Source organism: Canis lupus, chromosome 2 (genome assembly GCF_011100685.1).
Source record: "Canis lupus familiaris isolate Mischka breed German Shepherd chromosome 2, alternate assembly UU_Cfam_GSD_1.0, whole genome shotgun sequence".
Taxonomy (NCBI): Eukaryota; Metazoa; Chordata; class Mammalia; order Carnivora; family Canidae; genus Canis; species Canis lupus.
This window is the reverse complement of record NC_049223.1, coordinates 22,109,231-22,178,132: the sequence shown is the minus strand read 5'-3', so window position 1 is coordinate 22,178,132 and position 68,902 is coordinate 22,109,231. Positions and strand designations below refer to the sequence as shown.

General features: G+C 44.8%; 3 protein-coding genes and 1 pseudogene across 3 annotated transcripts in view; 1 reads left to right on the top strand and 3 right to left on the bottom strand.

Moving 5' to 3' along the window:
- Positions 1–148, bottom strand: part of LOC119876062 (phytanoyl-CoA dioxygenase, peroxisomal-like) — a 15,476-nt gene extending 15,328 nt beyond the window's left edge. The window contains exon 1 of the mRNA XM_038530092.1: positions 31–148. Coding sequence (XP_038386020.1) covers positions 31–106 — 76 coding nt within the window. The 5' untranslated portion in view covers positions 107–148. The remainder of the gene's footprint in view (positions 1–30) is intronic.
- A 3,310-nt stretch (positions 149–3,458) lies between these two features.
- Positions 3,459–24,296, bottom strand: LOC478000 (phytanoyl-CoA hydroxylase-like). Its single transcript, NM_001253720.1, is given in 11 exon segments — positions 3,459–3,701; positions 3,703–3,722; positions 3,724–3,741; positions 6,271–6,405; positions 9,067–9,216; positions 12,367–12,548; positions 14,560–14,641; positions 17,604–17,772; positions 18,388–18,498; positions 20,815–20,873; positions 24,028–24,296. Coding segments are annotated over 11 exon segments (1,023 nt in total). The 5' UTR covers positions 24,103–24,296; the 3' UTR covers positions 3,459–3,679.
- Positions 11,396–11,700, top strand: LOC119870520 (annotated as a pseudogene).
- Positions 24,297–33,026: 8,730 nt separating the features above from the next.
- Positions 33,027–61,309, bottom strand: SEPHS1 (selenophosphate synthetase 1). The gene is given in 9 exon segments (NM_001190410.1): positions 33,027–34,309; positions 34,311–34,345; positions 36,566–36,778; positions 44,540–44,639; positions 46,980–47,070; positions 51,375–51,529; positions 52,533–52,640; positions 55,170–55,273; positions 61,039–61,309. Coding segments are annotated over 9 exon segments (1,179 nt in total). The 5' UTR covers positions 61,232–61,309; the 3' UTR covers positions 33,027–34,129.
- Between the last annotated feature and the right edge of the window lie 7,593 nt (positions 61,310–68,902).

Genomic DNA, 68,902 nt, shown 5'->3' with positions numbered 1-68,902 from the left:
TATCTGAAGAGTCCTTGTCTTCTTGGAAGCCTTGGATCTTTGAAATCATCCTTTCACTTGGAATATATTCTGATTTTGCAATGGACACATCTCTCATTATTATCATTTGTTTTGGTTTCACCTCCCCTCTGCAGATCCTTTCAAACTGGTCCCTAGGAAATGAAATTGGCAGATGATGTCATTACTGCAGGCTCTAGGCACCTGCCTGGCCTGTTCTGTGGAAAGATCCACAAAGATTGAGCAGATGGTGTCTCTGCACCAAGTTGACCTCTAGGCTTAGGACATCATTATCCTGAGTATACCTAAAGGAAAGAAAACTTTCAAATAAGTCCAACTGAAAAATCACAACCCAACACTATGTATCAAGAACCTGAGAAATGTTTCTACTACTCTTCCATCCGGCATTTCTATTTTTTATTTACTCTAAGAAAATATCTGAACCTTTTTATTTAATGTCTAATGGTTTCTTTTAAGTTTGTTCATTTTTTTAAAAGTAATCCCTATATCCATATCCCATATGGAGTTCGAACTCATAACCCCAAGATCAAGAGTCATGTGCTCTTCTGACTGAGCAAGCCAGGAACCCCTAAACTCAACATGTATTTAGAAAAGGTCTAAATCCAAAACATTAACTACTGTCACCAAAAAATAGAAGAATAATTAATTACTTATGTCCACTCAATGGGATAGATAGGACTCGGGCTTTAAAAGTGAAGAGCATGTGCCCTGGGGTGGCTTAGTCGGTTAGGTGCAAACTGGTAATTTCACATCAGGTCATGATCTCTGGGTCCTGAGATTGAGCCCATGGCTTACTATGGCCTCAGTGGGGAATCTGCTTGGGATTCTCTCCCTCTGTTCCTCTCACTCGCTACCACTCATGCTTTCTCTCTCTTAATTAATCGTTTTAAAAAATGAAGGACTTAATAGCATGGATAGTGCTTATAATAGTAAAATATACTTAGATTTGCATGAAACCAAGATACTATCTGAAAAAAATGAAGAGAAATTTTTTAAAAACACTTTTTTTAAGTGATTGCCTTATGTAATGGAATTATGAATGATGTTTTAAAATTCCTTTTATTTCTCTGATTTTGTAATTTGATTTGTAAGGAATATGTATGGTTTTTTTAGGTGGGAATCAAATCCAGTAGATTTTATATTTTAATTTTATTTTAAATATAACAGATTTTATGTTTTATATTAAATCATACATTCTCAGAAGAAATCAAAGTTGAAAAATCCCAAGTCAGTGTATAGCATATGCACAACTCAGAGCATCCCATCCAATAATTTACATCAGAATTGTGGCTCTATGATAATATTCCATGGATATCATGTCTTCTCCTACAAAGGTAATTTAAGATAAACCAAAGATACTACCTAATAGAGCAGTATGACCACACACTAAGGGCTAACTTCAATGAGGTGTAACATGCCTGAATGTGAAATAACCGGGTTAGGGGATCCCTGAGTGGCTCAGTGCTTAGCACCTGCCTTCCGCCAAGGGCATGATCCTGGAGTTCCAGGATTCAGTCCCGAATCAGGCTCCCTGCATGGAGCCTGCTTCTCCCTCTGCCTGTGTCTCTGCCTCTCTGTGTCTCTGTCTCTCTCATGAATAAAAAAATAAATAATCTTTAAAAAATTTAATCAGATTATGCATTTCAGATATTTTTTGCCTTTTTGAATGTTAAAATACATATAAAAATTAGGTCTTCAACATTTTCCCTAGGTTTAATTAGAACAAGTCCTGGCAACAGAGGATTTCTATAATGAATTATATTTTTAAAAATATGTATGTATGTATGTATGTATGTATTTATTTATTTATTTATTTATGTATTCGAGAGAGAGACACACACACACACAGGCAGAAGAAGCAGGCTCCATGCAGGGAGCCAGACGCGGGACTCAATCCCAGGTCTCCAGGATCAGGCCCTGGGCTGAAGGCAGGTGCTAAACCGCTGAGCCACCCGGGCTGCCCCATGAATTATATTTTTAATTTTATTTATTCTCTTTAGAGAGGGAGGAAGGGAGTACAGGCAGGGCAGGGTGAGGACCTGAGGGAAAGGGGCAAGCAGACTCCCTGCTGAGTACAGAGCCCTCCATGGGGCTCCATCCCACCATCCTGAGACCATGACCTGAGCAGAAATCAAGAGTCAGACACTTAACCCACTGAGCCACCCAGGCACCGCACCCCATGTGTAATAAATTCACCAGGCAACATGATATGTTGTATTTTATATCTTAATTCCCACTAGAAAAAGCTGTATATAATCGTATGGTATTTAACGACCATTAGATCTACTTACTGGAATTGTGGAGGATGGAAGCTGTTTGGAGACACAGCCCCCGAAGTGGGGGTAAGCTACCTACTATATGAATTAAGGCAAATAAAATTAAATTTCAGAGTCAGCATTTTCTGGAACCCACAGTTGGCCCTGGATTAGCCCTCATCCGGGAAGACACACAGAGCTGATGACAGGTATGCGCCCTTGCTTCCATCATTTCAATTCACAAAGTCCTGAGGAGGGGCTGGAAGCCCCAAGACCTTTATCAGCATTCCTGCTGCCCAGAGCAGGTGGCCTGGACCCCTGGGCTCAGTAACTGGTCCAAGGTCACCCAGCAGAGAATGGCTGAGCCCACACTTGAGCCATCACTGTTTCCTTCATAGATTTCCCTAGTTTATTCTATGTGACTATCCTTCCACTAAACTGAACAAATAAACATTGTAAGGTTCATGTCTGAAGGTGAGGAGAGGAGCACCTGGGTGGCTCAGTGGGTTAAGCATCTCTGCCTTAGGCTCAGGTCCTGATTTAAGAGTCCTGGGGTTGAGCCCCCCGCCTCAGGTTCCCTGCCCAGCAGGGAGTCTGTCTCCCTCCCCTCTGCCCCTCCAAATCGCTGCTGCCTGTGCTTTCTCTCCGTAACGTAAATAAATACTCTTAAAATGAAATAAAACAAATTTCCCCAGTTTGTGCCCATTAGAAATCAAAACTAACAATTTCTCTGTACCTTGAGAGAGTTTAGGTTTTCATAAATGCTGAGGGTTTTCAGCTGCCTAACTCAATAAAAACTAGCAGTGGGAGTCACCTTTGTCTTCCTTCTTCAGCAAGAGAGAAAGGGATTTGGAAAGATCCTGTGTTTTTTTAAGGAGGCTGGCTGGGTTGGAGAAGTCATGCAAGGACTCCTGTGTCAGAGCATGAGCATCCACCTTTGTCCTCACTCCACAATACCGTTCATTAAACGTATGTGTAGAGGATAGTGGTCTAGATCTGAGAAGTCTCTCATGCCATGAAAGTCAGTGGGTGGTGGGATTTCCAGAAGAGGGATGCAAAAAAGTTCCAGCAGACCCTGAGTTTCAAAGCATTCCTTCTTGCTTGGGGCAAAGAGCTAACTGAATGAAAGTAACTGAACACACTTAAATTAGACATCAGTGACCTTTATTAGGTGCAAAGTAGTATTCCTGACAATAGTAATAGGCCACTGTTACACCTGTTCATCCATTAAAGCAACAGCCCCTCACCCAGAGCTAACCAGATCCCATAAAGTTCCCTGTAAGTGCGTTGTGATCTTCATAACAAGTGACAGGAAAGATTAGGACAGCTCATTAATAAAACATGTTCCACAGGCATCTTGATTCCTTTTGGTTTTTGGTCTCAAAGAGCTCCAGGAGGCAGCTACTTCAAAGGTTGATCCTTCTTCCTTTCATCATTCACCAGCCGGGCATCGATATCTAGACACCTCCTGAAATAAAGCCAATAACAGTGAGTCCGTGGAACACTGGGAATGTGGCTCAGCATAAGACAAGGTAGATTTCTAGGCATCTACCAATAGTTAAATAGAAAAAATTCTCCACAATGATCCAATCAGTAAATAAACCATATTCTAAGACTCCCAATAATTTACTTGTCAGTACGATCTAATTTAGATTTTACGATCTAAAATTCATGATTGAACAGGGGTGCCAAGGTGCCCAGTGGTTAGCATCTGGCCTTTGTCTCAGGTAATGATCCTGGGTATGGGATGAAGTCCCTCATCAGGTACCCCAAAGGGACCGTGCATCTCTCTCTATGTCTCCACCTCTCTGTGTCTCTCATGATAAATAAATAAATCTTTAAAATAAAATAAAGCAAAATAAAATAAAATCGCATTGAACAAACTGAGAGAGCCAGACGCCAGTCAGCCTGTGCCAATTGGTGCTCCTCTTGACTACAGGTGTCCACAACAGGCTTAGCATGCTGTTTGGTCAAGAAGACCTGTACTCCTTGTCTGGCTTTCCTTTAGCCACTCGCTGCCTCATCTAGAGTGATCTGCTCCTCAGTGAAAATCAGGTCATGATTTGGTATTGGGGTGATTTGGTATTATTGCTTTATTCTTAATCAAACAACAGACTTTTGATTCAACAAGCTTTCTGGTTTCTTGTTTATTTTTGACAGGCAGCAAGGTCTGGTGGAATGCTTAATTTCAGAATTCAACCTGACTCTGAAATGTAGCTCTGTCACCTGCATCACTTCTGGTAGCCTCTTGGACTTTTCATTTTTTCCTTAGAGCGGGGAGGGAGGGGCACCTGGGTTGCTCAGTCAGTTAAGAGCCCAACTCATCTCAGGGTGGTGGGATGGACTCCGTGTTGGGGTCCTGGCTCAGTGGGGAATCTGCTGGAGATTCCCTCCCTCTCCTTCTGCCCGTACCCCCACCTCCTGCTCACGTTCTCTCTCTCTCTCTCTCTCTCTCTCTCAAATAATTGAAATAAATACTGGAGGCAGTTCATTCATTTACAACCCTGACAATCTGCCAACCAATATATGCTTTTTTTTTCTGCTGCAAGAATCAGTGTGTTGCCCGGAAGCCCCACTTGACAAAATAGGATGCCTTCATAAAAGCGTTTTAAAAACTGGGTAGGGATCCTGGGTGGCGCAGCAGTTTAGCGCCTGCCTTTGGCCCAGGGCGCGATCCTGGAGACCCAGGATCGAGTCCCACATCGGGCTTCCGGTGCATGGAGCCTGCTTCTCCCTCTGCCTGTGTCTCTGCCTCTCTCTCTCTCTCATGAATAAATACATAAATAAATCTTTTAAAAAAATAAAATAAAATAAAAAATAAAAACTGGGCAAAGAGAGAAGGACAAGACTTCCCACCATTGGCAAATGTGAAATGAGAGCCTCTTCTGATATGGGATAGATTCATAGGTTCTAAAGGGAGAAGGGGCCAAGGGGGAAGTAAGATTCTTCAGCTGGGAATGACTTTCAGAAGGTGATTCCCAGTGGCCCAGTAGCGTAGTGCTGGTGTGCGGTACTCTTCACAGTACTAGAGGGGCCGAGTTATCATTACATTCAGTCTACGTGGAGGTCCTGTCACCCCCTAGGAAAACATATATTGGTGATTCCTGCAAATTGAAACATAGGATCAGCCTCTTGGTTCGGAGGCTAAAATGTCTTTGTCTACCAGGCAAATATGTCTATTTCTTTGGCTTGACTGTAATTTGTCTGGGGATCATCAGCAGCACTGAATGCCCACTAGCTACACGCAACTACTTTACAAGTGTTGTGTATTAAGTAGCAAAGCATATGAAATAATGTCTCATGTCCCCTCTTGATAAGCATCAGTGGTTTCTGCCATCAGCTCCGTGGAACCCCAGATGCTAACTGACCCACCCAGAAACCTGCTTGAGAATTGCTTCTGGGACAGTTATTGGATCTGCATATATGTAAATACTCTGTTGTAGAGAAATTAAGGGAGGCCTATGGGTAACACCCCAAACCTTTAACTTTCCTTATGTGCATTCAGAAGGTGGCTTTTGTTGCTCACTTGCTCTCCTCCAGATCTGCTGTTTCCTTTCCTACCTGCCTGTCCTGGAACAGGATAGCCTACACAGCACAGGGCGGCCAAAAGACATAAAGAAGTCTGGGATGCTCAGGTGCCCCACGTGGGGGAAGCAAGTATTAGCTGAAATTCTCAGTGGATCTCAGCAAGGCTTCTGCACGGTGCTCTAAACAATGCACATTATGCTTCCAAATTAAACCAGGTAGCTAGAGTGCCTGGGTGACTCAATTAAGGGTCTACCCTTTTTTCTCAAGGTCCTGGAATTATGCTCATCATCAGGCTCCCTGCTCAGAGTAGACTCTGCTTCACCCTCCCCTCAGTCCTTACCCCCCACATTCATATTCTCTCTCTCCCTCAAGTGAATAAATAATATCCTTTAAAAGTAAACCAGATATGAGAATTATCAAGTATCTGAAGGAGAAAAGAAGTTTAACCTGTCATCTCACCCAAACATACCTTCAGGCTGGTGTCTTTCGGAATTCCATATAATTTATGTCCAATCCCTACAATATCCCTCTCAGTGACATCTTGACTGGTGCCTTTCACATCGATGTAGTGGCAGTCAGCACTGGCGAAATGGCAGGAAATTGCCTGTGCAGGGTGAAATGATTAATATTGGGGGAGAAAAATATCTGTTAACAGCAACAACCAAACAGAAAGACTTCTTTTAGAACATCAGCTAGTTCACTAGCATTTGATTTCCAGAATGTTCCATCGTGTCTTGGATTAGTCTCTTTGGGGTTCAATATCTTATCTCCCCCCAGGTACAGCTAAAGGCTGACTGAGAAATTCCAAGAGGTTTTAAACTCCCTGGGATACTTGTTTTCAAAATGGGCAGAGAACATAATGACAAGAGTAAGAGGACTTTAATTTTTAACATGTGATTTATCTAGCGAGTGCATGTCCTCGAGTCCTAAACAGGAATGGGTTCCAGGGTTCTTCATCCTCTTCTTAGTCACAGAAGTTAGTTACTCAGCTGAGTTTGTGGTGCTTTGTTATTTTAATGTCTAAAGATCAAGAAAAAAACACACAAAATACCTTGCGAAGGAAAATAATATACACACCCACTCCTGTCAAATCAAAAGAACATTTGAAGTCCAATAGCATTCATATACGGCACTCATCTTGTTTCCTTCTGAAGGTAAGAGGAGGTTACTTGGTTCTCCCCATTCTTAAAAAGGTTATCAGCAGATAAACTTAAAACTCACTTTCCTAGTCGCATGTTAGTTCTCTTGAGGTGACCTCACTTCTCAGAAGAGCTGCCTGCTTTGCTCACAACATGAAATTTCTAGACAGTGGAGTCACAAACTCCATTTCCCATGGAAGCCCCCACACACACCAAGGAGTAGTGACACCTGAGGCCAGAGGGGATAAGTACATTACCTATATGTGTTTTTAATTTTTTTTTTGTAAGGGTCCATCTTTTTTCAAATAAAGTAGTTGAAAATTGCAAAGTTAGGATATTATCATTCACATTACTTGGTTTTCTTATTATTTACCTTTTAGTTTCATACAGGAATCACTGTATACTATATTTTCAGGTTTTGACATGAGATCTTTCGGTATGTAGTTATCCTACACAGTTTATAATCCTGATCATATAGATAGTAATATAAGGGGATCCCTGGGTGGCTCAGCGGTTCAGCGCCCCCGCCTTCAGCCCAGGGCGTGATCCTGGAGACCTGGGATCAAGTCCCACATCAGGCTCCCTGCATGGAGCCTGCTTGTCCCTCTGCCTGTGTCTAAGCTTCTCTCTCTCTCTCTGTGTCTCTCATGAATAAATAAATAAAATCTTTCAAAAAAAAAGTAATATAATTTTCTAACTCATACAGACTTTCAGACTATTTGTCTTAGCATCCTGTTTTTACACACACATACACATAAAATTCCATTTTCATATCAAATTGAATTTTGACACCAAGGATACATGATAAAAGGCCCAAATTCATGAATCCCAAAAACATTCACATTATTTATGTCCTTGTGGCTGTACCCCTGCTTGTACAGTTCTGAGGGTCATGCTGGTGGGGAGTCTGATCTAAGAAACTAATATAAGTATTTAAAGTATAAATATAAGTATTTAAAATATAAGTATTTAAATATAAGTATTTAAAATTTTGGCATTAAAAAAATTTTGGCATTGTGTTCATCACAGATATTTTTTGCATTGATTTTGATTTTCTAAATACTGCCTTAAACTATCATTTAACTTGATTGTTGAGGTTTTTTAGCACCATCCTCCTAACCCCGTTATATTTTCCCTGGAGGAGAGGGCTTTCTTGCCTCACCCTCATCCTGGCCCTGTTGACCTGGTGGAAATATGAATGAACGGAAGATGAAACCTGGTAGCCTACCCTGCACCTAGGGAGACAATGGGTGTGTTGGTGTGACAAACTGGCACGCTTCACTCAACCCCAAAAAACCCCAATATATCGTAATAAGAGCCATGTAATGTGGGTAATGTCAGTCCACAGTGCTGTGAGATCTGCTAAATATTTGAGAAGAGAGAAATCTGGGAATATGGGAAATTTGTCAAATCTTAATGTAAGCAATGAAATCAATAGGTTTTTAATATATTCATAGCTAAGGGGCAAAAAACATGAATCACTGCTAAATCTTATTTCTGGGCAGCCAATTCAATATCAAAGCTATTATAAACTGCCGTCATAAATGGTTCCTTTATCCATTTCCCATTTTAAGATTTTAGTACATCAGCCATTGTTTCTGTCTCCAAAAGCACAGGCTGTGGGCTACCAAGTATGTTCTTTCTCTGAAGCAATTCTATGAATGTTCCTAATTCAGGATCAGTAGGATTGGGAAACTGAGGTCTCATGGCCTCCTACTGATAACTTAGCAAAAAAGCATGAGGTATCAAATATATTCCCTGGTAAATAAACCAGAGCAAGAGCAGTTTATTTTTATTTTTTTTAAGATTTATTTATTTATTTATTTATTTATTTATTTATTTATTTATTTATTGAGAGAGAGAGAGAGAGAGAGAGAGAGAGGGGGGCAGACACACAGGCAGAGGGAGAAGCAGGCTCCATGCAGGGAGCCTGACGTGGAACTCGATCCTGGGACTCCAGGATCACACCCCAGGCTGCAGGCGGCGCTAAACAGCTGTGCCACCGGTGCTGCCCCAGAGCAAGAGCAGTTTAGTTAAACATCACAAATCTCATAAAGTTTCACATATCTTGACATTTTTGCTTCTAACCTATTCGTCTTTGGAAAGCACGGTGATGTAATGCATACCTTGCGGTATCCTTGAGTTCTGTTCCAGCCTGATCCGTGGATGAGCAAAGGATGAAAGAAAACGGTGTCTCCTTTCTCCATCACGAGGTGCACGCGGGGGGTTTTTTCATCATAGTCCTGGATCCCATAGAACATTAAGTTCACGCCCCCCTAGAACACATAAGAGAACCCAACTCTGTATTTGAGGAACTCAATGACTAAAAATTTTATCAATGACTCATTAGGAAAAGCAAAGGTTTCCTAAGTTCTTCCAAGAGAAAAAGATAAATAGATTCTTAACAGGTACTGCAAATATACAAAAGCTTCTCAGATGTGTGGCTGTGAAAGTCACATTATGATATTAAAATCATGGATTTAGGGAGGCAAAGGAAGATGCTGAAATTTCTTCTTACCCTTCATAACTGAATTATAAATGAGGATCTAGATCAACGTTGCATTTTGTAGTTAACATGGAAGTCGCCTTTCAAGCCTGAATGTATAATCATCGTTTCCCAGGATGATATATTTTTGTAAAGATTTTACTTATTTAATCATGAGAGACACAGAGAGAGGCAGAGACCCAGGCAGAGGGAGAAGCAGGCTCCATGCAGGGAGCCCGATGTGGGTCTCGATCCCGGGACCCCAGGGTCAGGCCCTGCTTAGTCCAAAGGCAGGCACTAAATCACTGAGCCACCCAGGGATCCTCTCTTTCCCAGTATGATATTCTCCTCACCTAGAACTTTGCCTGAACCATTCTTCTATAACTCAAGAGTACCTCTAAGAAGCAAACTGTTCTCCCAAACCAGCAGAGAGTAAATCTCTATTTTTCTCAGCTCAGAAAGCACTGATGTCACATCCATAATTAAGAAGAAAAACTTTGGGGATCCCTCGATGGCCCAGCGGTTTAGCGCCTGCCTTTGGCCCAAGGCGTGGTCCTGGAGTTCCAGGATCGAGTTCCACATTGGGCTCCCTGCATGGAGCGTGCTTCTTCCTCTGCCTGTGTCTCTGCCTCTGTCTCTCTCTCTGTGCGTCTCTCATGAATAAATAAGTTCTTTAAAAAAAAAAAAAAAAAAAAGGAAAACATTGTGTTTTTTTAAATAACTATTTCAAAATCAGTTATTACATTAAGTAATGGTTATGGGGGGAGGACGGCATCACATTCCTCTTCCTGAGGTTATGCCACATTCTCCTGGGGAAAGGACTGCTTTCCTGCTGGACTTCACTGGGGCTTTGATCCAGTGCACTTCTCTCCTGGCCAGGGTGGATACATGATCTAAGTCAATCTGACCTTCCTCTGTGGTCACTTTGGATCTGAGCAGAGGATGGAAGGCACTGGTTATGGTCAAGGTTCAGTTGCTCCCACCAGGTTCAGTTCCCACTGAACATGACCTCCACTTTCCTGTTCATCCGAGCTAGCCAGCCTTTCCATGGACTCAGCAGATACCTGCTACCCTCCAAAACACTCCCCTTGCCTTAAGTCAGCCACAGCCCACTTCTGTTGTCCGCATCAAACTTTCCCTAAACCTCAATTTAATTGATGAATCTTATAGTTTCAGACTTTTTTTTTTTTTTTTAGTTTCAGATTTTATATCAGAATCCAGACTCCAATATTTTCTTTGGCACTAATCTTCAGTGCAAGAATCTAACTAATGAGACAGAAGGCCTGAAAGCCATATTCTTTATTTCCTACAAACCACATTCATTCTTCCTGCCTTAACAACCCATGCTCTTCCCATTCTGACCATCATTATGGGGTTTCAAGACCTTATTGTCTCATACCTAAAACACTTATCACCTCCTCTCTGGTTTCTCTGCCTCTGGACTCTCACCTCCAGTATATTCTTCTCTAGGCCTCTAGATTATCATTCTTGAAGAACGAATTTGATCTCACCATTCATGGGCTCAAAAGCTTTCTGTACTCTTCCAACATCACTAGCTCTATCCATACACCATGCAACAGTCATGCAATGGAATACTACTCATGCTTCCCCAGAGTCAAGTACTAACTTCCTGTTATATAATGCATTCATGAAGGGTGCGTAACAAGTACTTGGCACTTGACGTTGGATTGTGGTATTGCAAGTGTTTGTCTTACTTCTGCAATTAGGCTTGATAATCTCAGATCCTATACAGCACCTACCAAAGCTCCCTACACTGATCAGCTTTCCAACACTTCATGAAGGAAAAATGGTTATTTTACCTGACATCCTTGAATCTTCCTTGATTCTAATTCCAAATCCTATAACGATGTTTTATTACGAAGGAAATGCCATCTCAATGTTAAAGCTCTTTATGGATACTGATTGAAATCAAAACAAAAAATATTCTGGCTCTTGGTCCCGTGCCCAAGATGGCTAAGAAAAGAACAAATAATGGTCGTGCCAAAAAATGCCGTGGCCACATGCAGCCTATCCGCTACACCAACTGCACCCATTGTGTGCCCAAGGACAAGGTCATTAAGAAGTTCATTCTTCTGAACATAGTGGAGGCCTATGTGCTTCCCAAGCTGTATGTGAAAGTACATTATTGTATGAGTTGTGCCATTCACTGCAGGTAGTCAGGAATCGCTCTTGTGAAGCATGGAAGGACCAAACACCCCCACCCCAATTTAGACCTGCAGGTGCTGTCCTACAACCTTCACCGAAGCCCACGTAAGGAGCTAAGTCCTTTTTTTTCCCAACATGTTAATTTTATTGTGTGTGTGTGTGTTTAATATTTTATTTATTCATGAGAGAGGCAGAGACACAGGCAAAGGGAGAAGCAGACTCCCTGCGGGTGTCCGATGCGGAACTCGATTCCAGGACTCCAGGGTCACGCCCTGATCCAAAGGGAGATGCTCAACCACTGAGCCACTAGGTGCCCCTGTGTGGCTCTGTTTTGAGTCCAGATCTGCTTCATTGTAATTTTCCGTATCCTTCTTGCCTCATTAAACCTCCATCCAAGCCTCTCTGTCCTCCAGCCTTACTCTCAAGGAGCTAGGTCCTTAACAACTGAAGAAAAAGTGTTCAGAAAAAAAATAAATGGCGATTATACTTTAAAAATACATATATTCTGGTTAAGATTTCTCCTCTAGGGGCGCCTGGATGTTTCAGTCAGTTGGGGGTCCAAGTCTTGATGCCAACTCCAGTCATGATCTCAGGGTGCGAAGTTCAAGCCACTTATCTGACTCAGCAGAGTCTGCTTGCCCCTTCCCCTTCCCCTCTGTCTCTCCCCGACTCCTCTCCCACGTGCTTGTGCTCTTTCTCTCTCAAACAAATAAATAAAATCTTAAAAGAAAACAACGACATAAAAAGGTAAGATTCCTCCTCTAACGAGACATACCTCCCATTGGGGATAATCGTGTGGCTTCAGAGGGCCTTTGTGTGTGCCTGGAAGCACACACAGGCAGCCATTGTTCCTGTCGATGTGCTCCATGGCTGTCCAAGCACAGACAATTTTATTGCTGGGCCTGAAGGGGAAGTAGAGCAGATCCTGATGCAAGGGATGGCGGGATGTCTTCTTGCCTGAAACAGATCCTGCTGTTAACACACACTCGCATCTCAGATTTCATCTCTTTTGCCTGCAAAACCTACAAAACCCAAAGAAGTGAAACAACATTACAGAAAATCAGTCCAGAGAGCTAAGCATCAAATTTGAATATCAAATCCACAGGGCGACTCCAGATCCTCTACTTTTTTTCTGGGTTCCTGGGAGCCGAGGACGTACTGACACACAGCATTCACTAGCAATTCATACATGTCATGAATCCTTTTTTTTTTTTTTTCATGTCATGAATTCTTTTGTGTTTTATTCCTTTGTAATTGTGGTTTGGGCATAGAACCTAGTATTCAAAAAAAAAAAAAAAGTTTGAGTAATTGAAGAGAGTAACCAAATTGTTGGTTCCCAGTCAGCCTTCTAAGTGGCTGATACAAAAAATATCAGTTAACTAAATTAATAAAAGGTCTCCAAAAAGTACATCACAGAATGAGATGCACTTGGCGTACAATCACTGTGGAGAGTCAGAGATCTCTCAGACATTTTTATGTTTCTCCCTATTTTCCACTCTGAATCTGGTGCTCCCCCATCCCCAACCCGACGTCTCTAAACAAGACATCCAGAGTAGGAAAGATTTGGTGATGTTAATTAAGCTACAGGCCTGTCAAATAAAGTTCTCCTGGCTCTTTTTCTCCAGAAAAAGTGGGAAAGGATAAAGAATTTTGAAGGATCAGTTTATTACAGGTAGAGCAGAATTTCTCAGCATGGCCCAAGAGCTGGGGTGGCTTCAAAAGTGCAGATTCCGGGGATCCCTGGGTGGCTCAGCGGTTTGGCGCCTGCCCTCGCACCCAGGGTGTGATCCTGGAGTCCCACTATCGAATCCCACATCAGGCTCCCTGCATCTCCCTCTGCCTGTGTCTCTGTCTCTGTCTTTCTCTCTCTCTCTCTCTCTGTGTGTCTCTCATGAATAAATAAGTAAAATCTTTTTTAAAAAATGCAGATTCCTTGGTGCACCTGGTTGGCTCAGTTAGGCATCTGACTCTTGATTTCAGCTCAAGGCTTGATCTCAGGGTCATGAGTTCAAGTCTCGCATTGGGCTTCACAGAATCTTTTTAAAGTACACATTCCTGGGTTTTAACTCTCAAATCACTTTCTTTGGTAATAAGATCTTAGGAGCTACATTTGAGCAAGCACAAGGAATTTTTAAAAGCAACTGTAGTTTGTGATTTATAAATATAGTTTTAATTTTGTTAGTAATAATAATGTCTTCAATCAGGAAAGCAGAATTCATGCTATCATAGGTGAGAATGGTTAACAAAGCTTAGAGGTAATGGTTATAATAATAGCAACTGATGGTTGCTATTATAATATCATGTTGGGTTCCCTGCATAGAGCCTGCTTCTCTCTCTGCCTTTCTTTAAAAAAAAAAAAAAAAAAAAAGATTTATTTATTTATTCATGATAGACACAGAGAGAGAGAGAGAGAGAGAGAGAGAGAGGCAGAGACACAGGCAGGGGGAGAAGCAGGCTCCATGCAGGGAGCCCAACGTGGGACTCGATCCCGGGACTCCAGGATCACGCCCTGGGCCAAAGGCAGGCACCAAACCACTGAGCCACCCAGGGATCCCTCTCTCTCTCTCATGAATAAATAAATAAAATCTTTAAAAAATATATCTGAAATAACTATTCTACTTCACTATTATGTGTGCTGTTTTGAGACATGAATAAAAGTATATAAATATTTATTTATCAAAGTTTAACAGTTGGGGATCCCTGGGTGGCTCAGTGGTTTAGCGCCTGCCTTTGGCCCAGGGCGGGGTCCTGGAGTCCCGGGATCGGGTCCCGCATCGGGTTCCCGGCATGGAGCCTGCTTCTCCCTCCTCCTGTGTCTCTGCCTCTCTCTATCTGTGTGTCTATCATGAATAAATAAATAAATCTTAAAAAAAAAACCCAAAGTTTAGCAGTTATACACACAGCTATAGTTGGAACGTTTGAAACTTCCTGGGTTTTTTTTTTCCTCTTTGAAATAAGAGCCCTTTACCGGAATCTGGTGGTTTGTTTATCAGCATTGTATGCATGGCCATAATATTGGGTCCAGTGAAGCACTCCACATATTTCAGAATCTAAGAGAAAAGAAGAAAAAAGTTTCATGAGAAATCAAATAAATAGGCCCATGGTATAAAGTACAGTTATCTGTACAAGAGCCAGGATGTCAATGTATAACAAAACACTTGGTAGAAGTCCCTGGGTGACTCAGCTGGTTAAGCATCCGACTCCTGATTTCAGCTCAGGTCATGATCCCAGGGTCATAATATCATGGGCTAGGTTGGACTAATTGTTCAGTGGTGAGTCTACTTGTGTTTCTCTCCCTCTGCCCCTCCCTACCAAGAATACATATTTTTAAAAAACTGTTGGTATGTCACAACTTTGCAAACAAAGAATGAAAAAGTCAGCACTGGAAATCTGCAACACTCAATTAAGCAGGCTCTTTCAAGCCAGTTGGAAACTGAATCACTTTTTCTATGAGAATGGGATGAGTTTCTCTCAGCTTTCGACTGGGAAGGACAGGAATACCCTTCTTTCAACTGAAACTGTCCATAGATGCCCAGGGAGAGGACACCTTTCTCTTTCCCTCATGGAGATTCTTCATAAGAAGGGACCGTCAGGGGCACCCGGCTGGCTCACAGATTGAGCGCCTACCTTCAGCTCAGGGTGTGATGCTGGGGTCCTGGGATCAAATCCCCCATTGGGCTCCCTGCAAAGAATCTGCTTCTCCCTCAGCCTATGTCTCTGCCTTTGTGTGTGTGTGCGCGCATCATGAATAAATAAATAAAATCTTAAAAGAAAAAAAAAGAAAGAAAAAAAATGAAGGGATGAGAGGCCCCAACACACATGTAACTGCCATGCAGAGCCCAGGAGACAAAAGAACAGCAACAGGGGGACACTTCACAGTCAGGCCACCTCCCTTTCCACAGCTCTTCACTGAGGGCTGCAAACCAGACAGTAATAGAAAAGGACACGCAGCAGGGGAGTGAGATGAGCAGGTCCCTCCTCCCATGGCATCTATATTCTGTTGGAAGGATGTTAAATAATAACATGGGCACTGGTGCTTGACACCAAGGTGCAATGAGAGCTCGTGGGGGGAGTGGGGGGATGGGAGGTGTGTGTGTGTTTGCTGAATTTGGACTGGGGTCTGGCAGCGGGTGTGCTCCCTCCTTACACCTAACCCACTAGGGAGGAAAGCACTCAGCTTTGTATGCCTACCACCTGCCAGGGGCTTAATGTGTCAGCCACTTACGTCTCACAACGATCCCTGAAAAGTAATGCCCCTGGAATTTTTTTTTAAAAGATGTCATTCATTTATTCATGAGAGACACACACACACTCACACACAGAGGCAGAGACACAGGCAGAGGGAGAAGCAGGCTTCATGGAGCCCGATGAGGGACTCAATCCCGGGACCCTGGGACCACACCCTGGGCCAAAGGTGGTGCCAAACTGCCAAGCCACCTGGGCTGCTCTGCCCCCTGGAATTAATGATGCTTTAAAGAATCATTAGCTTGCAGATAAATTGCCCAAGTTGGCAGAGCCAATTGAAATGGATGATATTCCATCTCCAATTCTGTCTGACTCTAAAAATGAGGCCTCTTCTACTGCTTTCCTCACTATTTTATCTCATGTATAAGGAATATTGGCAACTTGAACATGAAACACTCGAATGGTACTAAAATCCTAGGAGTTAGGCCTCATACTTGTTTTTTTTTGTAAAGGGTATAAACTTTTAGGATTCCCTTAGGCAAGTATTTTCTTTTCCTGTTTTTTTGTTTGTTTTGTTTTTTTTTAAGATTTTATTTATTTACAGAGAGAGGCAGAGACATAGGAAGAGGGAGGAGCAGGCTCCATGCAGGGAGCCCAAAGCAGGATCTGATCCCGGGACTCCGGGACCGTGCCCTGAGCCAAAGGCAGACACTCAACTGCTGAGTCACCCAAGCATCACTTTTTTTTAAATAATCTCTATCCCAATGTGGGGCTTGAGCTCATGACTCACATGCTCCACCCAGCCAGGCCATCCCAGCATCTCCTACCAGTATTTTCTAAACTTCAGTGACTCAAGAGCCATTTTACCATTTCTAGCATATGTGACAGAACTACCCAATATTAGCCAATAATTTCCCTAAATTAAATCATGTCTTATCCTGATTAATAATATTCCTGAAGTCATAGGTAAGATGCGCTGGTTACTTTTTCCAATACACACTGAAATAAATACCCAACTACTATATCATCCCCACCTCCTAAAAATCATTGCATGAACCAGCACGTGCATGGTGCACATTTGAGAACAGTGGGAACCCTGGAGGCCTCATCGTGATTCATCTAATGCAAGTTGCCTCTAACTTCAAGCTTTTCTTCCTTGATCGATGCTCACAAGTTCCATTTCCGTTGCAAGACTTGAGGTTGGGAAGAATAGATGATTCAGGGGCCATGTCCCCCTTTGTCCCCAACGCAAGGGGCTGGACATGATAGGTGGCCTGCCTGTACAGTCTTCTCTGTACAGGCAGGAAAATATTCTTTTCTTTTTATCATTTGTTTAAAGAATTTTTTAAATTTTAAGTAATCTCCACACACAACCAGGACACTAGAGTGACTCAGCGGTTGAGCCTCTGCCTTTGGCTCAAGGTGTGATCACAGTCCAGGTATCAGATCCGGCATCGGGCTCTGTGTGAGGAGTCTGCTTCTCCCTCTGCCTATGTCTCTGCCTCTCTCTCTCTCTCATGAATAAATAAGTAAAATCTTTAAAAAATAATAAAAATAAAACTAAAAGCATTTGAAATAAATGGTTCATAAACTGTGGTACATTGATACAATGGGATGCTATGCAGAAGTTTGCAAGTATGATATAGATATAGATACACAAGTGATAATATATAAGTCACATGGGAAGATGTCAGATCTATTATAAGTGGACAACACACAGTGACAACCAGTTTGTTCCCGTGTTACACAAAAGGTGGGAACCCTGGAGGCTCATCATGATTAGCCTGTTAACCTAAAAACAAAGAAAACACAGGAAGGTTCTCCAACCTCAGGGAGAGTGCAGTATCTGAAGAGTTCCTTGTCTTCTTGGAAGTCTTGGATCTTTGAAATCATCCTTTCACTTGGAATATATTCTGATTTTGCAATGGACACATCTCTCATTATCATCATTTGTTCTGGTTTCACCTCCCCTCTGCAGATCCTTTCAAACTGGTCCCTAGGAAATGAAATTGGCAGATGATGTCATTACTGCAGGCTCCAGGCACCTGCCTGGCCAGTTCTGTGGAAAGATCCACAAAGATTGAGGAGATGGTGTCTCTGCACCAAGTTGACCTCCAGGCCAGGCTGAGCAGCTCTGAGCATGGGGAGGAGGAAATGGCCAGCTCACAAGCCCCTGCCTCCTCACTGTGAGGCCAGAATTCACTGTGAGAACTCACAGCTTCCTTAGCCTAAGAAAACAGTGGGGAAAATCTGTGATTTGGTTGCATCTGAGTAACAATGGCAAATACTTCTCTCCTCCATTCCATGGGCCAGGCCCGGTTGGAAGCACTCTGTGCGTCTTTTACTTTATTCAGTCCTCACAACAACACTAGGGCTCAGTACTACTATCCCCATTTTACAGATGAGAAAGGAGAGGCATGGAAAGTAAGTTGCCCCAGGGCACACAACATTTAGTAGAAGGGCTAAGATTAAAGCCAGCCCTTTATGTTCCCAACCACTTCCCAAGGAACCAGTCCCTGAAAAATATCTGAACATGCACACGCTACTCTTACCCATGTTCCCATTGCAAACATACAACATATTTCTGTAAAATAACGAAAGGTTACTGTACCTAAAGCGTTGAATGTCAGCATCAGACACCAAACTTTTAATGACAAGAAACCCATTTTCTTCATAAAATTTTCTCTGTTCTAGGCTTAGAACAGCATTATGCTGAGTATACCTAAAGAAAAGATAAATTTCAAATAAGTCCAACCGAAAAATCACAACCCAACACTCTGTATCAAGATCCTGAGAAATGTTTCTACTACTCATCCACCCAGCATTTGTATTTTTTATTTACTTTAAGAAAATAATGTGAGGGATCCCTGGGTGGCGCAGCGGTTTGGCGCCTGCCTTTGGCCTAGGGCGCGATCCTGGAGACCCGGGATCGAATCCCACGTCGGGCTCCCGGTGCATGGAGCCTGCTTCTCTCTGCCTGTGTCTCTGCCTCTCTTTCTCTCTCTGTGACTATCATAAATAAATTAAAAAAAAAAAAAAAAAAAAAGGTCAGGGATCCCTGTGTGGCTCAGCAGTTTGGCGCCTGCCTTTAGCCCAAGGCGTGATCCTGGAGTCCTGGGATCCAGTCCCGCCTCGGGCTCCTGGCATGGAGCCTGCTTCTCCCTCTGCCTATGTCTCTGCCTCCCTCTGTGTGTCTATCATAAATAAATAAATAAATAAATAAATAAATAAATAAATAAATAAATCTTAAAAAAAAAAAAGTCATAGGGTTTTTTTTTTTAAGTTTGTTTATTTTTTTTAGTATTCTCTATACCCATCATGGACTTCTAACTCATGACCCCGAGATCAGGGGTCACATGCTCTTCAAACTGAGCCAGCCAGGCACCTCTAATCTGAACATTTATTTATTTATTTATTATTTTTATTTTTTTCTGAACATTTATTTAAAAAACGTTTAGGGGCACCTGGGTGGCTCAGTGGTTGAGCATCTGTCTTTGTTTGGCTCAGGTCGTGATCCTGGGGTCCTGGGATCAAGTCCTGCATCAGGCACCCTACAGAGAGTCTGCTTCTCCCTCTGCCTATGTCTCTGCTTCTCTCTCTGTGTCTCTCAAGAATAAATAAATACAATCTTTAAAAAAAAAAAAAAGGTTTAAATCCAAAACATTAACTACTGTCAAAAAAAACCAGAAGAATAATTAATTACTTATATCTGTTCAACGGGATAGGTAGTACTCAGGCATTAAAGTGAAGAGCAGGGATCCCTGGGTGGCGCAGCGGTTTGGCGCCTGCCTTTGGCCCAGGGCGCGATCCTGGAGACCCGGGATCGAATCCCACATCGGGCTCCCAGTGCATGGAGCCTGCTTCTCCCTGTGCCTGTGTCTCTGTCTCTGTCTCTCTCTCTCTCTGTGACTATCATAAAAAATAAAAATAAAAATTAAAAATTAAAAAAAAAAAAAAGTGAAGAGCATATACCCTGGGGTGGCTTAGCCAGTTAAGTGCCAACTGGTAATTTCCCATCAGGTCATGATTTCACGGGTCCTGAGATTGAGCCCCACGAGGTGCTACGGGCTCAGTGGGGAGTCTACTTGAGATTCTCTCCCTCTGTCCCTCCTCTCAGTCGCTATCCCTCGTACTTTCTCTCTCTTAATTAAATAAATCTTTAAAAAAAATGAACTTAATAGCATGGACAGTGCTTATAATAGTAAAATATAGTTATATTTATGCAAAACTAAGACACTACTTGAAAAAAATGAAAAGAAATTATAAAAAAAACACATTATTTGATTGCCTTTATGTAGTGGAATTGTGGATGATTTTTTAAAATTCCTTTTATTTCTCTGATTTTCTAATTTATTCTGTAAGGAATATGTTATGGTTTTTGGTGGGAAACAAATCCAATAGATTTTATATTTCAAATTTTATTTTATGGGATGCCTGGGTGGCTTAGTGGCTGAGCATCTGCCTTTGGCTTGGGGCGTGATCCTGGAGACGCTGGATTGAGTCCCGCATCAGGCTCCCTGCATGGAGCCTGCTTCTCCCTCTGCCTGTGTCTCTGCCTCTCTCTCTCTCTGTGTCTCATGAATAAATAAATAAAAAATCTTTAAAAAAATTTAAAGTCAAGGTCTTCAACATTTTCCCTGGGTTTAATTAGAACAAGTCCTGGCAACAGATTTCTATAATGAATATTTTTTTTAATTTTATTTATTCTCTTTAGGGATGGAGGAAGGGAGGACAGGTGGGACAGGGTGAGGAGCAGAGGGAAAGGGGCAAGCAGACTCCCTGCTGAGCACAGAGCCCTCCATGGGGCTCCATCCCACCATCCTGAGACCATGACCTGAGCAGAAATCAAGAGTTGGACACTTAACCCACTGAGCCACCCAGGTGCCGCACCCCCTGTGTAATAAATTCACCAGGCAACATGATATGTTGTATTTTATATCTTAATTCCCACTAGAAAAAGCTGTATGTATATATATATATATATATATATATATATATATATATCTTATGGTTTTTAATGACAATTGGATCTACTTACTGGAATTGTGGAGGATGGAAGCTGTTTGGAGACACAGCTCTCGAAGTGGAGTAAGCTACCTACGATATGAATTAAGGAAAATAAAATTAAATTTCAGAGTCAGCATTTTCTGGAACCCACAGTTGGCCCTGGATTAGCCCTCATCCGGGAAGACACACAGAGCTGATGACAGGTATGCGCCCTTGCTTCCATCATTTCAATTCACAAAGTCCTGAGGAGGGGCTGGAAGCCCCAAGACCTTTATCAGCATTCCAGCTGCCCAGAGCAGGTGGCCTGGACCCCTGGGCTCAGTAACTGGTCCAAGGTCACCCAGCAGAGAATGGCTGAGCCCACACTTGAGCCATCACTGTTTCCTTCATAGATTTCCCTAGTTTATTCTATGTGACTATTCCTTCCACTAAACTGCTGAACAAATAAACATTGTAAGGTTCATGTCTAAAGATGAGGAGAGGAGCACCTGGGTGGCTCAGTGGTTGTGCCTTCGGCTTGGGTCCTGGGATCAAGTCCTGCATCAGGATACCTGCATCTTCTTCTGCTTATGTCTCTGTGTGTCATTCATGGATAAATAAATGAATGAATAAATAAATAAATAAGCAAATAAATAAAACTTTTTACAAAGAAAATAGAAGTGAGAAGAAACGTGCTTCTCACAAGAGTTATTGAATTTATTGGTAATGCAGTGCAAATATGAGAAACAGTTTAGCTGGTTTTTAAAAAATATCTATTAAATAGACACTGGCTGCAGGAAAAGTGTGATCCATACAATCAAGTATAATTTTAAATATCCTAAAGAGCCAGGAACTCTAGAAAATCTTTGTAGTTTTCTTTTTTTTTTTTTTTTAAAGATTTTTATTTATTTATTCATGAGAGAAACAAGAGAGAGAGGCAGAGACACAGGCAGAGGGAGAAGCAGGCTCCATGCAGGGACCCCGATGCCAGACTCGATCCTGGGACTCCAGGATCACGTCCTGGGCCAAAGGGAGGCACTCAACCTCTGAGCCACCCAGGTGTCCCTCCTTTTTTCCTTTTAATTTTTTTGTTTGTTTCTTTAGCTTAAGGAGTGACTGTCAGAATGTCACTACTCATAAACATGTTATTTTTGTCATGTCTTTATGTAACTGGGGACAGTATTACTGTCAAGGAGAGAAACAGCCAGGGACACAGAACTGCCAGCCAATGTTTGTTCTCCCTGAGGCAGAGAGGATAATGACCTTTGTCAGCTGCTAGCAAGATGTGGCCAGAAAGCAATATTCCAGTCCAAAATTCTTCCTACCACTGTGTGTTTTGGTGGTGGTAGTTGCTTTTCTCTAAAAAATGTTTTAATGGTGTGGAAATGGGTATTATATAAAGCCAAATGTTTCTGGTGTTTACTACATAATATTAGTAAACATGAAAAAAATAGATGCAAAAAGCTGTACATTCAGTATGACTATAATTATGTAAATTCATAGAAAAGAAACACACCAAAAAGCTGACTGATAATGATCTGTGAGTGGTGGAATTATAAGTCATATTTATTTTCTTCTCAATGCATATCTGCATTTTAAAAAAGCCTTATGGTTTATGCCTTAAAAAAAAAAAAATCCCTGCTTTGTGCCAGAATCCACATCTCTTTAAGACCAGTTAAGGCTGGGAAGAAACTGCCACAGGATTTCCAGGATCCTCTCTAAGCACTAACCACATACACATTCATTGAACATCTTGGCAGAGCTGTCCGATACCAGAACCTCCGGCCACGTCTGTCTATTTAATATAAAGAGAATGAAAATGAAGCCTGCCCTGGCCATATTTCAAGTGCTCAATGGCCACATGTACTGGACAATGCTGGTGTAGGACATTTCCAGCATCAAAGAAAGTTGATTGGATAGTGCTGTTCTAGGAAACATAGATGAAAAAAAAGCAAGAACCAGCAGGATCAGAATATCAGATTTTTCTTTCTTTCTTTCTTAAGTAGGCTGATTGCCCAGCATAGAGCCGAGTGTAGGGCCTGAACTCATAACCCTGAGATCAAGAGCTGAGCTAGAATCCAAGAATCAGATGCCTCGTGGACTGAGCCACCCAGGGGCCCATGATATCAAATGTTAACAGCAGTACCAGACTGGACCCAGTTATCCCTAGTCCCAGTATGTTGGTGCTTCTCACTGTTGGGCATGTATCCGAAACAAGTGAAAACAGATGGCTGGGCCCCACTCCCGGGTGTTTGGAGTCCAGGGTCAGAGATGAGCCTGGAATCTGCCTTTCTAGCAAGTTTCCAGCTGCTGTTGACGGTGCCCGTCCCGGGAACACACTGCTTTAGTTAAATGGCTTCGGTCAAGAGTGTGCCTCTCCCCTGGCCTGGGTTTCTGCTTTCTGGCCCGTCGGATGAGATCACCTCATCAGCCTTGTGGGAGGGCGGCTGGACTTTCGTTTACCGCTGCATCGCGGCTTGGAACTCAGAGCAATCCTACAACAGCCAGTCTCATTTGTAGGAAAGGTTTCAGGACCCTGCCCACAGCAGGACAGAGACTAGTCCCGCGGCTTAAGGGAAAATCGCGCGCAGCGTTTCCCAGGCTCCCCGAAGTGGCCCCCAGAGGGATCAGGAGACCCGGTTCTATCCGGCAACTTGGTGTCCCTGTCCTGCAGCGACGTGTCCTGGATGCCACAGCAGTGGCGCCCACGGCGCCTGCGAGCTGCCCTCGTGAAGGCCGAGGCCGCGGAGAGCGCGGGCCCCTGGGCGCGGCGGGCGGCGGGCGGCGGGCGGCGCACGCAGGTCCCGGGCAGGAGGGGAGCGCCGGGGCCGCGGCCAGAGCGGGCTCCCCCGCGGAGGGGGCCGGCCCGGCCCGAGGGTCCCGCTGCCGCCCGCCCGCCCGCCCGCCCGGCCGCCCCGGGCAGCTCCGCGCGCGGTGCCGGGCCCGTGCTTCGCCTTTCCCGGGCTCCGGGCGGCCGCGGCCAGAGGCCCGGGGAGCTGCGCGCACGCCGCCTGCTCTCCGCCCGCAGCGCGGGGCCCCGGGCCCGGGACGGCGCGGACGCCGGGGGCTGGGGGCGCGCATCAGCCCCGGGGCCCGCACTGCCCGCGCCCTCCCGGCGGCCGGATGCCCCCTGCCTGCCTGCCGCCCTGCCCCCCGCCCCGGGCGCCCGGAACAGGCGGGACCATCACGGGGACGCGGGCGCCGACCCAGGGGACCCTGGAGGCCACCCCTCCTGCAGCCCGAGCTCCCGCAGCCCAAAGGATACGCCGGTCCTGGCGGAGGTCTGGCCGAGGTGTCCCAGCACGACGCGCAGGCGGGCGGCTGCCTGGCGCTGGTTCATGGCCGCGACAGGAGACGGCTCAGCAGGGTCTCGGGCGTCGGCCTCCGCCTCGGCCTCGGCCTCGTTCCGGGCGGCGGGCGGGGCGACGAGCGGACGTCGGTCTGGAGGAGGGCGTGGAGCGCCCGGATTCTGCGTGGTGCGGAGATGCCCCGGGCCTCCTGGGTCCACGCACTGGGCGCCCCGGGCGGAGAGGAGGGATGCCCGCACACCCTGCTCCTCGAGATCGCAGAGATCCTCACTGCCTCCCAGAGCAGAGCAAGTGCTTTTCAAGGGTTCTAACCCGGTGAAGGTCGTCCAGGGAGAAGTGAGCCAACACATGACCCATGCTCCCAACCGGGACTTTCAGTCTGTTTAATCCCACGTGACTGTGCCCCTCCCTCCCTGTGCAGATGCTCTGACAATTCACGTGGTCGTTCACCCATACAAGTAAGGTGCTGATCCAAAGAGGAATCTGGGGATCCAGTCTGAGGTTGCCGAAACATACTGGCTTCTCATTCAGGAGAAAAAAAAGTCCCTGAAAGAATGATTCTGTGAAGCTAGTGTGATCCACAGTCTAGTATTATTTTAAATTTTCTTTTAAAAATAGAAATGAAAAAAAAAATAGAAATGATTTTTGTTTTTCTTTTTTTTTTTTAAGTTTATTTTTTAAGTAACCTCTTCCCCCAACCTGGGGATCGAACTCAACAGCACAACATCAATCTAGATCCACCATGTGCCCCTTTCTTCCTTTCCCTTCTCCTCTCCCCTTCCCCTTCCCTTTCTCTTCCCCTTCCATACTATTTTCCATAATGACTATAAGAACTAGAAATTGTTTCTGTAATAATTTTTCCATCCAGTCTCTGCAGATGATCGACATAGCATCTCATTGGTTTTTTTCTTCCTTATTTTTCTCATTGTTTCGTTGTCTTAAAGAGTTACATCACGAATGTTTCACTTTAGAAGCATGTTATCATTTGTTTAAAAAGATTTTATTTATTAATTTGAGAGAGAGAGAGGGATCCCTGTGTGGCGCAGCGGTTTGGCGCCTGCCTTTGGCCCAGGGCGCGATCCTGGAGACCCGGGATCGAATCCCACGTCGGGCTCCCGGTGCATGGAGCCTGCTTCTCCCTCTGCCTGTGTCTCTGCCTCTCTCTCTCTCACTGTGTGCCTATCATAAATAAATAAAAATTAAAAAAAAAAATTTAAAAAAAATTGAGAGAGAGAGAGAGAGAAAGCAGGGGGGAGGAGCAGAGGAGGAGGACAGGTGGCCTCTAAGCTGAGTGCAGAGCCTGAGATCATGACCTGAGCTGAAATCAAGATTCCGATGCTTTAAAATTAATTAATTAATTAATTAATTAATTAATTTAAAAGATTCAGGGCAGCCTGGGTGGCTCAGCGGTTTAGTGCCGCCTTGGGCCCCAGCTGTGATCCTGGAGACCTGGGATCAAGTCCCACGTCGGGCTCCCTGCATGGAGCCTGCTTCTCCCTCTGCCTGTGTCTCTGCCTCTCTCTGTGTATGTCTCTCATGAATAAATAAATAAAATATTTTAAAAAAAGATTCAGACACTTAACCAACTGAGCCACTCAGGCACCCCTAAACATGTTATGACTTCTTAACTGATGTCTTTTTTTTAATTATTATTATTATTATTTTTATTTTTACATGAGAGAGGCAGAGGGAGATGCAGGCTCCTCACAGGGAGCCCAATGTGGGACTCAAACCCTGGACCTCGGATCACACCCTGAGCTGAAGGCAGATGCTCAACCGCTGAGCCAGCCCGGTGTCCCTCAAGTGCTGTGCCTATATAACGTGGTGAACTGCCATCCTCACGGAGAAAAGCAAGCCAGGACTCAGAATTGTTAGCTGCTGCCTATTTCATCTGAGGCAGGGTAGAGAATCGTCAGCATCCAGAGCAAGGCTTCCCTTCAACCTCACCTTCGGGTTCTCTATTATTTTTACATGATTCCTCCTTACCCAGACTCTCAAATCTGTTTGATTGATAGCAATGTCCTGATCCTTCCCTCAGTAGCTCTTAACCTCATCTCTCACAGATTGATCATCACAGGCAGGCCCCCAATCCTGAACTCGTTGATTGGATTGCCAAGGGTTTTCAGGAGAGGCACTTCTGTGTATCATAGTTAAAAATGAAGTATCTGGCCCTTGGCAGGTATAGGAAAGAGAATCTCCATCTTTCTGATTCCAAAAAGGTGCTGCTCCTGGACTGGGCCTGGGTGACTAGGTGAGTCCTTATTGCCCTCGTGTGGTGGAAAGTGGGTACTGCTAGGAAGGAGAAAATATAACTTGAGTTCAGGGCAAAGCAAATTATATGGGGGTCAAGACCCTTATCTACACAGGCCCTGAACCTTCCTGGCCTTCCAGACCATTGGAAAAGACAGTGAGACGAAACTACCTACACCTGTAGTTTTAATGTTCCCCCAAAATACCCCCGTTTTACAAGTGTGTGAAAATCCCTGCCCTCTCTACCCTAAGGTGTTTTACAATGGATCTGTTTAAGTTTATAGTTATAAAAGATGAAGGAAATCTTTGAATGCTTCCAAGTATTATCGCCTTTTTTAAATCAGAGGATGCTGGGTTTAAAATTTTTCATTTAAGATCCCATGGGGAATTAGAACTATAATTTCTCCTTAGGTAACTTGATGAACGTTCCTAGTTTTTTTTTTTTTTTTTTAAACAATACACAATTATTACATTTTTATTTTTTTTAAGAATTTTATTTTTTTTTTATTCATGACATAGAGAGAGGCAGAGACAGGCAGAGGCAGAAGCAGGCTCCATGTAGGGAGCCCGACATGGGACTTGATCCTGAAACTCCAGGATCAGGCCCTGGGCAGAAGGCAGACGCTCAACCCCTGAGCCACCCAGGCGTCCCTCCTAGTTTTTAAAAATAGCAATTTGGATTATTTGGAAATTCCCTAAGTAGGCATCTTTAATAACTGTGCTATTAAAATAAAAATGTTTTAGAACAATTGAAATAGAACACACTGAAACATAAGCATGATCGCAAGAATGATCATTTCTTTCTCCTTCAGCATTTGGTAATTATTCATTTCTTAGTAATGTTGGAGCAATGTGCTTGAGATTGAGTCCCACATCGGGCTTCCTGAGAGGAGCCTGCTTCTCCCTCTGCCTATGTCTCTGCTTCTCTCTCAGTGTCTCTCATGAATAAATAAATAAAATCTTGAAAAAAAGATTTCTTAATAATGACCATATTTGACCAGCTAAGAAAAAAAATAGCATGATCTAAGAACCTTGAATTTAATTGCTCAAGAGTTGTGCACCCTTAAGACAATTTTTAAAAAGATTTTATTTTTAAGTAGTCTCCACACACATAGCTCAAAGTCACAACCCCGAGACCAAGCATTGCATGCTCCATCAACTGAGCCAGCCAGGCACCCCAAATCAATTTCATGATATGAATGAGAAATTGCAATCAGTCCCAGATTCAAAAATGCCAATCCTTCTTGAGAAGAATAGATGATCATAGCCAGGTAATTTAGTACCAAGTTTTAAAGTTAATCAAATTCATTCATGTACCAAACAGAAACCAGCACATTGGCCATCTACCTGCAACTAGGCCCATACTTGGCTTTCTCAGCTCCTGTAGGATAGTTCAGCACTCTCAACAAAAGCCAGCCCTCCCCTTGTGCAGTAACCTCTATCTCCTGTCTTGATTCTTCCAGAATCTTGTTCAAAAGACTCTCATCTTCTCCACCTTGTTGGATCTCCCCCTGCCATCAGCGTATAAACATGCTGCTAGGGTACAGGGTGGCTCAGTGGGTTAAGCATCTGCCTTTGGCTCAGGTCATGATCCTGGGGTCCTAGATTGAGCCCCACATCAGACTCCCTGATCAGCGGAGTTTCCCTTTCCCTTTCCCTCTGCCTGCTGCTCTACCTACTTGTGTGCGCACTCTTGCTCTCTGTGTCAAAAAAATAAAATCTTTTAAAAAACAAAAACCAGGGACGCCTGAGTGACTCAGCAGTTGAGTGTCTGCCTTCGGCTCAGGTTGGGATCCTAGGTCCAGGAATCGAGTCCCACATCGGGCTCCTGCGATGAGCCTCTCCCTCTGCCTCTGTCTCTGCCTCTCTCTCTCTGTGTCTCTCATGAATGAATAAAGTATTTTAAAAAATCTTCAAATCTTGGGGCACTTGACTGGCTCAGTCAGAGGAGCATGCCACTCCTGATCTCAGGCTCATGAGCTCGAGCCCCACATGGGGCGGGGAGATTACTTAAATAATAAAACTTAGAAAACTCTTCAAATTTTATTAGCTAGGGTATGGACGTACAATATCTAGGTTTTCAACATTCCGAGGATTAGCATTCAACAAAACTTAAGGTGAATGGACTGGACACAGGAGTATCTTCAAAAATTGTCTGTATTTCAGTGACTGAGTATACCAAGGAAAACTATATTCGGGTTAACATGAATGGGGATATTTCTGATCTATGATTGGAAACTATGATAGGAAATTATGTCCAGGATCTATTAACTGAGAATAAACATGTTGCACAACCATATATATGACTATATATAAGTACACGCCAATTTTTTTTAAAGATCTATTTATTTTAGATTGAGAAAGACTGAGAGCACAAGCAGGGGGAGGAGGAGGAGAGAAGCAGACTTCCCACTGAGCGTAGAGCCTGACTCTAAAACCATGAGCTGAACCAAAATCAAGAGTCAGATGCCCAACCAGGGCACCAGGGTGGTGTCTCTATGCCAGTTTTTTTTTTTTTTTAAGTTCCACCTCTCATTTGGTATTTCTCTTAGTTTTGCTCACTTCAATTATTTTATACTGTTAGTTCTTTCATCCTATAAAAAGTGCCACGAAAATGCTATGGCTAGATTCAAGGCACTCTGATCACCTGAAATCATCTGATCACCTGTGGAGGTCCTGCACCTGCTGTTTCAGTGTCACAATGTCCACAATTCATTTATGAGAGTGGCTCTACCAAAACAACAAAGGAATGGCTGTGTGCATACATTATAGACAGAGAGAAGGCAGGCGTTGTGGAATATCAACAACTTAACATTTCTAGAAGTATCCATTGTACTACTTTGCTAATTTTTAAAATCTTTCGAAGTAAAAAGTTGGGCATCAGAAATAAATGTCACCCGCATTTTAAGCACCCCACAAACGTAATGGAAGTGGAGTTACTAGATCGATTTGACTGGCTAAGGTGGATGATGGCTATTTAATTTTATGACTTTTAATTTTTTTAAGATTTATTCATCTGTTTGATAGAGACAGAGCTCTCATGTACCCACACACAGGAGCAAGGAGGGGCAAAGGGAGAGAATCTTCAAAGAGACTCCCCACCTAGTATATAGAGCCCAATGTGGGGCTCAACCCCATGACCCTGAGATCATGACCCAAATGGAAACCAAGAGCCGGATGCCCACCTGGCGGAGTGACCCAGGCACCCCTTTATAACTTTAAAAATGTCCATGTTGGGCAGCCCCAGTGGCCCAGTGGTTTAGTGCCGCCCTCAGGGGTGTGATTCTGGAGACCCGGGATCGAGTTCCACGTCAGGCTCCCTGCATGGAGCCTGCTTCTCCCTCTGCCTGTGTCTCTGCCTCTCTGTCTCTCTCATGAATAAATAAATAAAATCTTTAAAAAGATAAAAATGTCCACGTTAACGGTCTTATTCTAATATTTGAGAAATCTTTATAGATGTATATCTGATTCCTTTGTTTCTTAACGTGCTAGAAATAGAATCTAGCGTTTTATTTAAAACTTAAACACGGTTCATGGATGGACCTAGAAGGTATTCTAAGTCAGAGAAAGACATACCATATGATATCACTTGTATGTAGAATCTCTAACACAAAGAAAAAGCAGAAACAGACTCATAAATACAGAGAACTGACAGTTGCCGGAGGGGAGAGTGGTGAGGCGAGGGGCAAAGTGGGTGAAAGGGAGTGGGAGGTAAGGCTTCTAGGGATGGACAAGGTAAGATACAGGGAGCACAGGTACAGGGTTTGACTGCTATAATTTTCTTAATTATCCAAAATGGACCAAAGTGGGGCCATGTTCTAGAAACCAACTGTATACAATTCTAAGAACTAGGCAAAATACAAGACTTGATAATTAACTTACCGTTTCATAGATCTCCATGAACTTGTAGGTGCATATGCTTATGTTCTTGAAATACAGAATAAAAAATACATTGGCTGTTCTGCAACCACATCACTAGTAGAGTGAATTTTCTATTTCCTTCCACCAAGTGTTGGCAGGCTTCATTATATGCAGTCCTCCAACCATGAAACTCCCTCCACAGGCAACAGGACTTGGAAGGGCAATCAGATACCATCTGAAACCAATCTGAAAACATCCCGTGTGTATGGAGTCAGAGATCAAATATTTAAGAACTTAAAAATAGGAAATACAGGGCAGCCCGGATGGCTCAGCGGTTTAGCGCCACCTTCGGCCCAGGGTGTGATACTGGAGTCCCGGGATTGAGTCCCATGTCGGGCTCCCTGCATGGAGTCAGCTTCTCCCCCTGCCGGTGTCTCTGCCTGTCTCTCATGAATAAATAAAATCTTAAAAAAAAAAAAAAAAAAAAAAAAAAAAGGAAATACAGGAGACCCTAGAGAATAGTCCAAGACCTATTCACCTATTCACCCAATGTTCACTCACCTATCCAAAGCAACTGGCAGGTGTGGATTCCAGCACCTCTTGAACCTGTCTAGATATCCAGGAGTACCCTGTCCCACTGATGGCTTCACTTGATGAAGGCCAAGTAAAACCATGGGTCACTGGGTTGAGCCATGTTTAGGTTTAAGACATGGAGACTCAACCAAAGGCAAAAATGGTATTTCCATGCTCCACGTTCAAGAATTGGCTTTTGAAACTGTTGGTTTACCTTGTGGACACTGGCATGTTCAACAGTTGCATTGTTCATATGAAGACTTCTAATAAGGAAGGTACGAATTATTGTTGAAAAGTATATTATCTATGCAACCAATACCTCATCTAGAGCAAAAGGCTGCTCTGAGTGTAGGGAATGAGAAGCTCAAGGAGGTAGGTTTGGGGAAATCTAGACCTCGCTCTACGTACGCACATACATGTACACACAACACAGGTACGTATCTGAAGCATCATTATCTATGCTTGCTTTATTACTTCTGAAAATAAAGAAATGCATCGCAGTGGTAGTAGAGTATAGCTATTCTGGTCTCTCTTTACAGAATAAAACTGTAAAACTTAGAATTCGGTTATAACTCTTTGAAAGGCAACGCTAAATTCAGACCAAAACTGCTGGCTCAAACATCTCAGATCAGAACAACTTAAAACACTCGCATTTATTCATCATAAGGCATGCAGAACTTGGAGACTACAACATACTAAGTTATTTCAAAAATATTTAGCCAAAAAGTACATATTGCTTACACAATATTTCAGTTTCTCTTCCTAGACAGAATTACAGTAAAAGCTTCAACACAGCCTGTGCAAATATAACAAGCTAAGCCTTGATATTCCTTGATAGGTGATTCCTGTTGCCCAAAGGAATAACCTACCTCACCAGGGCCCTGCCCTTTCAGGGTACAATAAAAATGCCGTGCATTTTAACAAGCTGTATTTTTGGATGCACTACATCATAGGATTTAAGGAAAACAACTCACTATACCAAGGTCAATGTGAAGTTTTAAAATGCTATCAGGAAGCCAAATAATTGTCTATTTATTAAGTATTCACCAAATTGGAAGATCTCCTACACAGATTTTGCTAAGAGGTCAAATATTCAATCACTTGATTCTTCAAGGAACTCTCCAAATTCTTGGGCGTGGGTGCGTGTTTGCTGGGCCCAGAGTGGTGCTGCCAGAGCAACTGCACTTTCCTTCCCTCCTTTGCCTCTTCCTGGCCCTCTGGGACACTCCTCAGATCTGTGGTCCCAACTTCAGTGCACGGAGCCACCTGGGATGCTGGTGGAAGACAGACTCCCTGGGCCACCCAGAACTCGGATCCTGCGGGTCTGTGGCGAGACCCGAGACCGTGCCCGTGACAAGCACCCCCAGATGATCTGGAATGCACTCTGGGAAACCCTGCTTTAAAGACCAGTTCTTCCTCCTCGGGATCACATGAATCACACAGACCTGCATGTACCCAACATTTTACAAAATCCATCTTCACGAAGATGATTTCCTCAGGGACATCATCTGCTTAGCTCCCTGCCTCTCAGGAGACCTGCCACCGAAGAAGCCAGCAGCATTCAAGACATGATGGACATTCAAAAGAATTTAGATTTAGTCATCACCAGTATACCAAAAAAAAAGAAAAAAAAAAAAAAAAGCCCAACAGTATGTTCACCTTACTCAGAGGTTTCCAACACATTTTATTTTGTAGAGCACTGGTTTGTCGCTTTTGAGGACCAACATGTGTATAAATCCCTATAAAATGTCCAATTACTGTCAGTTCCGTAGCAGCCTGTCGGGTCCCGCACAGCGTACTTATGGCTTGAGTTCCAATCCCACTTGCAGAAAGGCTGCCCTCTGGCTCCTCGTGGAGGGTGCATCCAAGCCGAGCCTCTTCTGGGGCTTCATCTCCAAGGGGTGCTTCCTTTGGGGAGGACAGGCAGGCTCTGATGTCCAGGCTTTGGTGCCTGGAGGCAGGAGGCGTTGGGAGGCTCCTGGGCCAGGTGCTGTTTCTCTCAGGCGGATACTCGAGGAGTCAGCGCTTGTGCTTAATGACCACAGTCCCTCTCGCTTTTGTGGGTTACAACAGAAGGAAGCCTCTGTTCTTAAGTAACACGGATAAACACCTTTTTAGATCACCTATTTGTTCTAGAACTACAAAATTTAATTCAAGAAAATATAGGTCCCATGAAAGACTTAAAAGTTTTATAAAACTAAAATCTAGTTTTCCCCAATAAATTGTACTTTTAGCCAAAACCCTCCCAACACTTCTAAAATAATACTAAAGGGGGCATCTGATTATACAAGAGCAATAAAAAAAATTAAATATTTATTTGAACAAGTTTAAGTTCGAGCTGTGATGTTGGCAATGCGGATTTTTAACACAGATCACAAAAAGCGTGCACAAAGTACTGGCGCCAAGGACAAAATAATGCTAAAAATTCGGCTAAATAACTGCTGATTTTAAGAAAACAAAAGGCCTGAAATCACTATACAAAATATAAAATGTATTAAACACTACCATCCACAGAACAGTCTTTATTATTGATTATATTTAAAAATTATTTGTGTAGTTAATTATATATTGAATTGTAAATGAGTATCATACATGAACCCCCTTCCGGAAGGCCAATTCCTTGTCTTACTATAGAACATCTAATTACATGGCAAAAAGTATCCTTTCTTGCTGTCGATAAAGGAAACAGTTAAATGGTATTATTGTAAATATTAGGAAGGCTACCAAAAAAGAAATTAAATTTCTTTTTTGTCTTCCAAGTGCTTTCCATGCAGAGTTAAGCACTTGCCTTGTTTAACTGAATGCTCTCCTGGGAAAGTGTCCTGGGTCAGAAGAGATGCTCTCGAATTGAGAAGACTGGGCTTTACAAAGCAAAGGCTGGAAGGAACCATATGACCCTCTCACTATGGGGATATCACTGTGTCACTTACCACTTCCATCTTTCCAGAATATCATCCAAGACACTTAAAAAAAGACCAGACTGATAATGATAAATACGCACGAAATGAACAGACACCAACTGCTCTCTGACACCACGACCGGTAATGTCTGTGCCACGGGGGAGCACCTTTAGAAAGAGCCTACGCGGCAAGAGATAAGTGTCTAAAGATTCAAAATGAATCAACAGTATTGGATAACAATATAATTCTCAACTCAGAAGCTGCCTCAAGATTAGGTGCATCTTCAGTTAATGTAACAGGAAAAAAAGGCAATGGATTTTATTTTATTAATTGCATCCACTCACAAATCGACCTAAGGTCACCAGATGTGTAGACACAATGAGATTTTTGTTGTCGTGTATCGTCTTTAATTGAAATGATGAAAAAAGAAATAGCTCTATTTAAAAACAAAACCAGATAGCTACTTGGGTCTAGATTAAGAGGTGGCACCCGGGGTGGGGTTCACGTTCTGAGTGGCCACCTGCGGTGCAACTTCGATGATCCGGGGCTTGTCTATGATTCTGGCGGTGCGGTTGCCTTTCTCCACGATCCCAATAATCCATGCCTGATGGCCCTCCCCATATTTGGGAGACTTGATCTCTGCACAGAACCGGGCAGGCTTGCTCTCGTGGTAAACAGATGAGGAGGCCTCCTGACAAAGGGAAAAACAGAGAGAAAGGATCACGGTCGGCAGTGATGCCATGCCAGCAGTTCCCTTTGCCACCAGTTTTCCAGGGCACGTCCACCCAGGTGGTCGATTGGCCCACTGGCCCACAACCCATTTCTGTCTCTACACAGGGACTGCCCTTTCCTATCCACTAACATCCCACAGATGATATGTCTGGCAATTATTGACTTTGGTTGAACTACTACATTAAAGAACACATACAACCAACTTTCAAGTGTGGGAATTACCAGGCTGCGAAACACTGAAAACTGTGCAGGAGTGAGGTATCCTAATAATATATGTGCTAGCTGGGCAGCCCCAGTGGCGCAGTGGTGTAGCGCCGCCTGCAGTCCGGGGTGTGATCCTGGAGACCCGGGATCAGCCTTCCTGCATGGAACCTGCTTCTCCCTCTGCCTGTGTCTCTGCCTCTCTCTCGCTCTCTCTGAATGAATAAATAAATCTTTTTATATATATATATGTTCTGAGTGGCGTAGTTTCCCATATTCTCCCTCCGTCCTGTCCTATCGCCAAACAAATGCTGAGTTGGAGGTCGCTGGATCAAACACAGACTGGCGGGAGTCAGGTGACCCACAGCACCCAGGGGGGCTAAGGACATTGGTGTTAAGAAGGCCAAGGTTTAAAAAAAAAAAAAAAAAAAAAAAAAAAAGGCCAAGGTTTCTGGCAGCACTGACCTCACGCACAGTGTAATATACATATGCTAGCTACTATCTTCTTGTTACACTGAAAGAAAAACAATTTTTTTAAAGATTTCACTATTTGCAGGGGGGAGAGCCACAGGGAGAGGCAGCACCCCCTCTTGTGCAAGGAGCTCACAATGCGGGGCTTGATCCCAGGACCCTGGGATCATAACCTGAGCCTAAGGTAGATGCTTAACCGAATGAGCCACTCAGGCGCAGCTTCATTGAAAGAAATATTTAAACCGTAAGAGAATTTTTCCTGACTTGATTTTCTACATAGAATCCTCTTACACAAAAGACTTTTGTATTCTTATTTTTTAACTTAAAAATTAAGATCATGAAGGAGTGTATGCCTCAATATCTAGGTCCGGTCAGTGGCTCTGTAATCTTCAAAACAGAAAAAGCTGAAACATGTTGGAAAGGCCTTCATCAAAAAAAAAAAAAAAAAAAAAAGGAAAAGCCTTCATCACATCAGTAGCAAAGACAGAAAAGTGTATGGATTTCTAAGTAGAAATAACGCATCAGGAAAAAATATGTATTCATACTTTTTTTTTGTATTCATACTTTTACCAAAAAGTAAAAACTTCTCAACTTTGAATAAAGGGATTTGTTATTAATACCTGTTAGTTCATTCAACCTGGATTCTAGGCCCACCACCTGGCAGGCACTGTTCTAGCCCTACACTGAACCAACACAGGAGTTGTCTGTCCTCTTGGAACCCTCTTTCTAAAAAATGGATTTGGTTTGTTGTTGTTACAGAGACAGGACACTGAAGAGTCCTCTACAGAGGCCCTGGGAGGCCTATTAGAGAACAGCGGGCCCTTCTAGAGAGCTGGAGCGTGGGCAGGGCTCTGTGCTCCTCGCCTCTGGCTGCCTCCCAGAACCCCCTGGGGCACCGCTACAATTGCTGCTGACCAGACCCATCCCAGACTGGCTCAATCAGGATTCCTGACACAGGTCAGGTCTTGGCACAGATATTTAAATCTCCAGATGATTTCACTCTGTGATCGGGGTTGGGAAATAAAGATGTTAGAAAAGAGAAATACAAAAGATTGAAAAAAGAGGAAGGCTATCCAGAGTGGAAGCCAAGAGTCCAGGTAAGGGGAACTCTGGAGACATGATATTCTATCTCATTCTTACAATGGCAATTTTGGACATTTTCTGCAAGGAAAATATATAGCATGATCAATGTACCCTAGAGGGATCACAGTTAATTCAAATGCTAAGTGTCCCGTGAGTAAGGACTCATTTTTCCCATATTCTCCCTCCATCCTGTCCTATCGCCAAACAAATGCTGAGTTGGAGGTCGCTGGATCACACACAGACTGGCGGGAGTCAGGTGACCCACAGCACCCAGGGGAGCTAAGGACATTGGTGTTAAGAAGGCCAAGGTTTCTGGCAGCACTGACCTCACGCACAGTGGGGTCGTGCTCGTGTACTTGGCTTCTTCCTTGTCAGGTTAGCCTGGCTACTTTACTCCTCAGACCTGGGCCCAGGGTCCTCGTACCTGATGTCTCTGGGCAGGTCCCATGCATGAGGCCAAACATGTTTCCACAGGCCTTGCTCACAGCAGCCATCTTGGCCAGGACAGGGAGGTTGTGAATCACGAAGGACACCTCGTTCCTCTGCTGCTTGGCTAGGTTCTGTGCGTGCCCCAAAATCCCAAAGCCCGTGATGTCGGTGGCAGCGTGGGCATTGAACGTGTGCATGAGTCCTGCAGCTAGGAGAACACAGAGGAGCCATTTATTACCTAGTGACATAAGTGAAGATGGAGGAAAGAAACACCTTTCCTCAACTCAAAATTTTAAAATACACATTGTTCTCAGAATTCCCAATCTATCAAGGAGATGGCACACTGGAATAATGAAAATGTAATTTCTAAAAACAAAAACAAAAACCAAAAAACCCAAACCAGAATAACATTCTGAAAGTTGATTTTTTTTTAAGATTTTATTTATTTATTCATGAGAGACAGAGGTAGAGGCAGAGACACAGACAGAGGGAGAAGCAGGCTCCCCATAGGGAGCCAGATGCAGAACTTGATCCCAAGACCCCAGGATCACACCTTGAGTCAAAGGGAAACACTCAACTGCTGAGCCACCCAGGCGTCCCTGAAAGTTGATTTCTTACTCTACTGGAACCATTTAGAACGATCAGTAGCTTCAATCAATAGTACTTTTCCAGTAAAGTAGAAAAAAGTCTGTCCAGACGAATCACTATCTCAACACAAAGTAAAACGGTCTAAGTCATCCTAAAATCAAAGAACAAGGCTTTTTAATATGGACCTAAATTCAAGGCACTCTCAGTACAACTGAACTGACTTGTTCTGCACAGGTTAAATTTTAACAACTACAAAAAAGTTCTCAGTGTGGTTTTAGGTTTGAAGAGAATTGAATGGGAAGAACTCCAGGTCCCTAATAACTCCCCCGCCCCTTCTCCTGCTATTAATATCCAGCATTAGGTGGTACATTTGTTACAAGTGATGAGCCATTACGGATACATTATAGGTAAGTGAAGTTCTTACTTTACATACACACTAGTCTTGTTGTACAGTCTGTAGGCAGTTGAGGAGTGACAGGTATCCATCCCTAGAGTATCCTACACTCTGTTCGCTGCGCTAAAAGTCCTGTGCTCCCCCTTTCATTCCACCCCTCTCCCCAACTCCTGGCAACCACTGATATTTTTACTGTCTCCACAGTACTGCCTCTTCTGGATTATCAGAATTGGAATCGTAGAGCATTTGATCTTGTCAGATTGGCTTCTTTCCCTCAAATATGCTTTTAAGTGTCCTCTGGGTCATTTATAACTCGTTTCTTTGTAGAACTGACTAATATTCCTTTGCCTGGGTGGACCTGTTTACTTATCCATTCACCTACTGAGAGACTTCTTGGTTGCTTCCAAGTCTTGGCAGATACGGGTAAAGCTGTGAAGAGATCCGGGTACAAGTTTTTGGGTGGACAGAAGTCGTCACATTCAGTTTAGTAAATACCAAGGAGTATGACCGCTGGATCGTATTAGTATGTGTTTTATAAGGACTTTGTCCCAGTCTATGGCCTATCTCTTCATTCTTAGCATCTTTCACAGAGCATTTTTTTTAAATAAAGTCCAACTTGTCTAGTTTTCCTTTAATAGATCATTGCTTTCCATATTGTATCTAAACAGTCATCACCAAACCCAAGGTCACCTAGTTCTCTCCAACGTTACCTTCTAGGAATTGAACATTTATCGCGATCCATTCTGAATTTTTGCCTGTGAATGTCCAGTTGTTCCAGCAACACTTACTGAGAGGACGATCCGTTCTCCACTGCATTGTTCTTGCTCTTTTGTCAAAGATCAAAGTGTAAGTATGTGGGTACACTTTTGGACTGTGTTGTGGTCCCACCGATACACGTATTATTCCTGTGGCAAGGACTGTAGCTTACACTGTTCTGAAGCTGGTAGTCAGTCCTCCAACGGCTCTCCTTCAACACAGCTGGCTGTTCTGGGTCTTTTGCCTCTACGTTTAAACTCAAAACCTGCTTGTCAATATCCACAAAATCATGGGCTAGGATCCTGAATGGGACTGCCCTGAATCCATACATCAAGTTGGGAAGTACCGACATCTTGACAATATTGAGTCTTTCGACCTCTGTACCTGGAACTCTTCTCCATTTATTTACATTTTATTTGACTTCTGTCATCGTGTTACAGTTTTCCTCATGTGGAGCATGGACATGCTTTGTTAGATTCATCCTGAAGTATTTCATTGTGGGGAGGAGTGAAAGTCTAATTTTTAAAAAAGTAAACACCTTGGGCAGCCCGGGTGGCCCAGCGGTTTAGCCCTGCTTTCAGCCCAGGGCGTGATCCTGGGGATCCAGGATTGAGTCCCACATCAGGCTCCCTGTGCGGAGCCTGCTTCTCCCTCTGCCCCTCTCTCTCTCTCTCTCTCATGAATAAATAAAATCTTAAAAAAAAAAAAAATTTAAACACCTCTTTCTCATGAAATGAAATACACCCTATGTTTACCAGTGTATTCCAGAGGGGATGTGTTTTGGGGGCACATTTTCTCTTTTTAGACCAATATCTCTTTTACACTTGCGTGCATTCTCAACAACTAAGGCAGAGAGAAGAACAGACATTACTCATCCATTACGGTGGTTAAGCAACTAGACATCACTCTATTTTTTTTTTTTTAATTTTTATTTATTTATGATAGTCATACACACAGAGAGGGAGAAAGAGGCGGAGACATAGGCAGAGGGAGAAGCAGACTCCATGCACCGGGAGCCCGACATGGGATTCGATCCCGGGTCTCCAGGATCGCGCCCTGGGCCAAAGGCAGGCGCTAAACAGCTGCGCCACCCAGGGATCCCACTAGACATCATTCTATTATCGTCTCTGTACCCAGGGCAGTGGTGTAGCCTGCGACATTTAATATGAGCCAAGATCTGCACTTAAGAAGCTTTTCCTGGTGCCACGCTGGGTGAGCTGAGATGACCAGAGGATACAAGAGGACACACTGAATCCTAGTAAGAGGCATTCCATTTTTAGGTATACATCACCATTTGGTCCCTACATAGGGAATTACCGTTGGTAATTTTTCCTATGGACATTTTAATGAAACACCGAAGCAGAGAAAAATAGTACACTACAATGAACTCCTGTATACTCAACAAAACCCAGCTTCAACTACTGCCATCTTTCTGCTAGGACCTCATCTATTCCTGCCTACTTGTTGGGGGATGTGGATGGGGTGGGGAAGGTAACACTGAAGCAAACCCTAGTCAGACTACTTCATCTGTAAATATTTCAATATGGAACTCTAAAAGATAAAAATAACTTGTTAACCACAATACTACTATCATTCCAATGCAATTAATACTTTAACAGAGGTCTCTTAAACCTCTGAATTTTTAAGAGTTTCTCCTTCTTCTCCACTATGGGGCGTGCATTTGTTATAGAAACAGTCATCTTTTCTGTAAAAGTTCCTGTGTTCTGGATTTTGCCATCTTCCTTCATGGTGACATGTCTTGCTACCTTACATACTGCCCATCCTCGCAGACAGATCCATGGCTTGATGAGATAGATTCAAGTTCAGTTTTTCTGGCAAGAGTACTTCATTGGTGGGGACCAGGGGCACTTATCACTTCCACATGAACCTTTCACCTAATGGTTTTAGAAACCATGGATGCTTGTTGTTGAGGCTTGTTAAATCAAGCGGGCAGCAAAATGTCAAGTGTGTGATTCCATTATTCTTCTTGCATTTATTAGAAGGGACTATTCTAAGGAATTTTAAAAACAACTTATTTAGATTTCCTGAAATACAGTCTGTACAAGAGAGGTGAAATGTGTGACTGATTCCTAATTAATTTATTTTCAGAATACATTAGTGCTCTAGCAACCTCCAAAGGTAGCCAAAAAGTTTTAATTATCGTTATGGTCTCACTGACAGATACTTGGTATGCTTCATCTGGCTTCAGTCACTCTTCTTGATGTTCAAAATGTTCCTGCCCCATTTGGTGGGAGCCTCCTCAAGTTCTGGTGCTGTGACATTACCCATTCGTGGATACCTCTATTACCCTCTGGCATAGGAGGTCCCAGGCTTATCTTCTGTACTTCCTTTCACAGAGTTGGAATCACCCATTTCGCAAAGGAGACCTGGCACTTTTTCATGGGAAATGTTAATTTTCAGATCAGAATCTGGGCACCAGGAGTTCATTACTAGTGGGTTATTGCTGCTTCTACTATGCCTTTTTTAAAAAAAAAGATTTATTCATGAAAGACACAGAGGAGAAAGAGAGAGGCAGAGACACAGGCAGAGGGAGAAGCAGGCTCCATGCAGGGAGCCCGATGTGGGACTCAAACCCGGGTCTCCAGGATCCACCCTGGGCTGAAGGCGGTGCTAAAATGCTGAGCCACCCAGGGATTCCCTACTATTTTCAACAGGCTTGGAAAATAACATTTTTAGGGGGGGAAAAATCTTGAGTTCATACTAATAATTCCAAAGTAAAGATTGCAGTTATTAACTTGGCTTTTTTGGGCTTACTTTTTTTTTTTTTCTATTTATTTTTTACTTCTTTTTATTCTTAAAATCTTTGTTCCAAACTATATTAACTTACTTGCTTTATCATACTAGCCCGATAATCTCACAAACAAAGCCCACTGAATACAATGAGATATCTTTGTGGGTTTTTGTCCTGAGGATACACATTGAAAATATCAGGTTTGGGATGCCCGGGTGGCTCAGCGGTTGAGCATTTGCCTTTGGCACAAGGTGTGATCCCGGAGTTCTGGGATCGAGTCCCATATCAGGCTCCTCACATGGAGCCTGCTTCTCCTGTCTCTGCTTCTCACTGTGTCTCTGATGAATAAGTAAATAAAGTTCTTAAAAAAAAAAAAAAAAAAAAGAAGAAAGAAAGAAAGTATCAGGTTCAAAGTAATTTGAAATAATTCTTCCCCATGTGGTTTTGGCAGCTTTTAAAATATTTGGTTTAGATTTGTGAGCTATATGATTTTTAATATAATTTTTTAACTACAGAAAACATTCATTTTGAAGGCAAACTTCAAAGAGGTCTACTTCCGCCCTAATTTCCTCTTACATGTAATTATTTTTATTAATGATTTTCCATGGTTTCCTTTTTTTTTTTTTTTTAAGATTTTATTTATTTATTCATGCATAGACACAGAGAGAGAGCGCCAAAGGCACAGGCAGAGGGAGAAGCAGGCTCCATGCAAGAAGCCTGATGTGGGACTTGATCCCCGGACTCCAGGATCAGGCCCTGGGCTGAAGGCAGGCACTAAACCACTGAGCCACCCAGGGATCCCCCCATGGTTTCTTTTTAAAAGTATACAATGCATATTACTCACACATAAACACACTAAATGCAGCACATCGTATACGTGTTTCTGTCCCTTTTTTATTTGATCCTATCTTAGAGCATCTGGGAATAAAGACCTTGCATTCCTTTTTAGTGGCTATATAGCATTCCAGTGTGCACGTACACTAGACACCTACTGACGGACATTTGGATTGTCTCCTCCTTTTGCAGTTATAACCAGGGCTTTAATGCAGAGTCTTGTATACATGCCATTTCCTATTTTGACAAGTGGAGCTTTGAGGCAGAGTCACAGAAGTAGGACTGCGAGGTCAAAATAAATGCACACGTAATTTTGCTAGATATGATCAAATACTCCTCCATAAGCTGCCACATTGTCATGACCAGCAGTATACAAAAGTAAGGACGCAGAATCTTACATGCTCAAACACAAGCAAACTGAAAATTCATACAAATAAAATTAAACCATTACAAGTCCCTTTCTTACTATGAAACGATTTTATTTGAAGAACCAAAAAAGGGGAAAGGACTCCTTAAACAGTGTGAGTGGCACAGGAGTAGAGAAACGCAAAGAAAAAGCCCTGGAGCTAAGTGATGAAGCATCTAAGGACAAAGTGTGACGTGGAATACAGCCAACGAAATATTCCTGGAATGCAAAAAACAAACTATGGAAAAATGTGAAATGTGATCACCCAAAAAACTATTCAGGAGTGGGCAAAAGACGAATTCTTATCTTACAGCTCTCTAATGGACCATCCAGGCATTAAAAATTAAGTATACTAGGGCTATATAATGTGTAAAAAAGAATTCAGTCATATTAAGTGAATATAAGCAGATTCCAAATACAAATAAATGTATGATAATCACTAGTTGAAAACACGAATAATAAAACAACAGTAAACCACTGACCAATAACAGGAAAAAAATTCTGAAAGAAAACAAATATACTCTAACAGAAGCGGTTTTGGGTGGTAAAACTGGATAAAGTTTCTTCTCTTTTTTCATTTCATTTCATTTTATATTTTTTTATCTGAGAGAGAGCACAAGCAGGAGGAATAGCAGAGGGAGAGGGAGAAGCAGACTCCCCGCTGAGCAGGGAGCCCTACAACAAAGGGCACCATCCCACCATCCTGGGATGGACCCTGGGATTCTGACCTGAGCCAAAGGCAGATGCTTAACTGCCTGAGTCACCTGGGTGCCCCAAGCTTCCTTCAAGCTTCCTTCTTAATTATTTAATAGGACTGATATTTTCTACATACATAAGAAAGCCAAAAAAAAGGGAGAGAGTAGAAGATGTTTGAACTATATCAAGTAATTACCTTGGCATGCAATGCTGCTTTCTAGAAGATAACTATGGTTCTTGAACTTTCCGGTTTCATTTTAACCTGCCTTTGAAACTTCGTGTCATACTAAAGTATTTGCTCAATTATCATACAGACTGTGGAACAGCCTCAATCTCTTACTTAGCTGTTCAGAAAGAACAGACTGTGATACTTCAAAGCGTTGTAAACAGCAGTTTTCAAATCCCAGGTTCCCACTGACATGCTCTGTGACCCTGAGCAAGTTACTTCTCTGTGAACTGAGGATACCAGCAGCTACCTTCAAGGCTGTCCTAAGAATTAAACAGGAAAGCAGGTTGAGTTCCTATCACGGTAATTACCAGATAATTGGTAGCCACTATTTTATTATTACTATTTTTTATCCGTATTAAGAAGCTAGACAAGGGGATGCCTGGGTGGCTCAGTGGTTGAGCAACTGCCTTCAGCTTGGGTTGTGATCCCAGGGTCCTGGGATCAAGTCCTGCATCGGGCTTCCCACAGGGAGTGTGCTTCTCTCTGCCTGTGTCTCTGCCTCTCTCTGTGTCTGTTATGAATAAATAAACAAAATCTTTAAAAAACAAATAAAGCTAGACAAGAAATGAAATATAAAGAAAAAATGATGATATAATGCCATTACTCATTTATGCACACAAACGTGGGAATTATAAGTAAACAATGCAAACACCTTGAATTGATATGTTAAAGACTTTTGAAAACACATTATACAAATTTCTTTCCCATTTTTATTGGGGCACAAAGGAATTCAATACTGCCTATTATCCCAGAAATGTAGGACTGGAAGGAACAGAAAGAAAATATAACCTCAACTCTGTGAGTTGAAACTGAATTCATGTATCTGTCCATAGTCTCTGCTGCTTCTCTATGCCTGGCACCGTTGTCACTGTGAGGGAATCTACACCACAGGGAGAGCCACAGTGCCCTGGGACCCCAGGGACATAGCTGAAAGCGTGCTGTAGAAGAGCGGTCATGACCTCACGACCTCATCTAACATGTTTCCCCTAATTCATAGTCTTCGTTTTCTTTTTTGCAAGTCACATTTAAGACACAATTCTGACAGGAACACACAGTGTACCTGGACTCCCACTAGTGACTAAGGGCCCCAAGCCAGGCACCAATAGAAGAGGTTCTCCCGCACTGGCTGAATCTGGCCCCTGGCCTGTTTCTCCAGCCAAGAGTGTGGGTTTTTTTGGTTTGTTTTAACATGTTTAACAAATTGGTGCCAGGGGACAGGGGGCAAGGCAGCCAAGACTGTATGTGGCCCGCAAAGCCTAAAATGTTTCCCATCTAGCCGATCCCTGCCAGAGATGAGCCCTCCTGCCCCGATACCTGTTCTGTTGAGCCTGGCCATGTTCATCATCGCCTCCTGGTACGCCAACTCTACATCTTCTTGGGTGACCACTAGCTTGATCTTATTCCATTTTTCAGGCTAGTAACAGGAACAGAGATTAGGAGGAAAAGAGGGGGAAAAATGTGATTCATCTTCTAACCACTCAAAGAAAAAGAGCGTATTTTGGGAGGAGGGGTCATCTTCTGGGGGTTTCATTGATCTAATTTTGTACATAAAGTGAAGTTTTCTAACTTTCTCTTCCTGTGACTAATGTTTCAGGTGCCTCGTTAGACGCTGAACCATGCAATTTTTCTATTTTCAACCCCCCCCTCTTCTGCGGTCCTGGCCACATACTACAGTTTCCTGGCCATGTAAACCCAGCAGGACGCAGGGCCGCAGCGTGCATGCAGTGAGGCTTCTCCCCACCTCCCCACCGCGGGGCACAGATCACACTGTCCTATGCTCTCATCTCCTCTCACAAGCTGAGGCTTGCATTTTCACACAATTATACTTTTACTTTTCTGCACTGAGCCATCTTGATGGATGTAAACAGTTTGATTGCATGCACCCCGACAGCCCTGGGTGACCAGAGGAGGTCACAAAGGTCAGGTGAAAAGAGGTTTCCCTTTGTCCTCAGTCTGATTTTCAAAGACTGTAGCATCACGATATGGTCATCCAGGCATTCTTTTTTTTTTTTAAATAATACCCAGTAACCTACCACCCAACGCAGTAACTCAAGTCCATCCATGTGCTTCCCCCTTAACCCACACCTCTCTGTATCTCCCCCAGAGCTAACAACTATTCTGAATTTTATACTCGTCCAACTTCTGCCATACAAGAGAGAATATTCTCATACACACAGATGCCAAAACAATATGCTCTTTGGTTGCTTCTGACCTTTATGAAAGGGTCTTATGCTGTTAGGTAATCTTTGTGCCTTGCTTTTTTCAATTCTGAGCATTAAAAAAAAAAAAAAAAAGAAAAGAAAAAGTAAAGGTGGTGTCAGGTTGGGGGTAGGGAGAAGGATCCCAAACCTCTCATCTTGGAGGCTCCTTTGTCAACCTGGCTAGGTTACTCAGACCCTGGCAGTTGCTTAGAGAGCCACTGTGGATTACTAGCCGTGAAGGCCTTGCAATCTGATTTATGGGTGAGTCTACCTGTTGGGAAATCTCCCCTCATCACCAGATAGAAGGGAAAAATAACTCAAGGATGTGGCTTAGGGATTTTCTCTGCTCTGCTGTAACTTTTTTTTTTTAAGAGTGAGTTTATTCATGAGAGACACAGGCAGAGGGAGAAGCAGGCTGCATGTGGGGAGCCCAATGTGGGACTCGATCCCGGGACCCCAGGATCACACCCTGGGCGGAAGGCAGGTGCTCAACTGCTGGGCCACCCAGGCGTCCCATCTACTCTCTGTATCAAGTAAGATGTATCTGGTTGATAAATAACATAAAGTTGTTACTCCTTTTCGACTGTTTCTCAGTAATGGTGGTTCAGATGACAGTGGCAGAAATTAAAAGCACCAAGATATGTGAGACTAGGCCACAACTGTATTAATTATTGTATTGTTATGACAAGGAGAAAAACCCTAAATGAAGTGTGATCACAGCTCAGTGATACAGTGACTCAGGATAACTATCTTCATATTCTAGATGCTTTCTCCATGGGATAGATAACAAAATGTTGCAGTTACTAATTAGTTTAAAAAGACAACCAAACAAAACCGCCAAAAACCTAGTGAATAAAAATTTAAAGTGTCAACAACCCTGCCCATATTTATACCCCCAAACACTACACTTTCCATATATTCTATGATTTTTTTTTTTTTTTTAGTGATACTTAAGATATGAGCGCTAGAGCACTCAATATGTGGAACCTTGATTTAATAAAAGACAGGGACGCCTGAGTGGCTCAGCGGTTGAGCGCCTCCCTTCGGCCCAGGGAAGGCTTCTGGGGTCCTGGGATCGAGTCCCAGGTCGGGCTCCCCACATGGAGCCTGCTTCTCCCTCTGCCTATGTCTCTGCCTCTCTGTATGCGTGTCTCTCATGAATAAATATTTTTTTTTTTTTTAAAAAAGAAGACAGACAATCTCTCTACAATTTCTGAAGGACATAGCTGATACAACCCTCCCTGGAAGCGGAACTAAAGGGGCTCATTTGTGGAAGACAGAGTGCAGATGTGTAGATGATCTAGATCTGGAATGTGTGCAAACAGGTGCAAGGGGAAGGGCTGACTTCTGGATGAGAAGCAGTGCTTGCTCTGGAGCAGACACATCTTCTCGAGCACGTGTACTCTGGCAGGAGCAGACGGAGATACTCAGCTGACCTGATGTGCAGAGCAAATGCCCTGCTCCCCAAACCCACCAACAAAAAAACTACCAGGGCTCGGAAAACGTGCTATCCCCGTCCACACCCAGTCCCCGGCAGGCAGCGCTTCACTCACAATGTCCAGCCACTGGTGCACAGCCACAGCCACCTGCGTCCCCAGGGGCTTCGTCAGCACCAGCACATCCCCCGGGACTGCATTATCTGGCCTGAAGGAGAGAACAAGGCAGTAGACTCTAGTCAGTGTAATCAGGGATATAAACTCACTCTCAGTAGAACCAGAAAGGCTGGTAAAAATGTATGCACATCTGCAAAACACATTTAAACAAACCACCGCCAGGACAGCAGCAATGCTCAAAGAACTGAAGAGTCTGCCAATTACCTGCAGCCCCCCCCCCCACCCCAAGCCCCCAAGAATGGAGGAAGAAGCAAATCACTTTGTCTTCAAAGGCAAAAGCCTCCTCGGGCCCTGGCTCAGCCCTGCTCCTGTGTAATTCTCAGGACCCACCCCCCTCTCCATGGCTCTGGGGCAACTGAGGTGGTTCCACCATCCTAGAGGAGGGAGAGACGCGGGGGGATGAGGCTCCAATCTGTGGGTCTAACGTTGTGGTGATTTCAGCAAAGTTCTCAAACTCAAACTGACCAACATTACGTTTCCTACCTGCCACCCAGACAGACTCCCTGGTTGCTATCTGTCTTAAAGATAAAAGGCCAACACTAAAACCACAAAGACCGATCCCTCCCCCCACCATGCCAAATGCTCATACCACATCCTACTAGTTGCTCGTGGGGGTCTTCCCCGCCTGGGGTCAAACTGTCCACCCTGCCACTCCATCCTCCAACACTGACCCACATCGATTACAAAGCCAGGGGACCAGACTTACAATCAGTAACTAGCTCCTCAGCTCATCCTGTGACATTTGTATTCACTACCTTTGAAAAATGTTAATTTGGTAACAGTATGTAGGAAACTGATTTTCCAAAAACTAGACCTGAAAACATAAATGTCTTTCTTTTTAAAAAAAAAGATTTTATTTATTCATTTCATTTGAGAGAGAGAGCATGAGCAGGGGGGAGAGGGGAGCAGCAGGGAGCTCGATGTGGGGCTCTACCCCAGGATCCCCCATTGCCTCCCCCTACCATCAAGTAAGATTTTATGTATGTATTTGAGAGAGAGAGGAGCACACAGAAGGAGAGACAGAAGCAGACTCTCTCCTGAGCAGGGAGCCTGACACGGAGCTCAATCCCAGGACCCTGGCATCATGACCTGAACTGCAGGCAGACGCTTAACCTGTTGAGCCATCCAAGCGCCCCCATAAATGTCTTTGAATCTGACTCAGCCACAACTTAACACCGGTATATTCTTGCACCATCACAGGTCATGTGCCACCCACAAAAATTACCATCAAGTTACATGCAATAAAACTACTACATTATTTTTAAGTTTATAGGCACTATTTAATGAAATATAACCACCTGTGGAGGCTCATTCATGTTTTACAAACTAAATATACATGCTGTTGTCCAAAAAAAAAAAAAAAAATCTATTGAAGCTTGTTTTATTATTTTCTCCTCTCAAATTTTTGCAACTGCTAAGTTCTTTTTCTACTGAAAAGCTGAAATCTGTGAGGGAGATGGACTCCAGGATCTCTTGTCCTCTGTGTGGAGGTTTGAGAACTACCAACATAAAACATAGGAAAACAAAACTTTCTGATTTAAGTAAAATGCAAGACCTTTAACATGAAAGCTATCAGATAGCACCTCTAAAAGGAGTTCTCTCATCAATTAAAAAATGGGCAAAAGACATATATGAATATATGAAAAATAGGCTCAACTTTATTCACGAAGGAGTAAGGTTTAAAGCCAGCAGGCAGACTGGCAAAGAACAAGAGATCTGTTACCATGCTGTGTTGGTTAGGATGTCCCATTCACTGTTGGCAGAGCCTCCATGAAGGGCAGTCTGGAGAGATCTATCATAATTACTCTACATATATATTTGACTTAGCAATTCTATTTTGAAGAATTTCTTACCAAGAGATACACATACCCACAATGATCTATGTATGTAGTTACACATTAAAGCACTATTTGTAATGTCAAAATTATTGAGTAATCTAAATATCAATAATAAATGGACTAAAAATTGGTAAAAGCAGTTGCCTCATCCAGGAAGGAAAACTGGTTATGAGGAATGAGGAAGGGACTCTGCATTGTAGATCTTTCTGTATTTTTTTAATACTGAATCATATGAACACTTTCTGTTAGTACTTATCCACAAAAACAAATTAAACAAACAAAAAATCAGGGGCACCTGGGTGGCTCAGTCAGTTAAGCATCTCCCTTTGGCTTAGGTCATTATCCCAGGGTTCTGGGATTGGGTCCCGCATCAGGCACCCTGCTCAGCAGGGAGTCTGCTTCTCCCTCTTCCTATACTCACGCTCTCTAAAAAATAAAATCTTAAAAAAAAAAATAAAGGAAAACAAATGGAGTTTCTAGTTCCTTCAGAAAACTGAACATCTTCTTAAGAAGACATCAAACATGTAAAGTTAATAACTTGTATTAAGAGAGAATCTTTCAAAAAAAAAAAAAAAAAAAAAAAAAAAAGAGAGACTCCCAAAGATCCGGGAAATGGCTGGAAAGTAGACACTCATGTTATTACCTACCAGGGAAATGCCAATTTCACACCTTATACCTACTAGGATGGCTATTACCAAACATGAAGATAACAGAACAAGTACTAGCAAGGATGTGGACGCTGCCATTCTACTATGTTGCTGTTTTTTTTTTTTTTTTAAAGATTATTTATTTATTCATGAGAGACCAGACCGGGGCGGAGGGGGGGGGGGGGGGGGCAAGCAGAGACACAGGCAGAGGGAGAAAGGGAGAAGCAGGCTCCATGCAGGGAGCCTGACATGGGACTTGATCCTGGGTCTCCAGGATCACAGTCTGGGCTGAAGGCAGCCCAAAACCACTGAGCCACCCAGGTTGCCCATGTTTTTGTTTTTGTTTTTTTTTTTTTTAAGATTTTATTTATCAGAGACACAAAGAGAGAGGGCAGAGGGAGAAGCAGGCTCCTCACAGGACTTGATCCCAGGACCCCAGGATCACACCCTGAGCCAAAGGCAGATGTTCAACCACTGAGCCACCCAGGTGTTCCCAATGCTGCTGTTTCAAATGTAAAAATGGTGCCACTGCTTTGGGAACCAGTGTGATGGTTGCTCAAGATAAAGTTACCACACAACTCGATAATTCTTAGGTATATAACCATGGGAAATGGAATTTAGGTCCACAAAAACTTGCACACATAAGTTCATAGCAGCACCATTTTAATAGGTGGAAACAACCCAAAGGACCATCAACTGTGAACACACAGTGGTCTATCATACCATGAACATCATTTAGCCATAAAATGGCATGAAACACCAACATAAAAAAAAAAAAAAAAAAAAAAAAAAGAAACACCAACATACACTCTAACATGGGGTCTGAAAACAGCACGCTAACTGAACGCCAGACACAAAATACTGATATATCATATGATTGATTCCATGCTCTCTCTCTCTCAAATAAACAAAATACAATAAAATGGGCAAATTCACAAGACAGAAAAGTAGATTAGTGGTTTCCAGAGCATAAGGCAGTGGGTGGGGGAGGGAATTGGGAGTGACTGCTTATAAATACAGGGTTTCTTTTTGAGGCGATCAAAATGTTCTGGAATTGGACAAGGATGATGGAGTGACAGTTGCACAACCTTGTGACTATCAACAGCCAGTGGAGTGTATATTTTAACAAGCTGAATTTCATGGGGGTCCTGGCATAGTCCATTAAGTATCTGACTCTGGTTTTGGCTCAGGTCCTACATCAGGCTCTGCATTCTTTGTGTGTCTGCTTGTCCCTCTCCTTCCCCCCGCAGCCTCCCCGCCTCAAATAAATAAATATTTTATTTTTTAAAGGTTTATTTATTTGAGAGAGAGAGGAGCACACAGAGGGAGAGGGAGAAGCAGACTCCCTGCTGAGCAGGGAGCCTGATGCAGGGCTCAATCCCAGGACCCTGGGGGATCATGACTTGAGCTGAAGGCAGACAACCTACTGAGCCACCCAGGTGCCCCTCAAATAAATAAACATTTTTTTAAAAAGTTGTATTTTATGATGATGTGAAATTGTGTTATATGAATTGTACTTCGGGGGGGGGGTGGAAAAACCTCACCTCAAAATTAAAAAACAAACAGGCATAAAGTACTACAAAACGGACCTTAAATATATTATGCTAGTATCATGTGACATGAAAGAAGGCAGAATGGAGCACAGGTAACGTGGAGTGACAGTGAGGGGGATGGGTCTTCGGCTGGGGTGACAAAATGTTCTAAAATCAACTCTGGTGATGGGCATGTAACTCTGTAAAAATACCAAAGACCATTGACGGGATGTGAATTTATATGTCAATAATTCTCTACCAAAAAATTAAGAAGAAAGGGAGAATCAGGCCAGGTGATGTGAAACAAAATCAACTTACATGATGAATTCATTGGGCTGGCAGACAGTAGTAGCCACTCCTCCTAGAACAATCCAGGGGTTTAACACCGTTTGGCCACCAGTCACAGACGTTCCCGCCTCCTCTGCTGCATCTTTAAAACCCTGTATAATTAGGGGCATCACTTTATCCCTCTCCTAGGGTTTAAAAGAACACAAATTAAAAGTCAACATAATTCAGTTCCACACCTAGAGAAAAGAATCTACACTTATAATAATAAAGAATCTACACTTATAAGTGTATATAATAAAGCATTATATACACTTATAATCTACAACCCTTAAAGGGAGTCTTGAGGTTGACAGCCAGGGCAGAGAAAGGAGGAGGAACAGTTTACATTGTAGCCATTTTATCAGAAGCTGGAAGTCGCTCTAGGTTACAATGTGAATGAAACCCAGACAACACAGAACTAAAAACTGGAATATGGCTGGACACCCAAGTGGGCCCTGAATCTGAAAGCCAGCTCTTGAAGTGGTCCTTCAGAATTCTAAGACTAGCTTTGCATGCATCCACATGCCTCCTGCAGAGGCTGTAAGGGACCCAAGACCCAAGCACACTCTGTGGGAGCACAAAAGGGCCGGCGGAAAACTCGTTTCTATGAGGCACAGTGAAACTCTTTCTGAGGCATGAGAACAGATACCTTTCAAAAACAATCTAAGGGGAAATCATCTCTGTCAAACGGCAGGTACCGGCAGCGAGGCCACGGACACTGCTGTGTGAGCACGTGAACACACTGACCCCCCCTCCCCACCGCTGCACCGCCTCCAGCAGTGACCGAAGCAGCAGGCAGAGGCAGGCGCCCGCCCTGAATGCCCTAAGTGCCCTGGGCCTGCATCTGTAAGGCTGGGCCTGGACCACGGTGGGCCTGGGGGACGTGCTAGTACTGCGGCCTCGACTTTATTAAAGCAAACCAACATGCCTGTCTTGGCTTCAGTCTACCTGGAAGAGAGGAAGGGAAGCAGGTGGTAGAAACGAAAACAAGAGGCCAGACTCTCTATTTTAATTTATGGACAGCTGCCAAGAAATAAACGGGGAGCCCGACAGAGCAGGAGAGCCACGCAGCCTGGGTGCCTCACGTTACAGATAGGGGACAAAGGGCTACCCAGGCAAGTGATGCCATCAAGACAACAGACTACTTACCCTGTCAGTCATTTTATTACTGATCCCAAGGAGCATCAGCATATTGTCACATTCCGTGACCCCCATGGCGTAGAGGTCACTGAGGACGTTGGCACATGCTATCCTGCCCTGGAAGAGAGGGGAGGGGTGAGAAATGACAACTGGGGGACTTTCCGTGAGGGCCTATAGAGCACCTCCCAGGAGAACTCGGGGACTTTCCAGGGACATGGTCCCCGTTTTGTGTCCTTTTCTTAATCACTAGGCCACTCCTTCCCACTTTCTGACATTCCCATGACCGCCTCTTCTTTTTTGTGCAGAACAAATAATTTCCGTGTTGCTTCCCATTCTAAATACCAGGAGAAGCCCGCAATTCATTTAGATGGGAAATGGGGATTGGGGGCAGATGCTGGGGCGGCAGGCTGGAGCAGATGGGTCTGCAATGGAAAGGTTGGAAAACAAGTGTCCTAAAGCAAACTTGGAAACAGTGACGTATCCTAAACAGACTCTAAAAATATGTTCACCTTGTTGGTTAGAGAGAAGACGTTTTTTATAACATAGGGACGGAGAAATTTTGGTAGTTTCTTTTCAAGGCTATAGAAGATAAACAGGAAAAACATCTTGCTTGAGAAACTAAAAAATAGAAGAGAAAAAACATCCAGGCCTGAAGTCAGACTGTTTTCTAAAGCACATAAAAAGCATGTCCAGGGATCCCTGGGTGGCGCAGCGGTTTAGCGCCTGCCTTTGGCCCAGGGCTCGATCCTGGAGACCCAGGATCAAATCCCACCTCAGGCTTCCGGTGCATGGAGCCTGCTTCTCCCTCTGCCTGTGTCTCTGCCTCTCTCTCTCTCACTGTGTGCCTATCATAAATAAATAAAAATTAAAAAAAAAAAAAAAAAAAAAAAAAAGCATGTCCAGTAAACTATTATTTAGTAAAGAACTTTAATTCAATAGAAATATGGTAACAGGGACGCCTGGGTGGCTTAGCAGTTGAGCGTCTGCCTTCAGCTCAGGGCGTGATCCTGGGTCCGGGAATGGAGTCCCACATCAGGCTCCCTTCGAGGAGCCTGCTTATCCCTCTGTCTCTGCCTCTCTCTCTCTCTGTCTCTCATAAACTTAAAAAAAAAAAAAAAAAGGTAATACAGATTTTTTTAAATCGGAGATATACAAGTTGTCGGGGACACATGGCTGGCTCAGTGGATGGAGCAAGTGACTCTTGATCTTGAGGTTGTAAGTTCGAGCCCCAGGTTGGGTATCGAGATTATTCAAAAATAAAATCTTAAAACAAAACAAAACAGGGACACCTGGGTAGCTGAGTCTGTTGAGCATCAGACTCTTAATTTCAAGAGTCATCATCATCATCATCAGGTGATGATCTCAGGGTCAAAAGATAGAGTTCCGTGTTGGGCTCTGTTTGTGCTGGACACAGAGCCTGCTTGAGATTCTCTCTCTCTCTCTCTCCCTCTGCCCTCCCCCAACCCCGATCCAATAAATAAATAAATAAATAAATAAATAAATAAATAAATAATGTAAGTTGTCATTTCTAGACTGCAAAGGAGAAGATAACAAATTGTTCTTCTGACATAAGGATAATCAAGCTCCCAGGTGTGATCATTTCAGCAGCTGGCTCACTGTTCAAGGTTTTTTTTTCTTTTACGACTTCCTAGCAGACTGGCAGTGAGCTCAGAAGCATCAACAGCAGGGGTGACTGGGGTTTGGCAACTTGGAGGTGCCCACCACTGCTTGGGGCTGCAGCGACGTTCTATCCTCTCTGATGCTTTGAAGAGATGCTGGCTAAAGACTGAGCTCTGGAACTAGCCCCCTATGCCCCCGGGTCAGGTGGGGGCCTGGGTGTGGCATGCCTCAGCCTCTCAGGAGTGCTGCTCCTGGGGATGGAACACAGCGAGTGCAGAGGCCAGACGGGTTTCTAGTCAAGTGTATGCCTGTCACTGGCGCCTGAGAAGTGACTTTCCTCCTCCCTGCACATAGCTGTCCCCACGCGTGTAGCTCAAGTCCAGTGCCCTGGCACACACATCAGCCCATCTCCTAAGAGCAGGATGTCCCCGGTCACTTCGTCAGCTCTTTGTCTGGTAGGGCAGGGAGTTAAAGTCAGGTAGACGATGGGGTTGCTGGCATAACCATGCACTAAGCAAGTGGGAAATAGATTTGGCAGGCCACGATCAGTAGCTAGGAACTAAAATGCAGCAGTTCAAGTACATATTCCACACGGTGGCACCTAACACACTGAGGTGGGTATTGACCAGAATTGGAATAAACCATCCAGAAGTTTTAACTGTGGTTAAGAGGCTGAACTGTATTTCTGGAAGGAAACTTCTAGCATCAGTCCTGCTGCCTGAGATGCAGGCATGTGGAGCTTACCAGTGTCAGAGAACAAACGAAAGAAGACTATAAGCATGTCACAAAAGACATGCTGAGGACACAACAGGTGTTCTCACAGACACACACTCAGATACTAGGGCAGCAGGGGGCTTCCCACGCCTGCCTCAACTGCCTTCCACACACACGGAACCATACCAAGTATAAGCGGGGCCAGACCCAAAGGCTGCAAGGGCAGTAGTGGGATGGGAACCACTGGCATGTAACAAAAGCCCCAACCCACGAGCAATTCCAGACGTAAACACCCACCAGCGTCAAACTCACCATCATGTAAGGGTCATCAACGATGGGGTAAATGTAATCCGTGGTTTGAACCAAAGAAAGACCGCCATGCCTCAAAGGAATGACGCAAGTATCCATTCCAATGCCTGCAAAGATGAAAGTCATCAGCATCCAAAAATCAAAGGAAAAGCCCTTCATTTCATACCATCCGTGCTCCGGATAGGAACAGTCTTATGCACGACACGTATGGAACACTGCACCCTGCCAATAAAGCAATGTGTTTCCTATCAAGAAGCGTAACTGAAATAAACGTGAAACATAACTAGCTTAAGATGGAAAGTGAGAATAAAATTTGTTAGTCATGAAGATTCAACTTCAATATGGTACAGTTTTTAAGCTTTACTGATGCCTCCAATGGAAATTGTTCCTTTGTATTAGCATACCACGTGGCTGACACCACAGAGAATTTCTTTAAAGCTAAGAAAGCAACAACAGAACTTGAGTTGTCTTATCTACAGTTACTTTTCGAGTAGATCTTTAGGCATTATTTTCCCCAACAGAAAATCTTTTTTTTTTTAAGATTATTTATTTATTTATTTATTTATTTATTTATGATAGACATAGAGAGAGAGAGAGAGAGGCAGAGAGACACAGGAGGAGGGAGAAGCAGGCTCCATGCCGGAAGCCCGACGTGGGACGCGATCCCAGGACTCCAGGATTGCGCCCTGGGCCAAAGGCAGGCGCCAAACCGCTGAGCCACCCAGGGATCCCTCCCAACAGAAAATCTATAAAATCTTTTACACATATAAAAAATGTTATAATTACTTCTCTATTTTAGTCAAAAATGAAAACGACAAAGAGAGAGAAGGGGAGGAGGGGGGCTGCCTGGCTGGCTCACTCAGAGGAGTGTGTGACTCTTGATCTCGGGGTTGGGAGTTCAAGCCCCATGTCAGGTATACCTTAAAACAGAAAGAAAGAAAAGAAAAAGACAAAATTGAAACAGGTATTCACCATTTCCAATCAAGCATGTACATACACCGTGGTGCCTACGTGATCTGTTATATAGGTTCCCAAATGTGTTTAAGAAGAGACTTTAAAATTCCATTCTATTCCTCTTGTGGAAAACTTGTAAATGTCACCTTTATTAACTTACACGATAAAGAGGGAAAATATTTTGCTAAATAAGCCTGTAGGAAATATTTCAATTTACCTTTATTATTATTTTTTTAAAGATTTTATATATTTATTCATGAGAGACACAGAGAGAGAGAGGCAGAGACACAGGCAGAGGGAGAAGCAGGCTCCATGCAGGGAGCCCGATGTGGGGACTTGAGTCCCGGGTCCTCAGGATCACACCCTGGGCCGAAGGCAGGTGCTAAACCGCTGGGCCACCCAAGGATCCCGGAAATATTTCAATTTATTAAAAATTATTTCTAAATGCTTAGAAATATGGACAACAGATGATCTAATTAGAAATAATTCCCTTTTACTGAGTCCAGTTTAAAAGTAGCCCAAACTAAGCTACTAGAGGCAACATTTCTTTGGGAATCACCTGTAATGTAGTTATTTTCAAATTTAGACTGGCCTAAGTTGAATACTGAGCACTTTCCCTACACTTCTCTCGAAAGGATGCCCTCCAGTCCCCTTATGAGGATTTCAACTTCGCAGCGCAAGAGCTAAAGGCAGAGGAAAAAATCAAGATAAAATACCAAAGGAAATAAGTCAATGGGACCTTCTTAATTCAGAATTCCAAATGCAACAAACAAATCAGTCATATCTGAGTCACAGTGAAATGAATACTTGAGTACCTTTCATAGTCTGCTTGAGTAAAACTGCTATGGTACAACTAGCCTCAGTACCACAACCGCAAAATACCCACTAGAGGCCGAGTCATAGGGGGACCTTATTTTCCCAGCTTTTGATCCATTATTAGTATCACAAAACTAAAAATCGAGTTTAATAAAAAAAAAATAATAATCATAAGGGCAGCCCCGGTGGTGCAGCGGTTTAGCGCTGCCTGCTGCCTGGGGTGTGATCCTAGAGTCCCGGGATCGAGTCCCATGTCGGGCTCCCTGCATGGAGCCTGCTTCTCCCTCTGCCTGTATCTCTGCGCCTCTCTCTCTGAATGAATGAATGAATGAATGAATGAATTAGACTTTGCAAAGGCGGGCTTATTTTCTGCTACTAGAGATGGCAAGGGAGGGTCCGGATGGCATGTTTCACAGATTTGTGACAATGGAGCACACTGCCCAGATTGTGAATGTTCATGTGCATTAAGTGGAAACACCTGTGATAATTCATCTCAATGACTATATGTGCACACCTCCCAGAAACTTCACCTGAGGGCTGTGTTTGAGCGCTTAAGGGGAAAGAGGGCAAGAACCACAACTTTACTCATACTGAGTCTCTCTAAATTGATAATCCCAACAGGTCATTCTGAGAATGTTACTGTTTGCTTTACGAAAGAGTTGAAATGTAGTTTTCTTTGGGGTTTTCATGTGTAAACTACAGGACCATGGAAAGAGAGACTGAACATAGTTGCTGAATGTTAGCTTTAAATGTTTCTAATCGGGGCCCCTGGATGGCTCAGGTCATGATCTCAGGATCCTGGGATGGAGCCCCACCATTTATCGCCATCACCCTTGTTCAGCAGGAAGTCTGCTTCTCCCTCTGCCCCTCCTCCCACTCAAGTTCTTACCCTCTCTCACCCTCTCTCCCCCTCTCTCAAACAAATAAAATCTTAAAAAAAAAAAAAAAGTTTTTACTTTGGTTACTCCTAAATTTGAATTAAATAAATTTGATTTGTGAAGGATTTAGTTTCTATTTATATGTATCAACAGAGCTTTTTAACTGATGACTCGAGCATGTATACCAAAAAGCCAACATTTCATCAGTAATATTTTAAGCAATTATGTGTTTAAGTGGGGTTAAATATATTAGAATTAATTTCACCTGATGCTTAAAAAAAAAAAAGATTAGGACATTTGAAATTACACGTATGGCTCACATGGTATTTCTTTGTGTAGCACCGGTCCACAGTGACTGGGGGAGAGAGGGCAGGGCATATCTGAGATGGGCCACTGGCCTTGAAAAACCAGAGGATCAAGTTGGGAGAGGGACTGTCCAGGGAAAGGGCAGGTGGTAACAGATGAAAATACCACAGGGTGGAGGAAGCCTCAAATACCAGACAGAGCAGTGTATTTAATTACGAGTGGGTGGTGGGAAATTCTGGGTTTTCAGCAAGCCTGAAACCATCAAGAAAAAGAATCCACATGCTCACACTAACCTACCACCACCGCCGGCAGTGATCAATACTTGATAGCTCTTTAGTCCCAGGCAAGAAATACTTAATTCTTTAGTAAGAATACATCTAATAAATCAGTACATTTAACAACTGTCACCATCTTACAATCCAGGAAAGCAGACACTCTTTTAGAAAAATAACTTAAAAACAGACACACTGGCATCCATCTATTATTACGTGTCTGTTTGGGTAAAGATACACGTGGTACATATACATACACAGATCATTTCTGGTACTTCCAAAAAGTAAGTATTGTCATTTCATTTTATAGATTGGGAAACTGTGGCTCAGATTAACACTCGGTGACTGTGCCAGAACATGAATCTAGATCTGATTCCCAAGCAAAGCTTTGGCTATCCAGATGTTACCATTTCTGGACAAGGTTTTCCTACTGTGTGTGCTTCCTTTTGCTGGTTAGCTGGGATCCATCCACCCTGGAGAATGCCATGAATGCTCAATTTTGTGAGTGCGCATTTTTCTGGCAAAGGGTCATGGCTTCCAATTACTTCTCAAAAGCCCTAGGAGACTAGGCTTCTTTGCTACAGTGTTCTCATAGCAAGCAACTTTCTCCTGCCTCTGCCCTTGCTGTGGACATCTGTCTCCTCCACCACTGCTAGGCTGTAGCTTATAGCCGCCCCGCTTCTCACTTCAAACATGTTGGACTTAGAAATCAGATGACAGACAGTCTGGTGGTTAGAGGAGTCAGCAAGCATGGATTCCAGGTCCTGCTCACCAAATGACATGGGTTGCTCGGCCTTCCTGAGCATCACGGGGTGGAAGGAAGGAGTGACTGACCTGACTCATTCTCAAAGTGCTTAACAGTGCCTGGCATGCTCAGTAAGGTTGACAGGAAGTTCTAAAAAGGAATTACTACTGTATCCATAAGTTTATTTTTTTAAATTTATGATATATTTTTTTAAAGATTTTATTTATTTGAGAGAGTGACAGAACAAGCATGAACAAGGTGGTGAGGGGATGGGCAGAGGGAGAGGGAGAAGCAGACTCCCCTCTGAGCAGGGAGCTGATGCGGGGCTTGATCCCAGGACCCTGGGATCATGACCTGAGCCGAAGGCAGATGCTTAGCCACCTGAGCCACCCAAGCACCTGATCCATTTTTTCATTTTTTTTTAAAAGATGTTTTTATTTATTTATTCATAGAGACACACACACGGGGGGGGGGGGAGGGGGGCAGAGACACAGGCAGAGGGAGAAGCAGGCTCCATGCAGAGAGCCTGACATGGGACTCGATCCAGGGTCTCCAGGATCACGCCCTAGGCTGCAGGCGGTGTTAAACCGCTGCACCACCGGGGCTGCCCTATCCATAAGTTTTTATTGCCATTTGTTTTTGCCCATTTGGCAGCTTATTTCTCTTGACAAAGTTCTCTGACAGCTCTCTCATTAGTTCTTATTTCTTGACAAGCCAGTATCTAATCCAACTCATTCAGCTGGTATTTCTCCATGCTCCGGCATCAGCTAGATGAGGCTGGTTTGCAAACTGAACTCCTGGGAGTCAGCCCTGCAGACCCTTAGAGTGCATGCAGCTTCCTCTCTCCCAACCAAAGCAGCTCTGCTTTCGTTATTTTTATTTTTTAAAGGTTTTATTTGACAGAGAGAGGGAGCAGCAGGCCCCCCACTGAGCAGAGAGCTGCTGTGGGACTCCAGCCCAGGACCCCGAGATAATGACCTGAGCTGAAGACAGACGCTTAACCGACTTAGCCACCCAGGTGCCCCATCAGCTCTGCTTTTATATTTGCTTTATATATCAGAGAAGGAGTGTCCTGGGTTGTAAGACAGAACTGCACAATAAAATGGTGAAAAATGAATTAAGAAAGCTGATCAGGTCACACAGCAGGACTACCAAACATTCAGACTCCTAGACTACACGCCAAACATTCAAAAGGCAAAGTGATCACCGTCTCATGCCACGTCCTTAATGCACCAAACAAGGAGAGCTAATAAACAGTATCCCGGTAGCCTAGAATTTCTGAGCTCTGTGTTTGGGAAGAGGCAAACCATGAAAGCATCAGGAATTTAGTAAAGAAAAAAAAAAAAAAAACACTCTCAATTCCAGATGATGTCCCAGGGTCAGGCAGACTTAGTCCAGGCTTCTCCTTCTTCCCCACCCGAGCTCATCAAACAATGCTTATTGCAGAGGAACCTCTGAGCTCCCCCGCAACCCAGTCACTGCCCTCACAGCACCACACAGTGACAGGGAAGCACCACCTCTCCTAAGGCGAAGGAAGAGAATGCAAGCACTTTAAGGAAAATTTTAAGACAGAAATCAAGGAGTTTCTGCTTAATCCTCAGCTAACTACAAAATTCAATTTAGCGAAAAACACTCTTACTGTAATAGAATTGTCTCAGTTGCACACTTACAGTTTAAAAATGGCTAGAGCCCGTTTCTTGATGCTTTCCAAGTACTTCCTCCAAATAAGTTACAATAATCAGATAGTTACTGTGGCTGTGCTCTTTGAATCCTCGTAGAAATGAGCCTTTTTAAAAAAGGCACCATGGGAGGATGGAAATTTGGCTTTTGACTCCTTGACTACAACTGCAGCCAAGATGCTCTTCCTTGGGGAAGTATAAAAGAAATAATGGTTCACATACCAAGCCTTGGCATAACTGCTCCCAGAAACTGCTCATCTTCTTGGAAGTGATTCTCTTGTAAGGATTCCAGCAATTTCTGCAGGACATCTTGGGGCACTTTGCAGCCGGTGCCCTTCAGTTCAGTGAATCTGGTTAGCCGGAAGCTCTTGTCCAATTCATAACTTTCCGGGTTAAAGGACTCCCGCGTAGACATGGTTCTTGGGAACACACACCTCACAGCTGGGCTCCTCCCCTCCCTCTCCTAGCCGGCTGGTTTCTTTACGGATCCACCTAGGTATCACCCAAACACAAAGACATCATTAAAAGAATCCTCACCAGTACTTGCTAAGCCTCAGGTGGATATACAGGACAGTGACAAGTAAGTGTGAAAAGAGCTGAAATCAACCGGACCCCAGGGATCTGGCAGCGATCAGAGGCCACAAAAGTTCCTTACGGTGATGCAAAAGCCGGAACGATCATTTTAAACATGGACTGTACCACCACAGACATCTTCTTCTACAGAAGATCTGACGTCTGTGTTGCTGTCACTGTGGCTCTGAGGGGGACAGGACACCTCCCCTGAAGAAGGTACCATGGGCCAGCTGGCACAAGACACAAGGCCATTTTCAGCAGCAAGTCCCAAAGGTTCTTCTGGCGGCCAGCATTGTGAAAATACTTCCAGTCACTTCATCTGTCAGCCTAGAAACACTATGGCTTTGAAATTAGAAGTCCCAGCTAAAGGGACTTTTCTGGAAAACCTTTTAATATCTTCTGCTGTCTCAAACAGAAAAATAAAATGCCCACCAGACACTCTGCAACATCAAAAGGATGTTGATGGAAATGCATCTGATGGAATTCTTCATGATGCTCAATTCAACTTTAGAAAAGCAGGTTTTCACTTTGAGCCAAAAGTACAACATGATCCAAAACTAAGGAAGCCTCACTGAACAACACAAGTTGAAAAGTGGAAAGGCTGTTTAACGCAGCAAGGTTAATCCTCTCCAAGAGAGCAGTGGAAAGTTCTCTTAATGTTTTAATGCAGTGCTCTTTCCTAGAAAGCAAACATCCCGCCCAACAAACCAGTACACACACATCATTGACAAAATATGCTTGCTCCTGCTCATTACGGTTTCACTGCAGAACTAAAATGAGAAATTAAACTGCACTTAAATCACTAGCAGTCATGGTACTTGATACTGTGGAAGTTTCTAGGGTGAACTCTTCTAAATCCGAAGTCTGGGAGGTTACACCAGAATCTTACATGTGCTCCCAGGGTTTACAAACCTCCAGAATGGTATTTTATTGGGCATAGAATTACAAACACCCCAAGTTTTAGAGTCAGTTTCCCCTATAAAATTTATGATTAAGAACATAATTCCCATTTATAGAGTTTCTGATCTCCTGGGAAAGACATCACTCATTTAAAATAAACCACACACACACACACATGCATGCACACACACACACACACACGCACAATAAACAAATAAAATAAAATAAATCTCACAAAGCCAGACTTTGGGCAGTAATCCAAATCGTCTTTACAAAAAAGCATGTTTGGGGTGAGCAATCATTTTGGCTTGAAACCTACAACCGTGCAGGAGTAAAGCTTCCAACATTTCAAGAAAACAACCTGTCGGAAAGAAGGGTGTCAGGAGAGCAAAGCAAATTACCCAGAGGGGAATTCTGAAGCCATTTTAGAGTTAAGGAAGAGTCCAACAGCACTTTGACTTGGAAGAGTTTGGAACAAAACAGTCCTTTGCTCACAAAACGCCTCGCATTTAACACCGCCTCACTCCTACCAGGGGCGGGGGGGGGGGGGGAGGGGGGGGAATCCAACTCACGAGGCATCCAGTTATTTTCCTACTTCCAACCCTAAACCACCGCCACCCTCCTCCAGAAAGAGGCGGGGAACTTGGGGAAGCTAACTTCCTTTTCAACCTAATTTCTATTTTCCCAGATTTTTAAGAGGGGGAGGAAAAAAAAAAAAGTCTAAAAACACCTTAAGTCAAAAAAATAAATTTAAAATAATAAAAAAAAAAAGCACTTAGGAGTCATTAAAATACTAAACGGAACGAGGGACACCCATCTCACACACACACACACACACACACACACCCGAAATCTTGCAAAAGTTAGTTTCTGGAGGGTGAATGTGAGAAACCTGGGGGTCCGGGGGGGGGGGATGCTTGGGGAAAATGGTTATTAATGGCGAGGGGGGGAGTAAGTCTGCATAAGAGGGAGTGCACTGCGAGCCAGAAGCCGCCTGTTGACGCCTTTAAAACAATGATATGAATATTTAAAGGCGGTTAACCCTTTCCTTCTCGGCCACCTGATCCCCCCCCCCCCCGCAAAGGCGGGCGCGCCGGGCGGGCGGAGCTCGGGGAGCCCGGCGCGGGGCCCGGCACCTACCTCCCTGCCCCCGGCCCCCGGCCGCGCGGGCCCCGCACGCGAACAAAGGGCAGCGCTGCAGGCGGGCGCGGGGGCCGAGCGCGGTCCATGCGGCGGGCGCGCGGGGCGGCTCAGGGCGCGGGGGCCGCCCCGGAAGGCGCGCGGGGCCGCGGCTCTTTGTGCGGCGCCGCCGGCCCGGCCATGCCCGCCCTCCCGCTGTCCCGGCGGCGGGATCCCGGCCCGGGGCGCCCAGGGCCAGGCGGCGCCCGCGGGCCGGGGGGGAGGGGGGGGGCGGGGAGGGCCCCGAGGTGCCGCGCGCCGCGCCCCGGGCACCGGCCTGGGCTCTCCCGCCGCGCGCGCGGGCCGCCGCGCAAAAATGTCGGCGGGCGAAAAAATTAACCCCTGCGTCGCCGCCGCCGCCCTCCCCCTCCACTCCTCCCCCGCCCTCTGCTCCCTCCCTCCTTCCCCGGCTCCGCGCGCGGCGGCGGCGGCGGCGGCGGCGGCGCGGGCGGTGCTTCTTTTTTAAAGCGGCCCCACCAAGCCCTGGCTCGGCCCCTCTGCAGGCAGCGCTGGGGAGCGCCGGCCGTGCGCGGCTCCCGGCGGGCCCGGGCGGCCCGGAGGGGGATCCGCACGGCCGCCGCGGGCCCGCGGACGAATGTGCCCCTTTAAGCCTGGCGTCGCGCCCCCCCTCCCCGAGCCGGGCGCTTACCGGTTCGCTTGGCGCCCTCCTCCTCCTCCCGAAAACGGGACTCCGGCGCTCCCACAATGCACCGGGCGCGGCCGGGCTCCCTTAAGCGTCGCCTGAATAAAAATGCCGCTCCCGGCGGCGGCGGCGGCGGCGGCGGCGGCGGCGGCGGCGGCGGCGGCGGCGGCGGGCGGGAGGGCCCGGGCCGCGCCTGGGCGCCGCGGGGGCTCGGCCTGCCTCGCCGGGCCCCTGCCGGGTACCGGGCCGCCGTGCGCCGCGCGCGCGAGGGGCCTTTAAGGGCCGCCTACCGCCCTTTAAGAGGCGGCGGGCCGCGGCCGGAGCGGCTCGGTGGCTGCGTGCGGCCCGGGAAGGGGGCGGGGGCGCTGTGCAGGCCCGAGCGCGGCAATGATTGGTCTCGGGGGAGGGGTGGGGGGTTGCAAACCCGAGCGGTGGTGGCATCCGTTGCATGATGCAAAAAAAAAAAAAAAAAAAAAAGGATTGATTTCAAAAGTTGCGACTTGCATTGGCAGCAGCCTTTGGCGCCCGGGCCACCTACTTTCCCTGGACCCGCCGGAAGGGGCCGGGAATGCTTTTCCCCCAAAAGCTGGCCGGGCTCCACCGCGCTTGCACCCTGCGGGACGTTGTACCTGCTCCCCGGGCGCCGCCGTCGTGTCGCACTGGGAGACAATGACCGTGCAGACGGTTAGAGGAGGGGCAGGAGCAGAGCCAGAGCCGCCTCTGCTAGAGGAGAGATTTAAAAAAAAAAAAAAAAAAAAAAAAAGCACACGACCTACACGGCGCGTGGGGCTCATAGGGACTCCGGTCGGCTCTCTATTGTCTGGGCCGGCCCGGGAGCTAACGTGAGCCCCGGTGGGCCCGCAGACGTCCTCCTCCTGCAAAGTTTGCTGAACGCTCAGCGAGCCTGGCGGGGAGGGCGAGCTCAGGGGGTCCTCGGTTACACGGTTTGCGCCTCGCAAGTCCCAGTGAGCAGGGCGGCCCGAGAGCGCGCGTTTGAATGAACGCTGCTCCGGGAGCTTCCGCCGGTCAAAGTGCTTTCTCCGGGTTTTCCACTCCCCGAAGCGTCGCTGATGAAAGTACAGACAGACGCTTCCCAACACCGAGTCCTGGAGGGCTTCCCGCAAAAGCAAGGGGCGTGCGGGAATGCCGACCAAACTTTTCTGGGGTGGTTGGGCATTTTCTCAATGGATCGGGGTGGGGGGCAGGAGCGACTTTGGTGTCCCCGTCCCCCCCACCCCCAAAGGTGCTTCTGCTGCGCATCAGCGTGGCAGGCTGGGCAGATGCCCGCTCCTCGCTCTTACAAATTCCTGCTGCACGATTCCTCAGGGTTTTCATCTCGGTGAGGCTGCAGAAGTGATGTCACCTCGCAGGCTGGCTGATGCAGGCTTTTCCGCCCTTGTCTTGGCGTGTGTGTGTGTGTGTGTGTGTGTGTGTGTTTTCTTTTCTAGCTACCTCTACAGTGCATTAGGAAAACAACATAGTAGCCTGGATTCTGTAACGTGAGTTGTTGGACTTTTGTAAGGATGGCACAAACGTGGGGTTTGGCAAACCTGGATCTGCCCCTGAATCACCTGGGAAGATGCCTGTACACACGGTCCCCAGGCAACCCTCCAGACCTCCGGAATCCGGGAAACAGGACGCAGCATCTTTATTCCTCGTGCCCTCTCCCTTTTGAGATTCGCTTTGTAAGTTGTTGTGGGGTTTTGGTTTTGTTTGCGAGGATTTTTTTTGTTTTGTTTTGGTTTGGTTTGGTTTAGCAAAAAAAAAAAAAAAAAGTCACAACTAGAAAAAAAAAAAGAGTTTGGGGTTTCCAGGCTAGGTAAGCAGGGCCCTCCTGAAGATGATGTGTCACGCTGGGGAGTTTGGTATTGCTGCCGTCGTCTGCAGAGTTTTGTCAGATTTGTTTTTCACAAGGTGAGCTTGTAAGAAAGGCTGTACCACATCTGGGAGGATGCCCTCTCCCGGAGGGGAAAAAGAGGCCGAATCTCTAATTAGGAGGTCAAGCACGCAGTTGAGGGCATTTAGTGTGTGGTTGGAGGAAGAAGCATGAAGACGACCCCCAGATTTCTAGTTTTGGGGGGCTGGGTGGGTAGTAATGCTAACTGAATTAGAGACTATGGGAGGTCGGGGATCCCTGGGTGGCGCAGCGGATTAGCGCCTGCCTTTGGCCCAGGGCGGGATCCTGGAGACCCGGGATCGAATCCCTCCCGGTGCATGGAGCCTGCTTCTCCCTCTGCCTGTGTCTCTGCCTCTCTCTCTCTCTCTCTGTGTGACTATCATAATTAATTAATTAATTAAAAAAAAAGAAACTATGGGAGGTCAAACAAGTTTAAGAAACTATGGGAGGTCAAACAAGTTTAGGGGTAAGTTCAGCTTTGGAGATGTTAAATTTCAGGCACCTGCCTGATGGTCGAGCCAGATTGCAATTGGTCAAACAGGAGCTGGCACCGAGGAGGGGGGAGGTGGTGGGGTCTGAGTTTGAGATGCAAATGTGGGGCCATCAGCATGTAAATGGAATTTAAAGCCTCGGAAAGTGGTGGGATTAACCGGAAAGGAGAGTTCTGGATGAAAGTGAAGGAGACCTTGGACAGAGGCTGGCGAGGCTTTGCCAGTGGAATGGCAGGGCTAGCGGGAGGCTGCTCCCTGCAGAGTCTGTGGGAGGCCAGCATCCTCAAAACCTGCTCCTTCCTCCCCCAGCACCCCCCAGGCGCCCCACCCCCGGGCAGCTCCACAACAGCTAGAGCCAAATTCTTCTGGGCAGAGGCTGTAGACTCTTGGCTAAGCCGGGGATGCCTTCATTCATACGGACTCCGGCTCCAACCTTGGGGCCAGAGGATCCACTGGATCTCTCCACCCCCGTTCTTTGCCCTAAATGCATGCCTCTCCGTGCTTCCCCCAGTCAGCTTTTCTCCCACCAGCCTTCTTCTGAAGTCTTTGGCAGTGGAGCCGTCTTCCGTCTTCCCGGAGTTTTCAGGTCCTACGGGCTCCAACTAAAAAATGGTTCTTCCGGCTTACTTTACCTCGTGGACCCTTGTTTAAAAATACGTATTTTCCAGCCCTGCTCCAAAGATTGTATTTAGCTGGCATAATGGGTTGAATTGTGAGAAAGATCCGTTGCTTGACCAAACTTTAGTCAGGTTCTGGAAACTTCTAGGCCCATCTACATGCTTCCTTGTAAAATCCAGTTTTAAGCGAAATCCCACTCCCCCCAATATATCTGATCAGGTTCCCCACCCCTCACCATCCCCCAGGTGATGTCTGAACACCCTGGCCTGCCTTTTTAGCAAGAATCCTGTTAGGTCAGTTTAGCCAGAATCGCCCCCACCCCTGTTATTTCCTCTTAGTAAATTCCACCCGGGGATCCCCACCCCTGCTCCTTGGCTATAAATTCCCTCTTGCCCATGCTCTAATCAGAGTTGAGCCCAAGCTCTCTCACCCCTCACTGCAAAATTCTCTTGCAATGGTCCTGAACATAGTCTACCCTCACCTGTTCAACGCGTGTCATAAACTGTTTTTTTCTAGAATAATTGTGTCCCCAGCCAGGGATGTGTTCAAGTCCTAGCCCTCCGCACCTGTGAACATGGCCATATTTGGAAGAGTCTTTGCGAGTGTCATCAAGTTAAGAGGAGGTCATGGTAGATGAGGCTGAGCCCTAAATCCAATAATTTATGAGAACTGGGAGATTCAGGGACTGAGACACAGGATTCCCAAGGATTGCTTCTGACCCCCAGAAGCAGGGAAGACCCTTCACAAGAGTCATCAGAGAGAGCATGGCCCTGCCAACACCTTGACCTGGACTTCTGGTCTCCAGAACTGGGAGAGGACACATTTCTGTATTCTGCATCACGCCGCCCAGCTTTGTGGTATTTGTCACCACAGCTGCAGGAAACTAACAGAACCGGTTGGAGGTATATGTTGGGAGGAGTACTAAGAATCCATGCTTTTATTTATTTTTTTAATATTTTATTTATTTATTCATGAGAGACACCAAGAGAGAGGCAGAGACACAGGCAGCGGGAGAAGCAGGCCCCATGCAGGGAGCCCGATGTGGAACTTGATCCCAGGACCCTGGGATCATGCCCTGGGCCGAAGGCAGACACCACACTGCTGAACCACCCAGGGATCCCCAGAATCCATGCTTTTAACTGGGCTCCTCTGGTGATGCTGATGCTGGGCGCGGGGGAGACGCTGTCCTCAAGAATTCTGCTTTCTCAGACACCCAGAGGGACAGGAGGCAGCCTGTTCCACCTCCCACATTCTGCGAGCTCGAAAGCAGCCTCGGTGACATTACTTGCCTTCTGTCCTGACTCTCACTCAGGGTTTTCGCCTTCCAGCATCACCACCACTGGGGTAGTCACTCCCCTATGTTGCCTGAGTCCTGCCCAAGTCATGCCCGTTCAGAAGCAGTCCCTGATTTGTCATCATGGCAGGTGGGAGGACTGTCTGGTCACGGCTAAGACCTGGTAGGTGATGGACACCTCAAGTCTAATAGACCCCTCAAAGCTAAACCACTTCAGCCACCTGTTCTCGTGTCTGCACTATAAACTGTCCCTTCCCTGGGAATATTAAGCACCAACATCCTACCTCTGATCCCGTAGTCCCCTCATTGCTGTACACCTGGCCACCTGCCCTTCCACTATATGGGGGTCACCAATCTCTCACAATGGCCCCTTCCCCTTCCATCTAGCCTGGAGCCTTCAGTACACCCCACAGCCTGGCCTCCCGCACTGCCCTTTGACCACATCCACCCTGAGATGTCCAGCCTTCTGTCCCTTCCCCCCACCATCTTCC